The 72089-nt window shown below is 36.7% G+C and overlaps 1 protein-coding gene and 1 long non-coding RNA gene across 3 annotated transcripts; both read right to left on the bottom strand.

The window, feature by feature from the left end:
• Positions 1-1202: 1202 nt before the first annotated feature.
• On the bottom strand, positions 1203-3199 carry LOC113274356. Of its 2 annotated transcripts, none has more exons than XR_003322967.1 (2): positions 2682-3199; positions 1203-2579 (listed from the first exon to the last, which is right to left on the bottom strand). It is a non-coding gene; the product is annotated as an uncharacterized LOC113274356 (long non-coding RNA). The 2 variants fall into 2 exon arrangements; XR_003322968.1 differs by having other exon boundaries at positions 1203-2505.
• Positions 3200-39291: 36092 nt separating this feature from the next.
• Positions 39292-45834, bottom strand: LOC113271556 (uncharacterized protein At2g33490-like). The gene is made up of 11 exons (XM_026521454.1): positions 45393-45834; positions 43890-43962; positions 43584-43658; positions 43427-43488; positions 43256-43324; positions 43085-43113; positions 42795-43002; positions 42453-42689; positions 42299-42355; positions 41047-42061; positions 39292-40388 (listed from the first exon to the last, which is right to left on the bottom strand). Exons 1-11 carry the CDS (start codon positions 45516-45518, stop codon positions 40375-40377), a joined length of 1965 nt encoding a protein of 654 aa, XP_026377239.1. The 5' UTR covers positions 45519-45834; the 3' UTR covers positions 39292-40374.
• Positions 45835-72089: the final 26255 nt, after the last annotated feature.

Genomic DNA, 72089 nt, shown 5'->3' with positions numbered 1-72089 from the left:
ATTCCCTAAGAACAGACTAGTAATATCAATCACCTCACAATAATCTTAACCGTATGGTAGCGGAACAAGATATTGTGAAATCACAAAGAATGAGACGAATGGCTTTGTGATTACTTTTTATCTTACCTATCGGATATTAAATTACGAGCAAATCTTAGAGAAGATAGTTTACACTATAAGGGACAATGGTGTTTTTCCATATCGATGGATACCTACATTTCGGTTATATAAAGAAGGGTCAGGATTTATCTACGAAATTGACCAAATTTGCAGTTTTTTTCTTAGAGACATATAACTACGCGCGACAAGGCCCTAAAAACAAAACCGTAAATTGACTAAATTTGCAGTTTTTTTTGTTAGCATGCCAGACATATAACTACGCGCGACAAGGCCCTAAAAAGAAAACCGTTTGGGTACGTTTTTACGTTTTTTTCTTGGAATTCTAATTTTCGAAATCGAAAGAGGAATAATTGAATGCATAACATACCTGTTACAATTCCTATGCATGAGTTGTAATGGCATCAGTTATAATTGGATCTAAAATTGAAGATAGTTTAACACAGCACATTTGTTACCAATCTATGGTGATATGGAGTTGAAGCTATCATATCTTAATATTTTTCTTTTTGTCTGTTCCACATTGTAATTCAAGATGTCATTTCCTTTTCTTCTATTTGAATCCCAGGTATGAATCTCTATCTCATTTTGGTTTTATGAAATCAGGCTCAGTTATTTCTTTTTGCCTAATTTTGTCTTTATTGATTGGGTCATACTACAATTAGAATTTTTATTTATTTCTCCTAATTTTGACTTTACTCATTTAGGCTAGCTGAAAATAGGGTTTCTTTCATTATAATCATTATAATGGTTGTATTACATAACTGCGTCCTAATTTCTCTCTTTTTTTAATCAATTTAATTTTCTATTTTTGTCATATGTTGTAGTTGATATGCTACTGATAACCAAATAAGAGAACTCTAAGGGTCCGTTTGGCATGTCATGATTTGCAATGCAAGACATTGCCAACTACATGCAGTTGGAATGTCGTGCATTCGAACTACATGTAGTTCAATTTTAGGTATTTGGCATGTTTACAAAAAGGATGTAATACAAAGGTGAATTTCAATATTAGGTGTTTGGCATGCAATGTGGTGGGGATGCAACTACTTCAGAAATAGAAACAAAAACAAAAAAAAAAGATAAGAAAAAAAACCAAATGACTTTGTTTTTTAATAATCCAAATATATTACCTAAAGATCAAATAGATACATAAAAGTGTGTGAGTTCCAACTCCTTGTACAAAAGTGTAGGGGAAAAAGTAATACTTCCATGTTCAAAGTCTTCACCTTCGTGCACCATCAAGTTAATCCACCCACATGACAACAGTTCCAAAATATAGAAAAATACCTATCATTTACAACTACTAAGCAAAAACTTAATGACCACAGGACGCGTTTTTTGATCCTCCAGAACCATCTTGTATCCCCTAGTCTCCATAATTTCCCACCATCAGAATTTATGTTGTCACCTGCAAGCATTATATAACTATAAGAAGTCGCAAGACGAAAACATTCTTACAAAATTTAGTATCAAAACAGACACATTGTTGATTTCAGTAGGTCTTACGTTAAATATATAGGAAAAAACCGCCATCTATCTATCTATACTAAGTGTATATATATATATGTAAAGAAGTAAGTGAAAACTTCTCCAAAAAGTGTGTTGCCATTTCTGCAACTAATCAGCATAATTGCTCCAGTGAGCACCATATCAACAAAACGTGTCCCCACTGACATTACAGCCTAGTAAAATGATTATCTGTAAGTTAAGATTCGTGATAAAAGGGGAAGAATTATAAGTTATCAGTTAAAGTGTGAATGTGTATAGAATAATTTACTAATAATTAAGACAGAAACATACCATATTCGCAGCATCCATGCTTTACCGGTCGCCTAAAAACAGAAAAACATATTACATATATACTTACTCCACCATCTCAAAAAATACGACCGGCTATTTCTTCTAAACCAAACCGAATATCACACCATTCTAACTGCTCAGTTTCATTCATCATAAAAACATATTTGCTTTCGTGGCATCATTCACAAGAAACTCGACAAGCTTCACCGTATACTTGAACTAATACGTGGAAGTTCCCGTAATTTGGAAAATAAACTAACCATGTCAGGATTTTTATCTCTTTCCATCATGTGGTTCGCGATATTAGTAATTCCAGCTGCCATCTGACTCATTGATTCTTCTTTACTTACCGCTTTATCTCTATTTCTTCTCTTCCTCTTCAACAAGTTATTCGTTTTGGAAGTAGACGGGGAGGGATCTGAAGCTGGACTGCTTTGATTCTCTGCCGTGTTTTCATTTTGTGTCGTGTCAGCAGCACCCATAAACTCACCACCAAGGGGTTCTGTGTTTGGTGTATTAACATTATTTTCAGCAACATTTTCAGCAACTGCAACTGTTTGTGCTTCTTACCCATTCGTCGTATCACTGCCAACAGTCATTGCAATCTCATCAAAGTATTCTATTTTCTTCCCTCGATACTTAGCGTACTTGGGATGATGCTATAAGAAACAACGAGATCAACTTAAGATATATACAAAATGAAATTAAAAGATAAGAATAATATTAGTCCTTATTATTAAAAGAAACATAGAATGTTTTACCGAAATATACTCTGCCCAAACTGAGTCGGGAGCCTAAACTGTTTGAGACGGAGGATCGTATCCCAATCGACTTTGATCATCAAGATGCCTAAAATCTATGTAGTATTTCCTCCATGTTCTAAGACGATCTTTCACACTCTCGTTAGAAATTGTTATGCCTAACAAGTCTTTCATATGTTCTCGTACTTTGGTGAAGGCAGCTGATTTCCAACCATTGTCACCTTTGTTACCTAGAGAAAGTTGATCTAGCAATGTGCGAATACACACATTATCCATATCAAGTAACCATCGGGTTTTACTGCTTCCCTTTCCACTATCCTCCATGCTAGGTACCGGTTGAGATCCTTCCATATTCTGATATATACACTTACAATGTTGTGAACATGCAATATATATTTGGACAAACAAATTGGATATAATAATAACCCCAAGATAAATAGGACACCAACTGTTAAAAAAGATACATATACATTAATCAAAAAACTCCACATTGTTGTAATTGGATTGTTAATACAAAAAGTATAAAGACACTGACAAAAAACATAGTTATGAACCAAAATATAAACAATAAATTCAGCTACTACAGTTGTTGTTGGACTGGTTGTTGGGTAGCTAATCGTTGGTTGTACGCCAACCATATTTCAATTGTTGTTCTATCTCTTTCTGCAGTCCATTCGGGTGTTGTTTGGAGCCTAAAAATTTATTCACTAATGTGAGTTTCAACACCACAATCTTGTGGTGGGTCGGGTTCATCTTCCCATAAGTCTGACGGATCAACTTCCATGATATGATTATGAATAATGCAACAAGCTATGACTAATTTAACCTGAGTCTTCAAAGGAAAGAATGTGAAAGTCCACAGACAAGCAAATCTTTTCTTTAGCATCCCAAAACACCTCTATATCACATTTCTCATTGAAGAATGCCTATAGTTGTATAATTCCTTGGCGTTCTATGCGAAACGGCCACGATGGTCCTTTAGGTGATAACGAACCCCACGTTATGGAGTTCAGAAACCTGGAGCATTTGGATAGCCTGCATCGGCTAAGTTATACTTCCCTAAAGTACTGATATGACAATTTAATATTAGCAATGGGTATTGTGTCTTAGGAGATAACAATGAAAGTTGCAGATGTAAACTAACCAGTTGGGACAACCAAACGATCTATTGGGTGTGTCACTGTTGAGTTTAAAACTCGACCATCATGGGCTGAACCTTCCCAGCCAGCCAACACGTATGTAAACTTCATATCAAAAGAACAAGCTGCTAGTACATTTTGACGTATATCACCTTTACGGTTACGAAACCTCGGTTGATATTCAAACAACAATGATGCATGTACAAATGTACCATCAAGTGCTCCAACAACATCCTTCCATGTCACAATAACTTGTAAGGATATCAACCAAAGAAAATACAGAAAACACCAAAGAGGAACACTCTTTTGTATGTAATTACCTTGAAATAATGATGCCAAGAACGAGGTCGACTACACTGATCAGGTGATGATGTATTGTTGGAAGGTTGCAAGAGATCCCTGTGCATTTTAATTACTGTGTTCTAAACAATATTAAAATGTCGACTAATGGTTTCTCTAGAACGAATGAAATCGAAGGCTACATGTCGATTTTCAGAGGCACGTCCAACAACAAGGAGAAATATTGCAACTTGTTCTTCGACATCCACATAACTTAAGTCACACAATCATTTAGCTACTAGTTTTTCACATAAGGAGTGAAAACTAGCTTTATACATTCTTAATTCATCATGGCAGTGAAAAATATTACAACCTATTTAAATAAAATTGTCGATACATATTTAGATCACACATACCATGTGGGATAGTCTGAGGTAGGTTTCCTATCTCTAAACAAAAAGAGAATGCAGCAATACATGCTACATATACAACTTTCTCCTCATCATCTCTGCTGTTACCCCCACGGACATGACGACACTGACAACACAAGCATATGAAGATCAATAAAACATTCATCACTTATATAATTTCACAACCACAATTTAGATATGAATAACATTAATAAGAAATTTGTGTGCTACTAGCAAGATAAAAAATGATACAAATCAAAGTTAAAGAACATGAAAAACAAAGAATCCCAATTTGGGGGATTCAAATATAAAGTTTCTGGTGATAGATACACTGAACATGCATCACTTAGGGTCCGTTTGGCACGTCATGATTTGCAATGCAAGACATTGTCAACTATATGCAGTTGGAATGTCGTGCGTTAGAACTACATGTAGTTCAATTTTAGGTGTTTAGCATGTTTATAAAAAGGATGTAATACAAAGATGAATTTCAATATTAGGTGTTTGACATGCAATGTAGTGGGGAAGCAACTACTTCAAAAAAAAACAAAAACAATAAAAAACATAAGAAAAAAACCCAGATGACTTTGTTTTTTAATAATCCAAATATATTACTTAAAGATCAAATAGATACATAAAAGTGTGTGAGTTCCAACTCCTTGTACAAAAGTGTAGGGGGAAAAGTAATACTTCCATGTTCAAAGTCTTCATCTTCGTGCACCATCAAGTTAATCCACCCACACGACAACAGTTCCAAAATATAGAAAAATACATAGCATTTACAACTTCTAAGCAAAAAATGAATGACCACAGGACGCGTTTGTTGATGCTCCAGAACCATCTTGTATCTCCTGGTCTCCACAACTTCCCACCATCATAATTTATGTAGTCACCTGCAAGCATTATATAATTATAAGAAGTCGCAAGACGAAAACATTTTTACAAAATTTAGTATCAAAACAAACACATTGTTGAGTTGAGGAGTTCTTACGTTAAATATATAGGCAACAGTCGCCATCTATCTATCTATACTAAGTATATATATATGTAAAGAAGTGAGTGAAAACTTTTCCAAAAAGTGTGTTGCCATTTCTGCAACTAATCAACATAATTGCTCCAGTGAGTACCATATCAACAAAAGGTGTCCGCACTGACACTACCGCCTAGTGTTTCATCACGATGCGTATTAGTGGTTCATGTTCACGATCACGCAAGACGGCTATTGCAGTAAGTAATTTCCCTGGAAGACTACATGTATGCAATGTTTATAATATGCTTATTTTTTCTAACACCGTATGTGCTCCTAACATCTGGGAACCTGATTAAGGGAATCATCTTAATTTTTAATCTTCTTATTATCACGACGACATTTTTCAATCTTAAAATTCTTTGGTGATCGTAATTTTCCATGGAACCAAAATCTATCTTTCCCGTTTTTGTACCCAAAGCCATTATTTGTAGAAGTTGTGCACTTCTGTTATCATTTATCATGGACTAACATATGATGTTGGTCGGCAACATTTGTGTTATTGTATCAGCATTCGTCTTAGGAGCTCAATATCTCAAATTTTATCGGTTATAGAGTGTGAATTTTGGTTAACTTTATTAGAAAACGTACCTGATTTAGGTGGAGCTTTTTTGGGAGGAGGAGTGTAATTGTCCAGTGCGCTACGTGATTTCAGGTACTTTCTTTCTCTAATCAATTCGTAAAGACAAAGTGCATGTACAGTGGTATAGAACTATTTTATCAACCTGCACTGACGTATTTGTGTGCGGATGAGGAATTAACAGTATTTGGAGTAATGGTGGTGGTTGCTCCAAGTGCGATGGACTTGGGTAGGTAGATAATTCTGCACCCACCAGTTAGAAAATCCAAATTGAGGTTTTAGATGGTTCTGTATTTGACTTGGTTCCTAACTCAACTCTAGACTACCTTTTATGAGGAATGGAAATAAAACTCATAATAGTTTGGGTGATGGAGATGGCTGGCTAAGTAAGTTACATATACTATCTCAAATCCTTTCCATTGCATTGATAAAATGTTTGTCGGACCACCATTTTAATTAGCTTAAATTGTTGTCAAGTTTAACCAAATTCATAGGTACTCGCACCACAGGCCAACATTTAGTCATTGCGCATACACATCTCCTTTAAGCAATGCATCGACGGCACAATTGTAGTGCGTCTAACTTAAGTGTGGAAGTTGCGTGTTTGATTCATGATAAATCTCTTCCGTAATTCTCAATTTACACTGCCTAGGTGCCAATAGGTTATTTTCTTAGTTAAAACTGCTTTATAATCTACCCAACCTTCTAACCACTGTGATTCTTTTTGATGATTTGAGTGAATTTTATGTTGTAGATGGAAATAATTCTTAACATAAGAATGATGATTTTGTAAAGAACGAGCATTGTGTGGTCATTTATATCTTAAAAATCTTTTGTTATGCGATAGAAAATAATGATTTTTAGTTTTTCAAACGCTAATTTGGGTTTACTGTGAGATACTGAGATGGTTGATAAAAAGCCTGGCATAATCTGTATTCAAAATCCGATTGTAATATAAAATATTTTGCATTCTTAGGTCCATAATGCATCTTAAAATGTACCATGTGTGTGGATACTAGAGCATCAAAACATTACCGTCATGTTGCTGCTAGCTAATAAGCTGAGAATATCCTCCTACTGATCTTTTTTTTTTTTTTTTTTTTTAAATCAGAATTTATTCACATGTATAAAGTTTTTGGAATTCTGTTTTTATGATTCTAACATGCATTGTATGAGTCTCTTTAGTGCAGTAATATCCATCTAAAACAGATAAAACAGAAGACTGGCTTGATTGTTGCGTATATGATGAATCTATAAACTAATCCTGCGGTTAAGTTTTTCCTATTAAATAAATGGTTCACTTGATTATTGCACATACATAATTGTTCCCAATTTCTTTTATGTGAAACTTAAATAAGATTTGAGTACATGTTGGAAGGTCAGGCCAAGTTGGTCCTGAATTACATAATTGTTAAGAAAAGTAGGGTGCCTATCAATCCAAATGTGTCTTGTTGCGGAATGCCCTAGAGTCTGAGTCTTGTCGGCAGCAAAATTTGCCAAAGCATCTGCGAGTTGATTCGCTTCTTTGTAGATGTGGAACATTCCCCAGTTTGGTATTTGTTGTAGAAGCTCTTTGATTCTGTGGATGAGAGGTTGAATATGCCATGGTGGTGTGGAGTTGTTGGTAATGTATCTAACTAGGGACATCGAATCTGATTATATGATTAATGATGTGAAATTCATTAAACATGCCTGCTGAAGACCAATTAACATTCTTGTACTTCCTGCCATTATTGCCGAAGTGAATCCTAATGGTTCTGCTATAGCACAAAGAACCTTCCCTTCTTCATTTCGCAATACGGATCCTGCTCCAGCTATACCCGGGTTGTTTCTAGATGCGTCATCAAAATTGAGCTTAGGAGTGCCTGGTGGTGGCAGAGTCCATCATATAGAGGCTGTATATTATGTAGGTTGCTGATTGTTGTTGCAGTATGTAGGATCAAGCCCAGGAGCCAGGGGAGGTTAGTGAAGTTGTGCCCATAAGTATTCGGTTGTTTCTTTTGAAATTAAAATCTTGGTGGTATGTGGTGGTTCATTGATATGCTGGAAACAAAACTTGTTTCTTCCGAGCCAAATATGCCAAAGAGTATAACAAAGGTGAGTTATGAAATCAAATGGCGGTTTAATATTTGGGTATAAGGGGTGTAACATACTCTCAACACAGGTTAGAGGAGTGATTAGAAAAGGTATTCTTGGATGATGAATTTCATCTGTAGCAAGTTTCTCATCTGGTCCCAGATTAATTGAACCCGAGGACATGCGAAAAACAGGTGATGGATGGTTTCAGGAGAGGTATTGCAAAAGGTGCAGATGGGGGTGTTTATGATTTTACGATGATGCAGAAGCTCTTTAGTAGGAAGGCCATTGTTCAAGATCTTCCAAACAAAAATTTGTATCTTGGGCGGGCATGGAAGCTTCCAAATAAACGGTTGGGAGGAAACGACTTGGGTTGATATGTTGGTGAAATAATCTGTATGCAGATTTAACGGAGTAAGCGCCAGACTTCGTGGGATACCATATGAGTTTGTCACTTGCCGTGTTTTCTGGTATAGGAATGGCAATGATTTTCAGTGTGGTGATTGGGTCTGTGATGGTTTGTATGAGATCAGTGTTTCAAGAATTTGTTCCCGGTTTGAAGAGTTGTGAAATGGTATGGATGTTCTGAGATGTATTATTGGGTATTGTGCTAACTCCCGGAATCCAGTGTTGTGACCAGATGTTAGTTTGATCACCTGAGTTTATTTGGTGAAACATACCTAAATTGAACATAGATAACAGCTTATTAATATCCCTCCATAGAGGGCTAGGATTGGAGTTCATGACTGAAATGGGATGTAACAGAGAAGAGTTAGAAAGATACTTACCTGAGCAATTGGATGACCACATTGATTCTGGTTGATCATGGATGACCCACAGTCTTTTTAGAATTAAAGCCTTGTTCATTGTCTCACTTGTTCGAATACCCAGACCTCCTGCAGATTTATTCTTACCTACTATTTTCCAGTTGATAGGATGTAGTTTCCTTGTGTTTGCCTGGTGTCCCAAAAAAAAGTTTCTCTTTATTCGATCAATTTTCTTGTGAATGTGTTGTGGAAGAAGAGCAGTTTGCATGACATGATTAGCCATAGGAGTAAGAGAGGTATTAATCAGGAGTTGCCTTCCAGCTTGGTTTAACATTATTGTTTTCCAGCACACATGATAAAGATGTAAGGTGATAATGGATCTCCTTGACGAATTCCACACGTTGGATGAATGAAACCGTGAGGAGCGTCATTGATTTTTACAGCCAGACTGACACTTTTAATGCAGAACATTATTCTGTTTACAAGCCAGCTTGGTAGTCCTAAAGTATTCATTGCTTTTTCAATGAACTGCCAGTCTAGCTTGTCATAAGCCTTATGAATGTCAAGCTTCTAAGAAAATTTGGGTTGTTTTCCTGGTTGAGAAGTTCTGATTGAGTGAAATAACTCCATACCAAGAGCAATATTATCCTGAATAGATCTCTTTGGGATGAAGGCATTTTGGTGTGGATTGATGAGAAGTGGTCTTAGTCTAGCCACAATGATCTTTGAGATAACTTTATAACTGACGTTGCAAAGTCCAATAGGACGAAATTGGGAAGGGTTCTCTGGGTTCTTTATTTTTGGAATTAAGGTTAGATGAGTGTGGTTGATTTGAGATGAAAATGACCCACTCTCAAAGAAGTCAGTAACCAAGTTGATGAGTTTTGAACCAACAATATCCCAAGCTGCCATATAAAACTTGCTTGAGTACCCATCCGGTCCAGCTGCGCTATCTTTTTCGATGGAGAATAAAGCTTGCTTTATTTATTCATGTGTCACAGTAGTTTCTAGTTGTTATGCTGAGATCTGGGGATGCACATTAGAAAAAAGTTCATCATCAATGATAGTCGGAGGTTGTGAGTACAAATCCTCGAAGTAAGAAACAAATATGGGAAAAAATGAAGCTTTATCATCAACCCACACATTCTGATTATTTTTGATATGGTGGATCAGATTATGACTTCTATGGATTGTGGCAGTTGTGTGGAAGAAACCCGTATTATGATCTCCATCCTTAAGCCATTGAATTCTGGATCTTGTTTTCCAATATTCATTTTTGCAATTGAGCAGAAATAGGTGGTGTTGTAGCACTATTTCAGCATATTGAGTTGCCTGAATTAATTGATGAGCTGAGGCAGTAGCACAACGATTTTGTGCACTTTCTAATCTCATCTCAGATATCCTTATATGTTCTTCCAATCTTCCAAAAATTTCCTTACTCCAACGACAAAGAGACTTTCTAGTGCTGATGAGTTTCTGTTGCAAAACAAACGCAGAGGATCCATCTGTTGGTTTCTCCCAAGCATCTTGGATAGTTGGGATACAATCTTGGTGTAATAGCCACATGTGTTCAAATCGGTAAGGCTTATGTGGTGTGAAACTAATCGCTCTGAGTTGTAAAACAATTGTACCATGGTCAGAGGAATATCTAATTTGATTGAAAACTGCAGCATGCGGGAAGCAATTTCTCCATGAAGGTGTTGCGCAAGCTCGGTATAATCTTTCTTGAATCAGGTTAGCACCTTGATGTATATTTGAACAAGTGAAAGTAGTACCTACAAAACCGATATCTATCAAAGTACAAGCATTCAGAAAACTTTGGAACTTGAGGGATTGATTTTGAGATACAGGTCTTCCACCTTGTTTCTCAGCTTGTGAGAGAATGTCAATAAAATCACCAATCATCAAATGTGGAGCATCATCATCTGAGTTGAGTATTGCAGGTAAGGATTCCCATAGATCGATTCTTGCAATAGGATGAGGAGGTCCATAGATTGCAGAAAGAAACCAATGTGAGGTAGCAGATGAGATCACAATTAAGTGGATAATGGACTCTGATTAGAAAAGATGATTTGGATATTTACTTGGTTCGACCAAAACAAAGAGAGGCCACCTCTATGACCAATCGGAGGTAAAGAAAAACAATGATAGAAATGCAGTGTTGAAGCTAGTTCAGCATATAGGTAGAAGATGCAATGGTTTCTGATAAAAAAAAAGAATATCGGGTTTGTGTGTGCGAGTTAGATCTTGCAATATTTGAACTGTCAAAGGGTTGTGAATCCCTTGACAGTTCCAGGATATAACACACACATACTGAGTAACAAACAAATCACTAGCCAGCAATTCACAACAAAATCCTTAGAGTTCACTGTCAGTTAAACTAATCGATCACACAGACAAAAGAACAAGCAAGTAACAAGCGTTAAAATCACCTGCAAGTGATAGTTAATAATAAAATTCCCAATTCCAATCAAAGGTTAAAGAAAAGGGGTTAATATAATCTCAGGAGCCTTAAAAGAAAACAAATTTTCCAAAAGGTTAAGGCAAATCTCAATCACAAAAGGAGAGACTAAGAAATAATCAATCAAAGAAACGAATTATAGAAGATGGTGAAGAAGAATCCGATGGAAAAAGATTAAAAACAATGACGGAATAGGCTTGAATGTAAATAAAAGATAATAATTGTAGTAGCAATCTTGATAGAAACAAAAAGTGGCTTTAGTAACAGGAGAAGATAAATGGGTGTCTATTAAAGTCTTTAGTAACGGAAGGTGTCTTTTGTGACTAAGAATCAAAGGATGAGCAGATTAAATATTTAGAAACCGGATAGCATTAAAGTATATGGAATAAGAAACAAATGAATACGAGTATCTGCAACTGTGTAAACATAAGAGATTAAAAATCCGGAAGGGTTTCACATCTCCGGTGGTGTTTTCTGGTAAAATAAGACCGTTGGCTATGAGTACAGGCTACAAATCAATTCGTTGGAGGTGGTTATTTTGACTTTCAGAGGTGTTTCAGGTGAGTAAACGAGGTTGAGAGATGGGATATTAGAAAACGAGGAGAGAGGAGAGAGAGACTTTCATTATATTCTCGTAACAAAGTTGGTTTAAAAAAGATATTTAGACATTTTTCTTGAATGAAATTTTATGTTTGCAATAATAAATTACATTTTAGCACGTATTATGTTTGTTTCTCTTTAAACCGTCATTTCTCTTCTATCCTTTAGTTCTTCGAATCCATATCTAGATTTACAAAATCTATTTGATGGTCGACTTGTAGCAATGTCTATTTTGGAATCAAAAACATTTCGGATCTCATTTATTCTATTTTTTTAAATTTAATTAAGAAATCCCGTAATTATTTTTTCCAAGAATAAATTGTAGCAAAATGTGAGAGGAGGTGATATCATGAGATATCGATAATGTTTTTTGTTGTTGATGTTCATCTGGACTTGAATCAGTTGATAAATTTTTTGAATCGTCCTATCAGAAACAACAGTTAATGCTCGATAGTACGAACCTAGAGTACGGGCTAAAAATAAAAGTTACAAAAAAAGAAAGAAAACATTACAGCACTAACAGTGTGTACGTATTGATCAGGTTATTTCAGTTGCCATAGGTAGCTCATTGGTGTTTCTACAGCCCCACAATGTCAGATATGAAGCGTAAAGATTAACTGTAGTAACTAAGAAATGACTATCAATTTTTATAAACCTAAAGAAAAATGTCTAAATATCATAAAATTTCATTCATGATAAAACACAGATTACATGGACTTCAAGAACATCAAGATCAAAGATCGAAATACGATTAAAACGTACTAACAAAGGGCAATTCGTGAAGAGAAGTAACGAACTAACAACACAAGTACCAAGCAATTTGAAGGGTTGAAAGAATGGTTTTCAGATTATAATCCAACCATTTTGATATGATTTTCTCTTCTTGAAAAGGAGATCTTTCTCATAAAAATATGAGAGTAATATGCCTAGAGTCTTGAATCTTGATCGCCACACTTGAACTTCTATCCAAAATCTCCATTGAGATCACAAAGAAATGCCGTGAAAACGCATAGAGAATCTCCATAAAGGAGAAGACGTAAACAAAAAGAGGAAAACATCGACAAGTACACCATAAAAATCTCCTAAAAATAACGGAGATTAAGACAAAAACTTAAACAGATCTAACCTGAATTACTAAGTATCTAAGAAAACAAGAAAAGAAAAAAAAACATGCTCAGATCTAACCCAAAATGGATTACATTTGGGCAGTAAGCTTTAATAGTGGTGAGAGATATTTTAGGTTTTCAAAAGGAGCTAAGAAGAGAGAAAATTGAAGAAAAAAAAATTTTAGACAATTAACCGCTTCAATTAAATGTCATTGCTAATTACATTGAACAATTCAAATGTGAATAATTTGATGTAAGAAACTGATAATCCGCGATACAAAGAACAGACCACAGCTCGTGCCGTTACGGCACGGGTCATACCCTAGTACTCAATACGATGAAACAAAGTAAGATCAGAACACGCAACTACAGAGAAAATAGTTGGGTCTGGCTTCAGAATCCCAATGAAGTCTTTAAGTCGTTAACCTATAATGGTTTTAGGAAAAACCTAGGTTAAAAGGAGAATCGACTCTAATCGCAACTAGTATCACAAAGGAGGTGTGGGGATTAGGTTTCCCAGTTGCTAGAGTTCTCCCTTATATAGTCTTCAAATCAGGGTTTGCAATCAATGCTACCTTGGTAACAAAGCATTCAATATTCACCGTCATATGAAAACCTGATTAGATTCAAGCCAATGTCTTTCAACCGTTAGATTTTCTTAGCTTGTTACACACAAATGAAATGTACCTTTACTTAGATATGGGTAAAATACCTAAACGTGTACACTTAGTTGGCTCAACAATAGTTAACCAAAGTTAGCCATATGAACATTTTCGTACCAACCTTGTTCATCTTAATCACAACTAGTTCAAATGAAACTAGTTATAGAGTTGTTCAATTGTTTATATTCTCTTAGAAGTATATAAGACACAATTGAAGCAAAATCGGTTTTGATTCACTCGAATCAATTCATGAACATTATACCCACGGTTTACAAAGATTGTATTCCTTATTAAATAAATGTATTTGTTCATGAGTATGTAAACATACTTAACCAATTTTGGAATTTAACCCACTCAGGTATGCAAAACGGGTGCGCATACCTAAGTTCCCGGACTTGGTCTTGTTCTCCAGTATGCAAACGGGTACCCGTACTGTCGTTCATGACCGAACTCAGTTGAAATCACTATGCATACGGGTATGCATACTATAGTTTCCGGAATTCAACTGTTGAATCAGTACGCATACGGGTATGCATACTAAATTCCCGGACTTGAATACACTTGCAACAGTTAGCATACAAGTACCCATATTTTGCTATATCCAATCAGTGAATAATTGTTCTAAACTCCCATTTTAATCATTGAAACATTCTTGGAAGACGAGAATAGCTATCTCACACAAACTATTAGCTTCAAAACAATTTTCAAGTGATCAAATGATCAATATGAAACATTCCGAGCCTACATCAAATGATGGTCTCACATAAGATGTTACCAGGCGAGTTTTACATGATCATCTTTTTACTTTCGCCAAGATTAAAAGATGAACTTGGTTAAGGCGAAAGCTTACCAACACATATTTCGAGAAATATGTAAGTGAGATAAACTCAGCTCGAAACATCAAATGTGTATAATGTAAAGTCTATATAGATATACGACTTTTGTCTAGATAGAATATAAATAGACTTCTGAGTGATAGATGAGTTTAAGTCTCCACATACCTTTTGTTGATGAAGTTCCACAAGCTCCTCGTAGTAGTTCTTCGTATTCAATCAATGAAATCCGTGAAGTCTAAAGCTCAACTACACATTATATCCTAATGCGAGACATCGTTATAAGCATACTAGAAATCAAGACTTATACTTTTGACAACTAAACTTTACAAACAAGCTTGAGATATCAAAGTTTGTGAGTTCGACCGAGCATTTCTCTAACACATACCTTGAGTACAAACCTATATTGATTGTATAGTAGATCCAACTTTTTAAAGACATAGGAGTAATCTAATTCGGTGAAACATCTTGGGATTCTTTTCGTTTAATGTCTTATTTGGGATCAAGAAGCCTCTGGACCTACCGATGGTGGAAGCTAGATGTATTATTAAGTTTTCTGTGTTTAATTACTTGTTAACAGGATATTCATCTTCAATAGATCAATTTTTTATTTATATTGTGGTCTATGTTCTGTGTGTTTGATCAATACTTGAATCAAGGTTGTTTGCAGGAATTACTTTGAAGATTATAATTGAAGACTGAAGCATATTCTTTTTGGTTCAGGTCTTCATGTTACTTCTTGCAAACTTGGTTCTTTAGAATTCACAAGTTGTTTAGCTCATTAAACTTAATACTTGTAGAATATATATCGAACAAACTATCTAGTTGCATTAAATTTCCTTTGATAGATTTTGTTCATCAAGATTGAATATTTCAATAGTTATTGTATTGGTTTGTTATTAAGGCCGAAGAAGTTTATTGATATGAACAAAATATCATTTACTTTGTTATGTCACTGATATAAAAACCGATTTGGTGATGTGTAAGTGAGTTGATTACTAAAACATATTTAGTCTTTTGTTGTTTCGTGCGGATTATGATCCAAACAAGTATAGAGAAGAAGTCTTCACATCAGTGAAACAACTCAAGATAGTGAACTTTCTATAGGGATCTACATGCATTGTCCAGACCGGTTGTAGGTGCAGGGATACGAAAATCCTAAGTAATGAATGAGTGTTACTTCGTCTCAACTATACGATTTGTATAGATGAAAAATCGCGGGTATAACAACCACACCAAATAATTCATTCGGCAATCTGTATGGAATAAACTCCAATGTAATTCCGAGAGAACCAACTTAAAAGCGAGACTCAATCAAGAATTATATCAAAGAGTTTTTATCTCTTTCTCAATACAATCAGCAAATCAAACAGATAAAAATATGCGAGCCTGATTGATATGAGAAATAACTTGGACGTTACCAAAGACCAACGCCCAAGTATCAATCAAGTTCTGTCCAACTAACAAGGTCGGATTCATCAACTGATTGAACTATGCACAACCTGTGAAATTTCAATTATAAAAATATTATGCGGAAAGGAAATAACACAGACACCAGAAATTTTGTTAACTAGAAAACCGCAAATGCAGAAAAACCCCGGGAACTAGTCCAGATTTGAACACCACACTGTATTAAACCGCTACACACACTAGCGTATTACAAGTTAACTTCGGACTGGAATGTAATTGAGCCCTAACCAAGTCTCACACCGATTAAGGTAAAGTCGCGTTTCTTACGCCTCTAGAACCACGTCGAATTATGTGCACTTGATTCCCTTAGATGATCTCACCCACAACTAAGATTTTCTACGACCTAAAGTCGAAGAATTATAAAAAAAAATTGTCTCCTACAGATATGTATATTCTTTATTCGATTTTTGTTCTGTCTTTTGATAAATCAAGGTGAACATGAACCAACTAATAATCTGGTCTTATACTCCAGAAAAGCAGCTTAGAAATATTAGTCACCTCACAATAAGCCAACTGATTAACAGGAAAAGTTATTTCAGAATCACAAGAGTCTGAGACGAAGAACTGTTTTGATTACTTTTTATATCTTACCTATCGGAGATAAATCTCGAGTAAATCTTAGAGAAGATAAAACTCAATGCGATAGAACAAGTAAGATCAGAATACGCAACTACAGAGAAAAATAATTGAATCTAGCTTCACGAATCCTAATGAAGCCTTCAAGTCGTTCACCTATAATGGTTTCGGAAAAACCTAGGTTAAAATAGAATCGGCTTTAATACGCAATTAGGAATACACATAAGTGCCGGGATTAGGTTTTCTCATTGCTAGAGTTATCCCTTATATAGTATTTCAAATTAAGGTTGCTTTCAAACAAATCTAAGATAGCTTAGTAACAAAGCATTTAATATTCACCGTTAGCTGAAAACCTAATTTAAGATTCAAGCTAAGTCTGCTTAAAAATAAAGCAATCAATCTCCATTATTAGATGGTCTTAGCTTGTTACAGAAAATGAAATATACTTTTATTTAGATATGGGTTACTGTACCTAAACGTGTATATTGAGTTGGTTCAATAACAGTTAACCGAAGTTAGCCATATGAACACTTTTGTTTAAGCCGTATTCATCTAACACTTCTAGATCAAACATGAAGATCAATCAATCATGAAAGATAATCAAATGAATCTAATTGTGTTTCAAATAGAGTTTTTCAATTGTTACTATCTCGTAGAAATATATATGAACAAATTGAATCGAAATGGGTTTGATTCGTAATGGTACAAAGTATTTATACAAGAATCAATTCATGAACGTTAAGCCACGGTTTGCGAAGATTGCATTCCTTAGATCATAAATGTTTTAGTTCATGAGTATGAGAATCATACATAAACGATTCTAGAACTTTATCATTGTGCTCGACAACCAGGTACGCGAATAGAAGCTTCGGACCTTAGCCTAGTCAAGCCGTTTGCTAACCCTGTTCACGAACAACCATTCCGGACCCAACTCAGGTAAACCCGTTTGCATATTAGGTACGCAAACAAGATTTCTGGACCTTCCCAGGTAAATCCGTTCTCATACTAGGTATGCAAACAAAAGTTCCGGACTTGAATCATCATAATACAGTTCGCATACTAGGTATGCACACCGTGTTGTATCCATACATGGGTAATTGTTCTAAACTCTCATTTCAATCATTGAAACATGCTTGGAAGACGAAAATGGTTTTCTTACACAAACCATTAGCTTCAAGTAATTTTCAAATGATTGAATGATCAATATGAAACTTCCCAAGCAAACATCAAATGACTGTCTCACACAAATCATATAATATATTCAAGGTAACTTTCACATGATCATCTTTTGATATTATATTTCGACCAAATAAACTCGACAAGAATATGATGAACATAGATAAAGTAAAAAGCTTCCAACACATATTTCTAGAAATAGATAAGCGAGATAAACTCAACTCGAAATATCAAGTGTGTATAATGTAAAAGTCTATATAGTTATACGACTTAGTCTCATTAAAAGATAGAATATAATATACTTCTAAGTGATAGATAAGTTTTAGTCTCCACTTACCTTTTGTTGATGAAGTTCCTCCAAGCTTCTTAGTAGATCTCCGTCTTCAATTGGTGAACGCCGTGAAGTCTAAATCTCAACTACACATTCTATCCTAATTCGAGTCATAGGTATAAATAGACTAGAAATCAAGTATATAGTTTTGATCAACTAACTTGACAAACAAGCTTGAGATAGCAATGATTACGAGTTCGACCGAGCAGTGCTCTAACAATCTCCCCCTTTGTCAATTTTACTGAGAAAACTATCAATACATATGGATTACAAATAATAAACTTTGTAGCTTCTCATCCATCATGCTTGATTTCCTTGGCTCTTCAACATTCCTTGAATTATTCGCTACTCCAAGTACTTCAGCGATTCTGAATGTTTTCAACTCAGCATCATTGTTGTTGAAGATCCCTAGTGATAACAATTAAAAAACAAATATTCTCAATCATTATTATACAGTGTCGTAGTATTATTATAGATAATCAAAAGTCCAATTGAATCACTACTATGGTGATATGTATCACTCCCACTTAGTCAATACTTCATCTTACATTGAAAATCACTCCCCCTTACACAATGATCCGTAAACCATATGTATATAGTGTGAACTACCAAATAATTCTCCCTTTTTTTTCAATATAAATTGGCAAAGGTACGAAAACTACTGGATCATAATGAAATTTTCAAAAAAGATACTTCATGACTAAAAGACAACATATCAACTTTGTTTCGATGATTTCGCATAGTCGAAACCTAGTGTATTCATCAAGGAGTTTATGAAGTTACAAGATAACTCCTACAATATTCCACAGCCGCACTCCCCAACAAGATATGGCAATTAAGCACAAGTTCAATTGAGAATTCACCCCTATTTTGATGCCATTCCCAAGAGAATAACATGAGAGACCTTACTTTTACAAGAAAAGTAGGATTTCTTTGGAAATTAACTAATCACATGGATTTGTATCCAGTAAACTCGAATAAATTAACCACAAGAAGACCTCAATGATTAATTTACTCGGAAATGCTCAACATAAGAAAACTTGGGGAGACATACAATACTTTCACATAAAAGTATATCAGGGAAAGATCAATACTGCGGAATACTTTCAAAAGTTCATTGTATCTTTCATCTATATTTGCATAATGACACAATGGACTTAACTTTTGAGCATATATGAGATAAGCACAGTTCACGAACGTAAACAGATACATATCTCATAAGCAATTGCAATATATGAAATCAAAAAGATTAAATACTGCAAAAATCATCTTCCAAGTAACTTTAGAATTTAAATAAATAAATCTAAAAACATTGCAAGATGAAAATCGTTGAAATAGCTATGTGTAATCAAAAATAATGCTATTCCAACCCTAGTTATCCTTCTTAAACATAAGAATAAATTCTCAAAAAGAAGTTTCCTAGAGATTATTTATCAAAAACCTAATAAAGACTCAAAGCACAGTCTTGGAATCTTCACGGGTTTTGAGAACTTTAAGCCTGTGATCAATTGCAACAGCCGCTTCTTCAGAGAAGATATCTTCATTGAGTAGATCTTTCACATGCGTCTTCATGAGAACAAGGTCATAATTAACTTTTTTCAACTCAGTTCGTAACTAATCAAGACCTTTCATAGTATCAACGAGTTGCAGTTTTGCTTCCTCAAAGTATTTAAGAAAATCATGAACAACTTCATCAGAAACCATCTCATCATGCTCTACATCTTGATGAGTATATGCATAATAGCATGAGACATCAGGACAGTCTTCATAGTTTTGAGATGTGACATTGTCATCTTACACAAGAGTTCTTTTCTTCTTCCCTATGGATTTGAAACCGTTCCTCTTATCAAGAAATCCTTTCATGAAATCGCAAGTGCGAGAAGGAGAATACATTCTTGATAATGATAAATAACCTAGATTAAGAGAACTCAACTCAATAGGATAGGTATATAAATGGTTTCACACGGAGAATTTTAGGGTTCCTAAAAATTGGTTCGTGACATGTAACTTAGGTACCCGTACGAAAACATATATAACCAAAAAAAAAATATTAGACATGCTGTAAAAACCCATAAGTAAGGCATAATGGTTACACAGCAATATTTTGCTAAGTGAAAATTTTCTTTCACAAGTCTTAGCTCAATAAATTTTAAGTTCTCACAAGAAAAAAATTTAGAGAACAAAATTAGCACAAAAACCATTTGTAAACAACCTAAGATACAAAAACAACAAAACTTTGGGGTAAACTTTATCCAAGACAAAATACTCATTCAAGCAATAGTCTAACTATGAACGACAAGAGAATAGATCAACTAAACAGAGACAATTTTTCCATCAAGTATACCTGATCATTAGCATATCTTACTCAACAAGATTTTTCACGAGTAATATTTCAACCTTGTGATTAATTAACACAAGTATGAGCTTTATGCTCATCCAATGAATAATATTCATGGTTAAACCTCTTTTTTCTTCTAATTTTTTGAGGAAACCCTTTTTTATGTGAAAATTTATCATGAAACTTACTATCATAAAAGTATGAAACCAAGTTAAAATCCTTACCTGGAGACGTTTATCTAGGATTTTGACAGCCTGTTGATAAGATCTTCGTACCCTTCAATTATCAAGTTTCGGTTGTCCTTCACATCTTCATTGTTCTTTACACCTTATGGTACCTTTTTCACACTTTGAAAACCATCCCCAAAAATAGTTTGAGAAGAATTCTTTTGAAACCTCCTTGACCAATTCGTGTCAAATCTACTATTATAGGTTCGAACATTGGAGGAGAAAATTGAACTGATCTTCCTGGAATAATTCTCAGGGTGAGTCCCAAAACCAATTGGTTTAGACATATGAATGTCAGTTACACCTTTGAATATTAAATATAAGGTGTGTTGGAGTCGACCAATATAGTTATCATCCAACCTTAATTTGCATTTCCGTCGAACATGTCCTTTTCTATCACAAAATAAACACACTTTCTGATCACCAGAGTGATTAAAGTGAGTAAATTTAACATAATCGTTAGAAGTTTCCTTCGTTCCTTCCGTGAGATGCAGCAATTCCGAAATTGTAAGCGCATCTTTAGAAATCGGAAGGGATTGCAACTTATCTTTTGAAACTGATTTTGTTAGAAAACCATGATTAGAAGTCATGTTTTCTGACATCTCAGTTTTGTCAGAAGCAATAGTAGAGTGGGCTCTTCAGAACAAACCTTGCATTGAATAGATCCACTCAATAGTTGTTTAATCTTTAAAGCATTCTCCTTTAGTTTGTCCTTGAATAAATTATTTGACAAGATTACTTCGGCTTTTTCTTCACAAAGAATCTTTATCTAAGAGTCACGATCATTAACCATACCGATAAGCATATTGACTTTGTGTTTCAGCCAGATAACTTCACTGGATTGAATTCTAGCTTTTCTTAGAATTACTGTACTTTCTTTGGCTGCTTCCCTTTCTACTTCAGAGTCATACTCATCAATAAGGTAAAAAGGATAACATTTATCAATGTTTGCCTATTTTATGGGAACAAGATGTTCATCTATATTTGAGACAGACACATTTTTTTCTTTAATAGGTTCCATAGAAACAAAACTTTTATTATTGGTGATGCGTTTGTCAGAGATAGCACTACTATCCATAGAGTCAGATTTATACAAACATAGACTTATGAGGTCTTAGCGTATTTGCCTGCTCTGATATCGATTGAAAAAACGGGGGTATAACAACCACACCCAATAATTCGTTCGGCAATCTGTATGGACTAAACCCAAATGTAATTCCGAGAGTACCAACTTAAAAGCGAGACTCAATCAAGAATTATATCAAATTTTTTTTATCTCTTTCTCAATACAATCAGCAAATCAAACAGATAGAAATCTGCGAGCCTGATTGATATGAGAAATAACTTGGACGGTACCAAAGACCAATGCCCAAGTGTCAATCATGTTCTGTCCAACAAACAAGGTCGGATTTATCAACTGGTTGAACAACGCACAACCTGTGATATTTCAATTATATAAAAATATAATGCGGAAAAGAAATAATACAGATACCAGAAGTTTTGTTAACGAGGAAATCGCAAATGCAGAAAAACCACGGGACCTAGTCCAGATTTGAACACCACACTGTATTAAGCCGCTACAGACACTAGCCTACTACAAGTTAACTTCGAAATGGAATATAGTTGAGCTCTAACCAAGTCTCACACCGATTAAGGTACAGTCGCGTTCATTATGCCTCTAGAACCACGCCGGATTCTGCGCGCTTGATTCCCTTAGCTGACCTCACCCACAACTAAAAGTTTATACGACCCAAAGTCTAAGACTTATAAACAAATTTGTCTCCCACAGATATGTTTATTCTTTATTCGGTTTTTGTTCCGTCTTTTGATAAGTCAAGGTGAACAGGAACCAATTAATAATTCGGTCTTATACTCCGGAAAAGCAGCTTAGAAATATTAGCCACCTCACAAAACCCAACTGATTAACAGGAAAAGTTATTGCGGAATCACAAGAGTCTGAAAGAAGAACTGTTGTGATTACTTTTTATATCTTACCTATCGGAGATAAATCTCGAGTAAACCTTAGAGAAGATAAAACTCAATACGAAAGACAAGTAAGATCAGAATACGCAACTACAGAGAAAAATAGTTGAATCTGGATTCACGAATCCCAACAAATTCTTCAAGTCATTAACCTATATTGGTTTTGGAAAAACCTAGGTTAAAGGAGAATCTACTCTAGTACGCAACTAGGAGCATACAAAAGTGTGGGGATTAGGTTTTCCCATTTCTAGAGTTCTTCCTTATATAGTCTTTCAAATCAGGGTTGCTTTCAATCAAAGCTAAGATAACTTAGTAACAAAGCATTTAATATTCAGCATTAGATGAAAACTTGATTTAAGATTCAATCTAACTCTGCTTAAAAATAAAACAATCAATCTCCCCCGTTAAATGGTCTTAGCTTGTTACACACAAATGAAATATACTTTCATTTAGATATGGGTTACCGTACCTAAACGTGTATATTGAGTTGGCTCAATAAAAATTAACCGAAGTTAGCCATGTGAGCACTTTTGTCTTACCCGTATTCATCTAACATTTCTAGATCAAACATGAAGATAAATCAATCATGAAAGATAATCAAATGAATCTAATTGTGTTTCAAATAGAATTGTTCAATTTTTCACTATATCATAGAAATACATATGACAAATTGAATCGAAATAGGTTTGATTAGTAATCGTACAAAGTACTCATACAAGAATCAATTCATGATTATTGGTAGGCTTCTAAAAGGGTATAGAAATGAAGCGCAATGAAAACGGGGGCCTACAGTAATACCGCAAGTGCACGGTCGTCAGTTGTAGCTCGTGCAAGTACGGGTCGATCCACAGAGATCGGGTGTGTTTTGGAGTGTTCTAGCTAATTGGGTTCCTAAATTGCTATTGGGCTATGAAGCCTTTTTGGCTTCAATTGGGCTTAATGGGTTTGTTTCAATAAAATGAACTGAGTTTGGGCTCAGTTAGTCTTTGAAGTGCAAATGGGCTTTGGCCTTAAACTTAGGCTTTTGATTAAGCCTGAATTGAATTGGGCCTTAATGAATTTGGGCTTTGGTTTTAAACAACTGGGCTTTGGTTTTGCAGTGAGCTTTGGGCTCAGTTGGTTTTTGCCTTTGCTTGGCTGCAGGAAGCAGCAGCAACAACAGCAGCAGGAGGGCAACAACAACAGCAGCTGCAGGAGAAAGAAGTGGCAGCAACAGCTGCAGCAGTGCAAAGAAAGAAGACTGCAGCACAAAAGAAACAGCAACAGCAACTGCAGCAGAACAAGCCAAAGGAAAACAACACAGTGGCAAAGACCTAAGCCACAGAGCAGTGCAAGCAAAAACTAAACAGCAGGGCAGTGAACTAAAGAAGCAAAAGAGTTGCAGGGCAGTGAACTAAAGAAGCAAAAGATAATACAATAAAGAAGATGGCTAACAAAATAAACAAAAGGAAACACACACAGGGCAACACATGGCAGAAGCAAAGAACAAAACAAGATAACCAAGGCCTAAGGCCAAGGGCAGGGTTGTGGTGAAGCTGAAATGAAGCAAGGCTAGGCTAAGGCATTCAGGAGGTATACTAAAAGAATGGGAAGAGAACTAGCTTGCTATAAGCACTAGTTTCTCCCAATGCACAATCAACACTGCAACCTAAGCATACAACAAGAATGGCAAGAAAATCAGCTTGCTATGAGCACTGATTTCTTCCATTGCACAATCACATCAATGCTTCACAGATATCTAGCCTAGCATTCCCTCAAACTAACAGCAAGTTTAAACATAACAGGAACATTTAACTGACAGTGAACATTTAACAGTGAAAAGAATTAACAATGAACATCAAGCATTAACAGGATATGAAACCAAGCATTAACAGGAACATCAACAAACATCAACAGGAAACAAACAGGATATGAAAAGTAAAACAACTGAAATTGGAATGGCAAGTGGAACATGAACATCAAACAAGCAGCAAATTGAACAAAAAAAAAACAACATGAACAGAACATGGAAATTGAACTGTGAACTGAACATTTTAACATTTAACAGAACTTGAGAGTTCTGGATATTGGCTACTCCAAGCATAGTTTCTAACACAACCCCCACAGTCTATTTATACCCCCAAATCCCTAAATTATACAATTAGGGTTTATAGAAAAATCCCCAAATTCCAACAGTGAAATTAGCTCACCTAATCGTCAAATTGACGTCGACCCATCCTTCCTCTGACTCTCCTGATGTTATCCACGCCTCCAATTGCAACTCTATTTCACCTAATTTGTCAATTTCACCTCTAGGGTTCCTGACATGGGAGAGGCGTGAAATTGAGTGATTAGGAGGACATAGAGTTGGTGAAAGGGGAAGTAATGATGTGGGTTAGGGTTGTTGAGTGATTTGAGAGCTCGTATTGAGCTGGTGGTGGTGGCAGATGGAGTGGGTGGCGGAGCAGGTGGTGGTCAGTTGCAGAGGGGAGGTGATGGAAGAGGGGCTCGATGGTTTGGGAGAGAAGGGGGTGTTTGGTTAGGTGGATGGGTTCGGTCGCTAGGGTGTTAGGCGGATCTACCGAGTCTTGATGTTCTGTGACTCTGAGTCACTGGATGCGAAGCTGGTAGGTAGATCGGATGGTGATGTGAAGTGAAGCTTGTATCGACCGTCAGATTTTTTGATACAACGAAGTTAACGGCTCTAGATGGGGTTAGGTGTTGTAGTGTTAGTCGGAGATATCAAACTTTGATGAACAGCAAGGGAGCGACCGTTGGATTCAACTACCATCTAATCTGAAGGCTTGGAATTTCATCGCTGTGGTGCTCGGCAGAGACTTCAGATTTTGATGCTCTATGAAGGAGCGACCGTCGGATGCTTCTGAGAACTGATCTGATGGCTGAGAACGGAGGCGCTTTTGTGTGTAGAAAATGAGGTTGTGCGCACCATTCTTCGCGGCTTCCTTGCGTAATTTCTCCCGGCTTTTCACTACTTTTCTGCTCTTTTCGCTCCGCGACTCATCCGAACTTTATTTATTACCTAAAAATGCAAAATTAATTAATAAAAATATTTATTCTTGAAAACAATGAAAATACAGAATATGGGATAAAATGTAGAATTAATGCACAAAAGATGAGTTAAATGCCAATAAAAAGGGATAAATATATACAATATTTGGCACTCATCAAATACCCCCAAACCTGAATTTTACTTGTCCTCAAGTAAAACAAAACTAAGGAAATCCTAACTATACCACTGTCGCTGGTCTCTCGAATGCATTTAGCGTATGCACTAAGCCTTTTAAACCACTAAGTGTCCCTAGTGGACGAGTTGAAGTCTCGTGAAGGTTTACCAGAGGTGTGCCTACAAAACCTAAGGACAAAATATAAGCTCATATTCCATCAAACGTGACATGTGCAAAACAGTTTAGCTCACAGCAAAATGGAGATGTCAATCTAGCTATCGAAGGCACAATCCTAGCACTGATAACAAAAAAGACATGTGATAAGAGTGTAAAGTGTATCTACACATGTGTAAAGAAAGATCTGAAGTCATGACTACTAATCACCAAGAGATAGTTTCTCAGGCTAAGAACTGAGGTCGAAATCTAGCTAGCTGTCCGGACTTTACGAGAATTGTGAATGAGTTGGAGGTATTTCACAATTACTCGCGTTGTACATCAATGGCATACACCCTCCTTGCTTATTACAGAAACAACAAAAGATACTATTTACATGACTCTTATTTACATTGACTATTCTCTTTTTATTTTTGGAACAAGAGATGATGGAATTGATAAATACTTGATTTTTTTATTTTTCTGATTTTTTTTTTTTTTTTTTTTTTTTTTTTTTTTTTTTTTTTTTTTTGAAACACTTTTGATACAATACAAAAGAAACAAAAATTACATGACACTTTGCAAGAGGTAGCCCTTTTTGATGCACCCAGTTAAATTCGATGGTTGTCTTTCTTAATGTAACCTCCACCTTCTATCCCAACCAACCAAAGAACAAGCTAGTCAAGTTTCGTTCAGTATTCTAAAGTGATTGGCAATCGTAACTTCCTATCAACACCTTGAAGATCGAGGCCATACATGTATTGGTAGATCGTGCGCGTGCAAATTTCTTATCACTATGTGAATTGTGCTAGAATCAGGGTGCCTAAATATCTAGACTAAGACTCCTAATAAAAATACATATTTGCACAAGAGTCAACATTTCAAGGTAAATGAGCTCCATTTTTATGATTTTTTCATTTTTTAATTTTTTTGAATTTTGATTTTTTAATTTTTTTTGGAATTTTTCAATTTTTTCAAAAAAAGAAGGAGTTCGTTTTCAATTATAGCATATTATCGTGGTATCTACTCTATACCCCCAAACCTAAACTAAACATTGTCCTCAATGTTTCAAAATATGGAAAGAATTAAAATGCAACATATGGAAAGGGACATGCTGAGTAGAGTAAAAGGAGAGAGAATACCCGATTTCGGCGAAAGCAGAATTAAAACTCCGTTATTCAAGGCAAAAATCCAACATATTTCAGCCGAGATCATATTGGATTAGCAAAATATATACAAAAGGAACAAAAGGGTTTTTAAAATTTTATCTACTGGATTATATACAAAAAATTCACCATACACTAACAATCTAAAGAGTTGAGGATCAACCCAAAAGAAAAGTGTAGAGACAGAAAGTTTCAAAACACTAAAATTGGACTTAAATGGGAGTGAGAGTGAAAAACCGAATGAATCACCCCTAAACCTAAATTTTCAACAGGTTTACTTTTAAGCACAAAATCTAATTTTAAGGGTTCAGGATTCAAAAGGTCTAACTCATAATGGACTGTTTTCGGGATGGGCAAACATGCAATTTCCAACTGTGGCTCTTTAAAAGTGTTATATTTTGAAGCAAAATAGTCCAAGAGGACTTGGGAAGCACACAGTTCCAATCCTAGATTAGGAATTTTCAGAAAAATCGGTTTGACAATATGGGTACAAACCAAATCTAGGTTGGGTGGAAGGCCACCAAATTGTGACTTAGGTAGAAGAATAGGCATAACATTATCAATCAAATCAAAGTCTTCTAACTCATCTACACATGTCACATCATGCTCACAATCATCAATCACATTGGCAAGATCACAATCAGAATTATCAACATCATCAACAGATTTATTTTCGTGTATCGGCACATCAGGGGAAACATCACATGGAATACTAGAAGAAATATCATGCATTAAGGTCGGGGCAGAGAAGCCTAATGTATTTGAACCCAAAGGTTCCATAACATTTTCAGTATAGACATGTTCTTCATCATAATCATCATCATCATCATGATAGGGATTTTGCAATCTAGGATAATTTTCAATCCTAAGGTCGGAGCTATTACAAGAATAAAACTCTAATTCATGGGGATGATTCATATCATGTGGTGTTGTTCCTGTTTCCCTAACGGATTCCCATTGATGGGTTTTCTTTGCAATCTCGGCTAAAAAATTCCATGCATCATCCACAGATTTATCAATAAATTCACCATTACACATAGACTCAACCATGGTTCGAGATTTAAAGTTTAGTCCCTCATAGAGGATGACGACAAGTCTCCACTTCTCAATTCCATGGTGCGGACATTCACTCAACAAATCATTAAAACGTTCGAAATAGTGAAAAACAGTTTCCTCATCCAATTGGACAAAACAATTGATATTTTGACGAATAGCGATGGTCCTATGGTGTGGAAAAATTTTTTGGAAAAATTGATTAGTGAGTTGTTCCCAAGTGGTGATTGATTGTGGTCTCAAACCGTAAAACCATGTTTTGGCCCTTTCTTTTAAAGAAAATGTAAACAAACGCAATTTCAGAGAGTCTTCGGACAAATGATCAGGTTGCATAGTCCGACAAATTTGTTCAAACTCTCTTACATGAGTATAGGGGTTCTCAGAATCGAACCCTCGAAATATAGGAAGTATTTGTATCATGCTTGCATTTATTTTAAAAGGGTTATTGGTTTGAGGTAATACAATACATGATAATGGAATTTGTATTGATGGATACATGTATTCATGGAGAGCACGAGGTTGGTCCATTTTGAAATGACACAAAGCCCACTATTTGGTTTTTAAAGGGTTTTCAAAAATTTGGTTTTTGATGGGTTTGGATTTTTGGGAAAAATTTGGTTTTGGTGGGATATAAAAGAAATTTGGTTTAAAATTGGGAGCAAAAGAAATTTTGGTTTTAAAATTGGGAGCAAAAAAAATTTTTTTTTTTTTTTGTTTTTTTTTTTTTTTTTTTTTTTTTAAATAAAGAAGAAAATAAAATTTGGTTTTTGAAATGGGAGCAAGCCCACTGTGCAAGCCTCTAATGAAGTGGAAGGAAGGCTGCGGCCTACGAAAATCCAAGTTTTAGTTTTGAAAGTTTAATTTGGCCCAGTTGGTTAAGGCCCGACGTTTGTTTTAAAACTTTTGGTTTCGAGGTCCACTTTTGAGTGGAATACAAGTCCACAATCAGTTATAAGCTCAGCTGGGTTTAAACCCAGAGTCCAAAATACAAGTCCAGTGAAAGAATTTAAACAAGCCCACACAAAATAAATACAAGCCCACAAATTAAACAAACAAGCCCACAAATAAATTATTACAAACCCAAAATAGAAAAATAAAAAGCCCAAAAAATTGGGTTAATTATTACAAGCCCACAATTAAAAAAATTTGGAAGCCCACAGGTTGGGTTCTCTCAATGAATGGGTTTAGGCTTACCTTTTTAGCACAGCCCAGCTGCTCTGATATTGTTGCAAAAACCCAGTTGGGTTTTGGTTCTTTTCCTTGGTGGCGTCCCAGCAGAGGAAAAACAGGTTCAGAATCAGCAGGTCCAACAGCAAATGAAATGAAGCAGATGCAGATGCAAATGCTATGAAATGAAATACAAAATAGCTAAAGAAAAACACAGATAAAACACAGCACCAATCCCCGGCAACGGCGCCAAAAACTTGGTAGGCTTCTAAAAGGGTATAGAAATGAAGCGCAATGAAAACGGGGGCCTACAGTAATACCGCAAGTGCACGGTCGTCAGTTGTAGCTCGTGCAAGTACGGGTCGATCCACAGAGATCGGGTGTGTTTTGGAGTGTTCTAGCTAATTGGGTTCCTAAATTGCTATTGGGCTATGAAGCCTTTTTGGCTTCAATTGGGCTTAATGGGTTTGTTTCAATAAAATGAACTGAGTTTGGGCTCAGTTAGTCTTTGAAGTGCAAATGGGCTTTGGCCTTAAACTTAGGCTTTTGATTAAGCATGAATTGAATTGGGCCTTAATGAATTTGGGCTTTGGTTTTAAACAACTGGGCTTTGGTTTTGCAGTGAGCTTTGGGCTCAGTTGGTTTTTGCCTTTGCTTGGCTGCAGGAAGCAGCAGCAACAACAGCAGCAGGAGGGCAACAGCAACAGCAGCTGCAGGAGAAAGAAGTGGCAGCAACAGCTGCAGCAGTGCAAAGAAAGAAGACTGCAGCACAAAAGAAACAGCAACAGCAACTGCAGCAGAACAAGCCAAAGGAAAACAACACAGTGGCAAAGACCTAAGCCACAGAGCAGTGCAAGCAAAAACTAAACAGCAGGGCAGTGAACTAAAGAAGCAAAAGAGTTGCAGGGCAGTGAACTAAAGAAGCAAAAGATAATACAATAAAGAAGATGGCTAACAAAATAAACAAAAGGAAACACACACAGGGCAACACATGGCAGAAGCAAAGAACAAAACAAGATAACCAAGGCCTAAGGCCAAGGGCAGGGTTGTGGTGAAGCTGAAATGAAGCAAGGCTAGGCTAAGGCATTCAGGAGGTATACTAAAAGAATGGGAAGAGAACTAGCTTGCTATAAGCACTAGTTTCTCCCAATGCACAATCAACACTGCAACCTAAGCATACAACAAGAATGGCAAGAAAATCAGCTTGCTATGAGCACTGATTTCTTCCATTGCACAATCACATCAATGCTTCACAGATATCTAGCCTAGCATTCCCTCAAACTAACAGCAAGTTTAAACATAACAGGAACATTTAACTGACAGTGAACATTTAACAGTGAAAAGAATTAACAATGAACATCAAGCATTAACAGGATATGAAACCAAGCATTAACAGGAACATCAACAAACATCAACAGGAAACAAACAGGATATGAAAAGTAAAACAACTGAAATTGGAATGGCAAGTGGAACATGAACATCAAACAAGCAGCAAATTGAACAAAAAAAAAACAACATGAACAGAACATGGAAATTGAACTGTGAACTGAACATTTTAACATTTAACAGAACTTGAGAGTTCTGGATGTTGGCTACTCCAAGCATAGTTTCTAACACAACCCCCACAGTCTATTTATACCCCCAAATCCCTAAATTATACAATTAGGGTTTATAGAAAAATCCCCAAATTCCAACAGTGAAATTAGCTCACCTAATCGTCAAATTGACGTCGACCCATCCTTCCTCTGACTCTCCTGATGTTATCCACGCCTCCAATTGCAACTCTATTTCACCTAATTTGTCAATTTCACCTCTAGGGTTCCTGACATGGGAGAGGCGTGAAATTGAGTGATTAGGAGGACATAGAGTTGGTGAAAGGGGAAGTAATGATGTGGGTTAGGGTTGTTGAGTGATTTGAGAGCTCGTATTGAGCTGGTGGTGGTGGCAGATGGAGTGGGTGGCGGAGCAGGTGGTGGTCAGTTGCAGAGGGGAGGTGATGGAAGAGGGGCTCGATGGTTTGGGAGAGAAGGGGGTTGTTTGGTTTGTGGGATATAGACTTAGGTGTTTGAGTGTTGAGCGGGATCATCGAACCTTGATGTTCGGTGATGAAAGGCGTAGGATGATAACTTCTGAAACGGATCTAACGGAGAAATTGAGACAGATCGTGAGCGACCGTTGGATGCAAAAATACAACGAAACTGACGGCTCAAGATGGAGTTAGGTGCTGTAGTGTAAGGCGGAGATATCAAACTTCGATGCACAGCAAGGGAGCGACCGTTGGATTCAACTACCATCTAATCTGAAGGCTTGGAATTTCAGCGCTGTGGTGCTTGGCAGAGACTTCAGATTTTGATGCTCTATGAAGGAGCGACCGTCGGATGCTTCTGAGAACTGATCTGATGGCTGAGAACGGAGGCGCTTTTGTGTGTAGAAAATGAGGTTGTGCGCACCATTCTTCGCGGCTTCCTTGCGTAATTTCTCCCGGCTTTTCACTACTTTTCTGCTCTTTTCGCTCCGCGACTCATCCGAACTGTATTTATTACCTAAAAATGCAAAATTAATTAATAAAAATATTTATTCTTGAAAACAATGAAAATACAGAATATGGGATAAAATGTAGAATTAATGCATAAAAGATGAGTTAAATGCCAACAAAAAGGGATAAATATATACAATATTTGGCACTCATCAATTATTAAGCCACGGTTTGCAAAGATTGCATTCTTTAGATAATAAATGTATTAGTTCATGAGTATGAGAATCATACATAACCGATTCTAGAACTTTACCACTGTGTTCGCCAACCAGGTACGGGAATAGCAGCTCCGGTCCTTGGCCTAGTCAAGCCATTCACAAACCCGGTTCGTGAACAATCGTTCCGAACCCAACTCAGGTAAACTCGTTCATATACTAGGTACATAACAAGAGTTCTGGACCTTCTCAGGTAAATTCGTTTGCATACTAGGTACGCAAATAAGAATTTCGGACCTGAATCATCACAATACAGTTCGCATACTAGGTATGCATACCGTGTTGTATCCAGACATGGGTAATTTTTCTAAACTCTCATTTCAATCTTGAAACATCCTTGGAAGGCAATAATGGTTGTCTCACACAAACCATTAGCTTTAAGTAATTTTCAAATGATTGAATGATCCATACGAAACTTCCCAAGCGAACATCAAATGACTGTCTCACGTAAATCATATAAGATGTTCAAGGTAACTTTCACATGATCATCTTTTGCCATTATATTTAGTTTCCAACAAATAAATTGTTTCCAACTAAACTCGTCAAGAATATGATGAACATAGCTGAAAAAGCGGGGGTACAACAACCACAACCAATATTTCGCTTAGCAATCTGTATGGACTAACACCAATATACTTTCAAGAGAATCAACCAGACTCAATCTTAATAAAATATATCAAAGAGTTATATTATCTCGATCTCTCGATTTAATTCTTACTCAAGCAAATAGAAATCTACGAGTCTAATTAAATACTAGAGAGATAACTTGGATGGTACCAAAGACCAATATCCAAGTGTCAATCATTGTAAATCAACAACCAAAGGTCGTACATTCTAATTGATTGGTCTAACACACAACCTGTGATATTTCAATTATATAACAAAATATAATGCGGAATAAAAATAACACAGACACCAGAATTTTGTTAATGAGGAAACCGCAAATACAGAAAAACCCCGGGACTTAGTCCAGATTGAACACACACTGTATTAAGACTCTATAGACACTAGTCTACTACAAACTAACTTCGGTCTGGACTGTAGTTGAACCCCAATATATCTCACACTGATCCAAGGTACAATTATGCTCCTTACGTCTCTGATCCTAGCAGGATACTACGCACTTGATTTCATTAGTTGATCTCACCCACTTCGACCCAAAGTCGAAGACTTTAATAAACAAATCTGTATCACACAGAAAAGTCTACGATAATAGATAAATCTGTCTCCCACAGAAAAACCTCCGAGTTTTGTTCCGTCTTTTGATAAATCAAGGTGAGCATGAACCAATTGATAAACCAGACTTATATTCCCGAAGAACAACTCAGTATAATCAATCACCTCACAATAATCTTAATCGACGCGACGAAAGAAGATATGGTGGAATCACAAACGATGAGACGAAGATGTTTGTGATTACTTTTATATCTTTCCTATCGGAGATATCAATCTCAATTCAATATTTGCGATTGTACTCATACGATAGAAACAGCAAGATCAGATCACACAACTACGAGAAAGTGGTATCCGTCTGGATTCACAATCCCAATGAAGTCTTTAAGTCGTTAACCTGGTTTTCAATAAGAAACCTAAGGTTAAAGGAGAATTGACTCTAGCTAATACAACTAGTATCACGCAGGAGGTGTGGGGATAATTAGGTTTCCTAGTTGCTAGTGTTCTCCCTTATATAGTCTTTCAAATCAGGGTTTGCAATCAATGTTAGATTAGTAACAAAGCATTCAATATTCACCGTTAGATGAAAACCTGATTACATTCAAGCTAATATCTTTCAACCTTTGGATCAAAAACTTATCTTGTTACACACAAATGAAATGCACGATTTTAGGTTTGTGTAACCGCACCCAAACATGTACATTTGTTGGTTCAACAATAGTTAACCAAATGGTTAGCCATATGAGCACTTTCATATCAACCATATTCGTCTTCACCATAACTAGTTCAAATGACTCAAATGAACTAGTTAGAGAGTTGTTCAATTGCTTAGATATTATAGAAGTATACAAGATACAATCGAAGCAAAAACGATTTGATTCACTCTAATCGATTCATGAACTTTATAGCCACGGTTTGCAAACTTGCATTCCTTAGTTTATATAAGTATAAGTTCATAAAAAATCGTCTTTAGAAATAACCGGCTCAAGTACACGGACTAAGTTCGTGGACTTAAGTATCCGGAAGGAGTTTACAAACTCTAGAAGATTTTCTCGGGATGAGAACCTCCGATAGTTCGCGGACTGGATTCGCAGACTGAGTTCCGGTTTTCCTGATCAACAAAGTACGCATACTTTGGTTCAAGGAATAAGGACTTATACATATATGTGTTGCCACACAATGCTTATATGCAACATTTGTTATATAATCTAAACTCTCATTTCAATCATTGAAACATTCTTAGAGGACGTTATATAGTTGTATTCACAAACCATTTTTAGTCAAAGCCATTTTCAAGTGATTGAAATATAATATGACTTTCGTCACTAGGTAAAGATGAACTTGGCCAAAGCGAAAGCTTACCAACACATATTTCGAGAAATAGATAAGCGAGATAAACTCGGCTCGAAATAGCAAATATGTATAATCAAAGTCTATATAACAAAACGAATTTTGTCTCAAGATAGGAGATATAGTAGATAGACTTTTGAGTGATAGATAAGTTCAAGTCTCCACATAACTTTTAGTCGATGAAGTTCCACCAGTTCCTTGAGTAGTACTCCGTCTTGTATGATGATCGCCATGGAGTTATTAAGCTCAACTACACTTTCTATCCTAGTCCAAGACTTAGCTATAGTACACTAGAATTCAAGACTTATAGTTTTGATCACTAACATTACAAACATGCTTGAGATAGCAACACATACGAGTTCGACCGAGCAGTTCTCTAACAATAGCTAAAGCAAAAAACTTTCAACACATATTTCGAGAAATAGATAAGCGAGATAAACTAGGCTCGAAATATCAAATATGTATAATGTAAAAGTCTATATAGCTATACGACTTAGTCTCATTAGAAGATAAAATAGAATAGACTTCTGAGTGATAGATAAGTTTTAGTCTCCACATACCTTTTGTTGATGAAGTTCCTCCAAGCTCCTTAGTATATCTTCATCTTCAATTAGTGAACATCGTGAAGTCTAAAGCTCGAGTACATATTTTATCCTAATCCTAGACATAGCTATAAGTAGACTAGAAATCAAGTATATAGTTTTGATCAACTAAACTTGACAAACAAGCTTGAGATAGCAACGCTTGCGAGTTCGACCGAGCAGTGCTCTAACAATAGCGGCTCAATTATGGGAGTATTCAAAATGTGACTAGATCCCAGAGTTTTTCTGGCGGTAGCTTTCCTCATTAACAAGATCTTGTATGTCTGTGTTATTTACTTTATTTTCTCATTATATTGTTTAGCTACACAATTAAAGTAAATATACTTGTACATTAATCATCATGGTAACAGTCGCATAGTTAGTTGATTTCAAACTTTAACTATCACCAATAACACCTTATTGAATAATCATGTAGTAGTTATTATTTCAATAGGATTATACGAGATTTATCTGCATGGGTTTATATCAAAAAGATCATGGTGTACTCATTATCCTCGTCATTTCAAAGCCTATCTAAATGTAACCCTTCCTAACAAACATTATTATATGAGAAAAGCATATGTTCATGATGGTAATATGAGTTTTGATCATTTGCCATTCAAAAATCTTTGTTATTTTTTTGCAACATCTCTTCATAACTTAACCTGATACCACCCTTCAGCTGAAACAATAAAATGATTTGAACATGTAACTTTTTATTTTTGATTTGAATACTAGGAAAGCATAACATATGAAGTGTGAAAAATGCCAGAGCCTCACAACATATTTCATATGTGCATGCAATCTACATATTTTGCAAGCAATTGTTAGATTGTGCATACAACTTCACATTTCGACTCCCACCAATCGAAACTCCACAACGTGTAGCATTAGAGCATCGTCGGGTTGAACCTACAAGTATTAGTATGTCAAGCTTGTTGCCAATTTTTTGATTTATTTTCTACCAAAGTCAGTCTCTGACTAGGATTAGGTTTAGGTAGTTGAGAACTTCATAGGTATGTGAAGACTAACTATCTTATCTACTCATTAATACTATTATTTTATATTCTGAGATAATATTGTATGGCATTAGTATATATGATGAATTATTGAGAAAATGTTTTGAGTTCAAGCTTTTATTTGATTAATATCAAAACACGAACTCAAGCATTGGATGTTCATAGGGATTATCGCATATGAGATTTAGAACGATTTTGATTGTTCAACAAACTTTCTTTGCGAAAGAAGATCCTAAAAACATCAAGTTGCATTATTATATTGTTCACAAGTTGAATTTTTAGTTCGTGAACTGTACAAAAACTTGATGTTACTGAACTCCAAAGGGATAAAAGTTCGCGAACTTATTTTTTTAGTTCGACAACAACGGAATTTTCACTATATTCCACGAACCTGTAAATTTTCTCTTATGTTCACGAATCGATTATTAAGTTTGCGAACTATGTGTTTTGGGGTATGTTCATGGACACTCCGAACATATTGAGTTCGGGAACTAAGTTTTCTTGTTCACTGACTGGTCTGCTTTAGGGTGTTACTGAACTCCATCTCTTTTTATGGTTCACAGACCATATTGGTTAATTCGTTAGCTAACTTTTATGTAAGGCTATGTAGCGAAAATCGTTCTCCAAGGCCTAATTCCAAGCGAATACTTGTTACTCCATAGTTTACCAAGCAAATCTGCAAGTTCTCACTGATTCCAAGTTTTGGGTAGTTACAAGTCCGATTTTCCCGAGGTTTGGTGAGTTTCAGGTTTGACCTTTCCGATTTCTGATTAATACAGATGAATTTTCTTAGTTTTAATATTAGTGGACACACGCGCGCACACACACATACATATATATATATATATATATATATATATATATATATATATATATATATATATATATATTATCAGCGGCACTCTAAATCTTTAATAAATATATCCGATTACTAGGTAAAGTTTTGGTGAGTTCCAAGTCCAAACTCATTGCTTCTCGTTCCTCGTTCCCCAACCGAGTAGGTCCGAGGAGTGGTATTAAACTACTTTGGTGCACGGTCCTTAATCGACAAATATGCGGTGCACATTTTCCTTTGTATTACAGGACAGACTTCTCACATGCATACATGGTTTTTATTTTTCGGATCAAATTATATTATTGAGAAGTTAAAGTTTGCTTGGGATCAGAGTAATTCGTAGACATGAAAAATAGTTTGCGAGCTTGCTTTGAGTACAAGTAATATTTGCTTGAACTTCAAGAAACCTAGCATGTTTCATCATTATGAATAGAGGACTCTCTACAACTAAGTTTCCGAACCATGTACGTTGTGCACTAGTTGTTGCTAGGGTCGTCCTTCAAAGACTTAGGTTTCTTCATGAAACATAATCAGGTCACGACTTTTAAAGTCTTCACTAGGGGATTTGTGAAATCCGTTTAAATAATAGATTTTCTTTTTCCGGAATTTTATCTTGATCATCGTAGTTCTTGTTTTTTGTAAAGGTTCGTTTCTTCTGATATACGGGCATTCAAGAACTATTGATTGAGGAATAAGATTCAGAAAAGATTAAGTTATTGATTCAATAATTATAACTTTTGTTATCCCTACTTGGGATACAGATACTGTAAGAGTTCTCCATATCTTCATGAATCCTAGTTAACCTAATATATTATCCTTTCGAGTTCTTTTGCATCTTCATCACAAACGTGATAGTACTATCATCTTCTTCGAAGACACGATCCTTGTTCTTACCCTTACAAACAAGCCTTATTTTATTCGCAATCCACTGAGTTATATCAAAAGAATTAGCTAAACAAGCCCTAGAACCCCCTCTTCCTATTTATTTCAAACTAATAGTGAGATAAATCTTCCAGTCATGAAAGAAATTTCAAGTAACACTCCCGAATCTACTGATATGGGTGTGATCACTTTGAAACCCGTGGAAAAAATTTAAGAGGTCGAAACTCATGTGATCAAAAACCTCGTCCTTTCTTCACCGCAGTACCTACAACCAGTTATCTTCCTGCTGAAACTCCCGAGGTAAACCTAAATCTTTTGATTAATACTGAGAGTAGTTGTGAGTTACTTGAAACTGATAAGTACCAATTTCCAAACATAAGTAATCTTGGAATTCCACGTGAAGCAATTAGGAAGGTGAAATACCCTATTTCAAACTACATGCAACTCATAGATTGTTAGAAGATGACAAGGCATTTATCATCGGATGGCAGATGTTACTATTCCCAACAATATATTATCAATAGTTTTGAGAGAAATCTCAAAACTTTTCCTCTCCCGTTGGAATTTTTTTTTACCAGAACTCCAGTTATTTTTTTCTCTCTATCCCCTTATGTTTGGATTATTTTCTTCGTTTTGCTCTAAGATATATTGTAAAAAAAAAAAACATGATAATTATTGTAGACAGTGACTAGGATACGAAGACACTCTCGGTGAACCTCTTGAAAAAGATGTTCGTGAATATGATATAATCTTAATTATGTCGCTTTAGCTCCAATTCAAATGAACAACTTGGGATCGGCGAAGAAATTTTTTCCAAACAAGCTTGCACTTTCTCTTAGTAAAACATTTCTTATATATAAACATAAATTCCTAAATACTGGGAATTTTAAAAATTCATCTCCAACCCAAATCCATTTTAATCTCTTAGCCTCTCTAGTATCATCTATTTATTTTAATTTTCTCAATTATTTCACTAACAGTTTCACTAACATGAAAATGACTAGAATTGGGAGGACATAGAGGATGTCTATCCAAAACTAGGCCAGTCATTTACGGTTTAAGAAGTTAGGGCTGGAAAAGGTCTTTAGGAAAATGAATGTTTATCCTATACTGACTTGGACATTTATGTTCGCACACATTCCATTGGAGAAACTCTTATGTACCTCGATAGGTATCCCGAAAGCAAATCAAGTTGTGTTCGTGTGGGTTGGCATAAAACTACTTGTATTTTCGTAGAAGTTGCATCAAAAGGAAACTCAGATTGGTCAAAGACACTGAGAGATGATAAGGAGTACATTCAAATCAAACATTACAGTTCATAAATATGCACATTGCATTACAGAATCTACAGATTAGCAGCATTTCAAGTCTCACCTCATTACTAACTGAATGTAAAGGAAATACATAGCTAGAAAGCATTTGATTTGCGGCAGTGTATTCTTTCGGAGCTAACTGAAGCTGAACATATGAGAGAACTAATAATAACAACGGTACACTGCTACTCTTCTAGGTTGGGGTTGACAGACCATGAAGATGAGCAACGCCACAACCAAAGCAACTATCAGACCGATCATAGAGTCTCCTGAATCATCTGAGTTCGAGCAACAAATCTTTCCCATATCCCTGCTAGTGATCTTATCAAACTATAGCTACTCTATAGTAACTACTTCATCAAAAACCCAACTCTTTAAATCGTTTGGTGGTGAAGAATGGAATGAAAGGTTGGAAAGTTTAAATCAAGCAAAGCTCTTCGAATTTCTATCCACAAATGATGTATATTTAGCTCAAACTAACAAGAGATCGACACGTCCACGCCCACTAGCTTTTCTACTGAGATGCATATGTGATTGTCGGCAAGAGGTTGCTGTCACATATTGGCATTTTCTAAATCTCATCAATCTCTAGCTTTCCAACGCCACAAACATAAAGTCTCTTCAGCTACTGTTGTTTTACATTCATAAAAACCTGGCCCGACAACTCGAGTACTAACCGGAATACTTTAGGATCAAATACAAGAGGGTCGGAGAGGATTGACGAGAAATATCTCAGCAACCAAATACAAAATTTCCTGCATTTTCTATTGGAACAAAAACATGCTGAACCTTCCATTCATGCTTGGTGCTGCTGGTGCTCAGTTCTCATCATTAACCAATAGACGGCCGAAAAAAGAAAAAAGGATTACGATGAGAATAAACTAATTAATACACAAGAATCATATTTACACAGGGACCAGCCCACAACCACACAAGCAGAGCAGAAACACATTTTCCTCCTAGCGTACTTGTGAGATTGCTGAATCCCTTGCAGAACCAACACCATTTATATCCTCCTCACTGGACCGTAGTAGAAGGCATTAATTCAATCTCCACCACCTGCACCAAATTGAGGAAGAGCTAATGTCAGGAAAACAAATGAGAAATTCCAACTGAATCCACGCAGTTTACCAGTACCCGTAATGCTACTAAACAAAGTTTATCATCATCTGGCGTGCTTCATTGGTTGACCCAAAAGTTTTTCTACGCGGGCAGCCAAGAATGTGTTGGTATGTTGACATTCAAGGTGAATACCAAAAGGAAAAATGAAAAATATATAATGCTTAACAGGGATAATATATTCAGAGTGACTTGTTGCAGTCTTACTTTGACCAAAACAGATCATTCAAGGTGGATATTAAAAGGGATAATGGGAAATCTATAGTGTTTAACAAGACATATAACAAATTCAGAGTGACTTGTTGTAGTCTTCCTTTGACCAGAACAGATCCATTAGGCGGCCTAATGGCAGTCTTTATACAAATAACATGGGTTCCTCAATAAGGGATGTTACACTACCGTAAGGAGCACCAGAAAAGATGCTTAAGAGAAGAACCTTCTTCAGGAAAAACAAATGAGACTAGGACTTCATTTTATTTCCATTCATCAGCCTCTGGATGTTCAAATAAATGCATAATGGTGTACCACTTTATATGTCCAAGGAAAAAAATAAAAAGACTGGCGGAAGCAATAAGGAACTGTAAGTCAGAGTAATTACCTCTGGGAGCAGTCCGAACAACTTCAGAATTGGTCAATACGGGCTTTGTGTTTGCGAGTGAAATAGGTGTCAATGGAGGCGAAGCAGCTTCTTCAGCCTTCTCTTTATTAGTCTCCAAGAGCTTGGCCACGTGTAAAGCCATTGCCCTTTGACCACTTGAAGGTATAGAGAAGCTGCGGGGGACAGTCTGAGGAGGCATGGGTAATGGAGATGCTGCATTTGATGGTGTCAAGGGTGTTTTGTTCGTCATAGATATGTCTTGACTTCTGCCCAAGGGAGCTGAATGGCCAACTAAAGGAAGCATTTTGTTAGTGGATGTGCCGAATGTTGGGGGTCTAGGAAGTTCATGCAGCTCACTTATTTTCGGGGATGACAAAAGTGGAGGTGAAGCACTTGGAGATACTTTAGGTGGTGAAGATGTGGGTAGCGGGACACGTGAAAGCATCCCAGGCACGAGCCCTGGGTGTTCCATTGATGTTATGGGGCCGCTGGAAGATAATGATGGTTTCGTTGACCATGATTTACTAGATATTGGACCAGAGTAAGCATTCCGTCTTGGTTTCTTAGTATCTGCGGTACGTGGATCATATTGTGGCAGCGAAAACCCCTCGGCCAAAGGAGGGGGTAACTTGTTGGACACACTGTTAATGTTGCTCTCTTTGAGAACTGATTGTGCTTTTATGCTGCTCAACCCCAACAGCTTATCATCTCTTGAATCTTTTTCGTACTTTCTCGGTTCCAAGGGTGATGAATACCATAAATTATGAGCACTACTCATGCTTGCACGCCTTTCGCTGGGAGCTGGATTACTTAATCTCGCAGGTATTGTACTCTTAGCATCAAGAGGTGTGGGAAGAACATACGTGTGAAATTTTCGTGATGCTGATGGTCGCAGTTGCCTTATCCTTTCAGCTGTGTCATACTTTTTCTCTGGGAAAATTGGAGCAGAATGACTGCCTGTTTTGGGTTCCCTATGGAATGTTTGAAGATCAGGATAGCTTCTGTCGATATTCTCCTGCAGATACACAGAGTCAGAAATCTGCAAGCCTAATGAATAGTTTGCTATGGCCAGTGATAAAAGATACAGTCCTGATACCGAGCAAAATATGCTAAGAGTAATACATAGAATACACTTGAGAAATATTTGGAATGCCCGTGTTATTCAGTAGAGATATATTTGGTCTCCTGCTTACATGCATACACTCCATCTAACGTTTTCTCGAATATATCCAAAAAACAACAGAATTCTAACCTGTGCAGTATCAGCTATCGACACTTGAGGAAGAAGAGACAGGTCCACTTGGTCCAGCTACATGATCAATTTTTTTTAAGGATTGTTATTCACGATCATAAACATGATACAAGCTAAATACACATTACAAAAAAAATCTATGTCAGATTCTCACCTCCATTGAGTTCCTTGATGCGGAAACATCCAGCCTATGATCATTTTGCCCATAGTCAAAACTCAGCTCGCCGTCATCATTACCATCATAGCCTTGGCCATCATCGTCGTAGCCATCCTCTCCATCATCATCCTCTAGGCCACTGAATTGGTAATCAATATGTTGGCGTTCAGTCACCGATCTTACTTGTGGGTCTACTGCCTCAAGAGATTTTAGTCCCTTGCTAAAGAAATTCACCTGCTCCAAAAAACACATAAAAGAAACTTAATAAATATAACACAAAGAAAGTGATGAGCAAGTAGAACATGCAATCTAGGCATCTGAAATTTGCTAGAAAGTAACCTGTGCAGCATGATGCCGAGCCGCCTGTGTAAGGAGACTCCGGGTCTGCCCTTGCTTCAATGATTTCAACCGGAAGACGAATAAAGTTGCCTCCTCATCATATTCTTCATGAGCCATTTGCAGCTGCTGCGATGAAAAGGTTTCACCCTTAGAAGTTTTTGACTTCCCCTTTTCCCTATGTGCAGCCAACATGTATTCATACACATTTCTGCACGGATTAAAAACATAAATTAAATGTTAAAGAAACCATAAAAGATGTAGACAGAAAAATAGAGAAGAAAGATAGAAACCTTTTTTCATCACACTGCCGTTTCATTTCCTGCACCAGCAAATGTAACAAAAACACATTAGAATAAACTCAACATAGTAGTGACCAGAAGCAGACTTCTAATTATCACAAGAGTGTATATGCAGAGTAACCATGGCATGCACTGAAGTTGCACAGAGAACGAAGTACGAACCTCCACTGTTCTTAGCTCGTTGAGAAGCGACTCTGACGGTGTTGTAATTGTCTGGAAAATATGAGACCGCTGGAGGGTGAAAAGATATAGGTTAGCGAACCAGATCAAGGAGTTCTTTACAGAATAACTACATAACTATGTTCGGTGTATAGCATGGAAAAAAGAACTCACATAGCTATCAACGAGTTTCTGAAGTTCAAACTGCACTTTTCCCAGCATTAGGAGAGCTCTACCTACAGCCGAGTGACTTGATTAGAGGAGAATTGAACAGAAGTTATGATACTTGCACAACCAGTAAGCATAAAGTCACCAATTACTATTCACTTACCACTTTCTTCATCATCATTTAATGCAGTCTTCTCAAGTAGACAAGTACCCATTTCCCGTAAAGACTCGGAGAACTCTGGAAGAGAAAAAGGTGCCGTTGGATGAATCAAAATATATATTCTTTAAGTGTAGATAGTGAGATACAAAATTAGAAGTTAGAAGATAAATCCACGATCATGTACCCAAGTACTCATGTATAACAATGATTAGAAAAGTTGATATTGTTCAAAACTAATCTAAAGTAAGAATAAAACTGCCTATACGAGGACTTTCTCAAAATGAGAAATAAATAAACAATCAAGTTTACCATATGCGCTATTTGCTGTGGCAGCAGCTGCAGAAAGTAAGGTATCATAGCAATTTCTCATGTCAAGCATGTCCTGCAAAAATAAAACCAAATTGAATAAAAATTTGAACCTTGGCAATTTAAACAGGATAATGATTACCACTGCAATATAGCAAAGAGAGATCCCCGTAAAAGGAGCTAAGCGGCCTAGTATCTAGAGACGCAAGCTTGAATTGAAAAGAGGCCATTTGAACATTTTAATATATGCTGAAGGCCACAAACAACTGGAGTCTAACGACCATAAACCCCTTATAGATTTCCACGAAGAAGGCATGAAAGACATATCAAACAGTTTCTTTCTGCCTCATACTGTTAAATGATGCTACGTCCAGATATTCAATCGTGATATATGCAGTCCGATGAGGGAACAATTGGAAGTAATTTGGAACCATGGACAAACATTTTGGTACTTGCTACAGCAGAGCTTACACTTTTCATTTTTTTTATTTTTTTTTTGATCAATTCTTTTCATGTTTCATCACTGTCATTGTCATACTCCGATTCTCATACATTTCATCTTTCAACCTCAACTTCGACAGATTTGATTGAACTTTGCATATTTAACCTTACTTTTAAATCAGTAAGCTACTTACTGATATTCATTGCTTACTGACGAAGATGATATTCAGCTTGCAATAATCCATTACATTTTCCTGAGTAAAATGGAGTATTCATGATCAAAATTTCCTCCGGTGGACCAGACATTACTTTCTGAGCACCAGCAAGATACTTATTCTGATCTATCTTCAGTAATATCTATATCTATGTCAATTTCGAATCTCGAAGTTCCTGATTTTGCACTCATGTATTCAAGGTAACCAAGAGGAGTCTATCCTAGTATCTAAATCCTACTCACAAGGTACATCTTTTCATGTCGACCAGCCTTTAGCGTCTTCACCAATAAATCGCCACAAAACTATAGTTTCTGGAATAACCAACTTACAAAAACTACATTGCACATGGTTCGTTTCGTTTCATGACATAGACTGATAGATTGTAGAAGTGGAATGCGCCAATAGATGTGGAACTAATTGGCACACCTTATCCAAAAGTTTTAAAGCGAGAATGAATCACCTTCCAGAGTTGTAACCAAGTAACCCAAATTGGCAATCAAAATCATAACTGAGCAGCAATTTAGCAGATACACCAAATTCTATAGTATGTTATACGTACATGATCCAGATACAGCTCTAGTAACTCCTGTAACTAACAATACTTAACCTAGAAACGAAAATCTAAATCTAAATCCAAATTCTCAACTTAAAAACTACACTTAGTTCCAACAAAATTCCTGAATACACTGTGCATTTCAACCCCTTCGTGACTTTTGACATATAAACTAGACAAAAACAGCTGAATCAGTCAGGGAAACCCTAGAATTTTACAGTTTTCGTAACAAATTCATGTGGTTCTCAATGATCAAATCGAAAACCTTAAAAAAAAAATAGAGACAGAGTAGAGTACCTGAGAAGCTTGAGCAAGTTCATCTAACTGAGCAGAAGGATTAAGAAGATCTCTCTTATCTTTGCCATCATGTCTATGATGATGATGCAGTGCAAATCCTTTCAGCTTCTTCAATGAAGACTTCATCCTCCCAAAATGACTCAACAAACCCTAATAATCTCTTCAGAGATTTTCTTTCCCCCAAAATCTAAATCAAATTTTACAAAATGAAAAACCCTATAAAGAAAAAAAAAAAAAAAAAAAAAAAAAAAAAAAGATAAAATTCAAATCGATTTGTTTGAGTTGGTGAATAAATCAGGTCAAAAATGGAACAGAGAGATGAGGGGAAAACGAGAGAAATGATGATTTTATTTGACCAGAGAAAGAGAGAGAGAAATGGAAAATGAAGAAACTCAAAGATTGCTTTTGTTTTTCCTCTTTTTTCTGTTATTGAATTATTTCATTTTTAATAAAATAATAATGTAGATTAGCAATTTAAAGAGATAACCAAAATGTTGACCAAAAAAATCTTGATGGTATGGGATCTTTGACGAACCCTAAATGTAGACCCCTCATGTACCATGATACATACTCCCATCACCAATTCAGCTTGGCTTAGCCTACACTAGCCCCTAGCCTGACCCAACATCATTTAAGTTGGCTACCGATTTTGACTTTCCACATGAGGACTACGGCTGAACAACCTGGTCAAGAAAAAAGTCGCTTACGTGATTGATGACATCTCGGAATTCGACCTAACCGGAAAATGAACGTGAAATTTGGGCTCAAGGCACGAAAATCGTGTGATTTTATGTATGTTTTCCCCATAATGGTCATTTGGGTTGAACCATGTACACATTCTCAGGGTATAAGGAGTTATTTGTTACTAATAGTAAGCTGACATCCTTCAAAGTGTTCGTCGATTCCCAACCATCAGGGGTTAGTCCAGTTGGCCAGGAGCCTGACTCTCAAGTAGGAAGTCAGCGGATCGAGTCTCCGCTCACGAGTTTGGAGATCTCATGAAATACTCCTTATATGCAGTTTAAAAATCTAGTTTAAGTCATAATGTATGTTCTTTCCTATTAAAAAAAATTCAGATTCAGACTCCATGAACATGTCTGATGAGAATGTGTCTCTTGGATGTACTGAATTCTGCATCTTTGGAAGCAAAAGTAATCTCTAATCAATGGGCATATCTGCTGGTAGTAAAGATATTTGAAGTTCATCCCAAATAGGTTCTTGTTTTTCTCCCAATCGGACACTAGAACATAAAGTTATGAGTAATTCTAGACCCTCTGAATAATCCACCGAGATTTCTCCCGAGAGGAAATCGTGCGGCAGTTACCTAATGATTCTATCATTGGGATTATAATGATGGAAAGTGGGCCCCAGCAACTATGAGAGACGGTGTAAAACACGGGATTTAAATCTCGGTACACCAAGAGTTTCCGTAAAGTTATGCCCCTTCGAAGTCGAGCACAGAGTTATAGTTTAAGAAAATCTCAAACATTCCCCACCATTTTCTGAAACTGTGAAAAAAATACAAAATAGACTGCATCACTAAAGTGACTGCCCGCGTACCCTTTTTAGATCAAGCCACGGTAATTCATGCAGACGACAAACACACAATCGATTAGACTAAGCATAATCAGAGAAATTAATATATAAATGAAAGTAGCTTCTGGCTTTGAACTTTCACTTATTACAACATATTCAAAGTTCATGTCTTGAACTAAAGACCCTATATGATTGAACCGCGGTAATTACATATACCAATCCTCATTGGAAGACTGTAATTTAATCTCATGGAAAGCGGACTCACTTTATTGCTCATGTATGTCAGTTTTTCAATAAGTGATTTTGTGAGTCACTTCATCACACAAACTAATTGGATTAACAATTTAATCCAACCTCATACATGCAGAAATTTGTACACTAAAGATTTTTGAAACGGGATATGTGAAATACTTTAATGTATCGATCTCTAATATCATACACCAACTTGTTGATAAACCCTTTGTACTTATTTTATATTTTCAAAACTTAAATAGGGTTCATGTTGTAGTATGAATCTACATAGACCTAAATCTCATTCTTGTGAGACTAAACTCCATGTTATGGCAGCACCACCCATATAAATATCCAACCTGTGTTGGATTTTGAGTTAGATTCAATATTGTTCCAAGTTGCATCACTATAACCTTTAAGTACAGTGAATTCCCCTTGGTAACGTAGAGCATAATTCATTGTCCCCATCAAGTATTTAAGTACCCTTAAAAATGCATTCCAATGTTCTTTACTTGGATTACTAGCAAAGTGACATAACAATCCTATTGCATATGCAATGTCAGGTTTTGTGACATACATAAGACTCATGGTTACACTGACATATTTTAACTGGTTATCTCCACTACCAGTATATTTCATCAATTTGGCACTAGGATTTACAGGTGTGTTGGCAATATTACAATTTAAGTAATTGTATTTTTTTAAGATACTTTCAGTATATTGAGATTGTATCGATAAAATTGACCCCCCTTTTTCTCACTATCTTTATTCCTAAGTTCATATTCGCTTCATCCAAATCCTTGTTATCAAAATTGGATTCAAGAAACTTTGTTATTTTTGTCACGCATTGTATAATATTTGGTTAACATAAGCAAATGAGAATACACATTTCATTCAGTAAATACCGAAACTCTCTTTAAACAATTCGAAACATTTTCAATTGCCACAGGTAATAAATATCATTGCTTGGAAAATTTCGAAATGATCAACTTGAAACAAAAATAGTTCATGAATAATAAATTGTTCTTAACCAAGATTGTTAAGGATTTATGCTTGAATCAAATTTGGATAGTTTTATTAAGACAAGCTTGTCTCGTAATATATAATGGTAAATATTGTGAGTAAATAGGATGGTCCATTCTTCACATAACTCTTTGTCGATGAAGTTCCCAAATGTCTTTGTTTTTCCTTCAGTCTTCAATCTTCAAGGTTTATTCAATGATGTTTGATTATAAACTTGCCATGCTCCAATCCTAGTCCAAGACTTGACTTTAATAGAATAAAAATCAAGATATGGTTTTGTACATCTAACATTAACAACAAGCTTGGGACAACAAAACTTGTGAGTTCGACTGAGAAGTGCTCTAACATCTACATTGTCAGATAAATGCATTGGCCAAGTTGCGACGGTATCAGCGAAAGATTGGGTCATTGTGACAGGAACCGCAAAAGTTCTTGTTTCTTGCATGAGAGAGTACAACTCAACTTTGTGCATAAAGAAATAAAACTGGCAGTTGTTTCATCAAACAAACATTTTAATCCAAAGATGTCTACCTTTGGATTGTCGAATCAATTGACTATCAAAGAGGGTACCCACAGTACTAGAGTATCAGGAACCATGTAAAGAAAAGAAACCATATTCCTTTTGTTACTGGTTCAACCAATGTTAGTTCAACATTGCATTTACCTAATTTTTACAGTTTTGAAGTTCAATTACTTCTAAGTGAAGAATGAAGAAAACTTTTCAAGACTAATGAAGACTCTTTCTAACGAGTTCACAGCAATAATAACCTTACATATGATATGATTATTCATAGGGGAAAGCTTTTTTATTTTATGAAATACACTCTAAGGTCAGCTTTTCCTTTAGTAAAAGTGGGTTTCCCCATAACTTTACATGTTTCAATTGGTTAACCATCCATAAGGAGTGCAAAAACGCAAAAATGATCGAATAAGGGAAGTTATTGTAAGGGAAGAGCATGTAAGGAAATTTTGTAAAGTTTGAAGATGAAAATCCAAACAAGGTTGTGAAACTCGATTTTTTTGGTTTTAGAACCAAGCCTATCATGTACCCCCTTCGTCCCTTATTAGATGACTTATCCATTTTAAACTTTTATCCCTCCAGAAGTTGAGCTTTATAAGTAAACAAGGTCATAGATCTAAAATTACCCTTTCAAATGGTTTCTTATTATTAAATCTTATCATGATCAATATATATAATTTGATAGGCTTAAGTGTTTAAATTTCATTACTCCTGTAAGCAATAATAATAATGGATTATTATTATTAAAATCCTTGGTGTTTTAAAATAACACGCAATTGGAGGATATGGAAACTGATTGGGATATGATAATAAGGCAAAAAGGGATTTAAATAGTAAATCACAGTCCTCCCTTATCCATGTATTTTAACAAATTCTTAATCTACCTTTTACTAATTATGTTTAGTGGCTAATTATAATTATCTAAGTTATTAGATTGTTTTATAAATAATTAGTATAAATCATAATTATTTCATCTGGGTGTGTGTATAAGGGAATTTTTTGAGGTAATAGGAATTTGGTTAAAACAAGTGTTGATAATGAACAAAGAGATGTCTCTGAGCCTTGTGAACAAGGATTGTATGTTGAATCTTCAGGTGATCTTGCATTCACCATTGTCACACCAAAAAAAACAGAGTGGCGTCATATATGAAGTATGAATACCATGCCTGCAACCTTCTTATCGGCAGGGTCTTCATAGTTTTAGCCGGTAAATGTTACAAAAATACAAAAAATGGGTACTCCCAACTTACCATGCCAGCATTGTAAGTTATTTATCGAGCACGCCGACACCATTTTCCGGCATTGAATACTTGTCTATTAACTACGGCGGCACAACTTTTCGGCATGGTCTTCATCACTAATACAATGCCAGCGATGTAAAAAAAGAAATCAGAAGCACATTCATCACTTCCGGCATGGTCTTTATCACTAATATCTACACTGACGATGTAAAAAAAAACCATTTTCAAAGTGAAGAGCCGACAGAAAAGGAGAAGAGAATTTGAAGGGAATGAGGAATGCTTAGGTTTGATTTAGTTTTTATTTGTTTTAAATTGTAGTTTAGTATTTCCGCCCCTAAAATAACACCCCTTAGCAGAAACTATTGGATGGGATATTAATTCATATCTCCTAGTTAGTTTTCATATCCCTCAATTGCGCGTCTTCTAACTGCATAAAATTTACAAATATACATGATATAGTTTGAGAGATATGTTATTTTTAAATTTTGCTAATTATTATCAGTAACGATATAATTGCAAAAAATATTTTCTACTCACCTTTGAAAAAATGGAGAGAGTAACACGTTACGTACCAAAAGTATTCAAGAAAAAAAAAAGATCATAAGAAAAATGGTTCCGAAACCAAGATATATCAAGCAACTAGCGAAATGACGAGTATGCTAAAATCTTGCAAGTCAACGTGAAACTTCTATGATTTCTAAAAGAGGTTACCAAGATTAATAAAGCTACTGTTTGAGTGATCCAATAATCAGGATCGCATATAATTTTTTTGTCTTTTATAAAGCGCTACCCTGCTGATTCTAGTAACCCTTTAGCAATTACAATGAAGATTTCGAGCCATTATATAAGAGTGATATTTTTAGGCAGGTACTTTCACAATTTGGAAATCAAAACATATGGCGCACATGAGAAGAAAAAAAGCCTGTGCAATGGTAACATACAATAGAATTTCCCTGTTAGGAATTTCTAGAGAGGTAATACAAGTCGGCTGTTTTAACCGGAGAAGCAATGCAAAAACTCCTACCCTCTAATGATGTCACCAGTATGTTTCACGAATGGAATGACCATTACGCTCTATTTATGAGACGGCTACAATGTATTTTAGAAACATAAAATTATGCAAATAGTTTGACTTTTGATTCCGTTTGACTTTCTTTTTCGCCAAATGTCAGCGGGAACATACAATTAACAAATAGATAGAGGGAAATACATACAAATGGTTGCAATTTGGCTAAGATTATGAGGAGATTAGCTGTGGTCGGCTTCAACTTCTAGCTAAGGCTTGGTTAGCTGGCTTTGAATGTCGATATCATACCAGGGCAAAGCGTAGGGACAGTGAACGGTGAGAAAATGTGAACGACCGTCAAAGTCATATACGGGGAAACAAACGAGGGGCCTACCAATTTGGCTTCGGGAACAAATATCCCTCTTACGGCTACTCATGCATCTTTCAAAGTTCAACTCCTTTGATTACTTTGGTGGGGTCACCGCGGTTTTTTCCTTTGTTTTCCTTGTGATCTCTCCCATCTCTGATTATGATAGCCATGTTATTTCAATTTGAGCGATGTTGCGGTTTTAACAAAATTGCTGACAGGAGTACTAAATTGCTTGGAGGTGTACCAGCTCAAAGGCAATGGATGTTGTCTTTAGTGTATTTGGTACACTCCCAAGTAATTTGGTATCCTTTGTTAGTAGCCTTGGGTTTCAAGGTATTGAAAGTCTATATATTGCTAGAACTATAGGAATGCTAATGGGCACTAATCGTTTGTTTGGATATGTATATAGTGATTCTGATAATTTGTAATTTTATTGGGAATTCAAATCCGAAAAATCAAGTAAATTCCTGATATGTTTGACAGTTTAACAAGAAACTTTCTAATATATATATAGATAGATAGATTTTATGTGTTAATGGGAAACTTGTAATCCCATCTTCAAGATAAGAGTAATAATAACTATTTAAAGTGGTACTTAACTCGACGGGTCATCCACGTTCTTCAAAATATCATGCGTTAAAAGAGGACTCAAGTTCGAGTTCTCGATGGCACAATAATGCAGAGAATTAGATATGGAAGGTAGAGTTAACGTACATCCCTATCCGCTGCGATTTTCATGGTTGGTTCTTCATGAGGCTCGCTGGTAGGTCATCACGACAACCTGTTCAACTAATATAGTAGTACATTGTTGGAGCTTAGCTTGTTACGCTTCCAACGAGTTTCACTGAAATAAAATTAATTTAAAAAATGATAATAATAACATTAAATACAGAGATGAATAAAAAAATAATTAGAAAAAAGTGATAATGAAAATAAAATATAATAAAATACATGATGCTGATAATAATAATAAGACGAACATATTATTTATAAATCACCTCGAAAAAAAGATGAGACAATTATTATTTATTTTCATCTAACAACAACATGATGACTAATGACCTCACTTTTCATACAAAAATCTTTCAGAATGAGCAAGTCTATTAGAGACTGGAAAACCTATACATTTACTAATCCAAGTGAATGGGTAAACCCAATTTTGGACAGTGTGAATAAGGCTTATCGTAGAATATTGAGTCTGATTCTGCTACTTGAACAGCTGAATAATAGTCGCTTGACCGCGATGCTGGCATGGCAATGGGTGGGGGGAGAGAGGCACACGTTGCTATTAACATGTCACAATTAAAATAAAAAATAAATAAAAAGGTGATCGTTGGATTAGATGAATAACAAGATCGTTTAGAAGCACACGTCTTCCTCTATGGTTCATCCAAATATTATCAATGAAAAACCGGACCAACACACTTATGATTTCCCTTTCGATTATGAAACAAGTTCATACATCTACTTCTTTAAACCAATGTAATAATACATAGTTTTCTAGGATGAAACCACAAATATATACCACACATAATCAAGTAACTAAATACATTGATTATGTTGATTTCGTGTTTACGAAGTTCAAAAGATAAGCGTTATACTTCGTAATTCCAATCTAATTCCTTGATACTTTGATCATAATGCTATGACCAAGTCTAATTACTAGAGTGTAGCTTCGCATGTTATGTTTTCAATATAAAGCGACTTGAAAGAAACTTTAGGAATGGAAACAAGTCAAGTCAGTATTACTAATCTCAAGTGGAAGAATGATGTCTCGCTATAGTCATTACTTCTTCATATTCTTCAGGTCTTCGGAGTAATACTTGTAAGTCTCAACTTTCCTAGACTTTCTAGTCTAACCTAAACGAAGTTGACTTTAGTAATTAATCAAGCGACTCTATATGAGTTTTGATACTAAAATATGTATGCAAAAGTTTACATACCAACACTTGGTAGGTTCAACCGAGCTTTGCTCTAATAACATCGTCCAATGGAATAATCTCCATATCGTTAAGCCACTCAACAAAATCCTCAAGGTTATCAATATTATATAAGATCATTAGACTTCAAAGGCTCTCAAGCTCACGGATTAAATCAATTGTTTGGAAATCAAAGTGAATGATCTCAAAGTGCAAAAACTCAAGTTGGAGGATCATATGAAGCAGTGGGGACGTATGATAGAAACTCGAATGAGGATGGTTAGTTATGTGTACCTTTAATGACGTTTGATTAAACTTAAAACTAATTAGTGCAGAAGCACCTTAAGGTAAATATAAAGCCAAAAGATACGTAGTATTTAACTAATATAAAGCCAAAAGATTTGGCAATACATATTATTCTCCAATTAAAATTTATAATTTGTTGGTCGAGTGGTTTATATATTTTTTGACATCCTAAACGGGTTATCAAAAGCTCCTCAAAGATTGAGTTATGAGCTTCACAAGCAAAATTTGTTCTTTTCCATCTTCCTCATTTTTCTCGAGCTCTCAATATAACTTCAGCATTGGTTTCACCTCTAAGTTGATATCGATTGACAACCCAACCCGAACTAAAATTATAAATTCCCACTTGTTTTCTTATAGTTTGATATCGACAAAACAACACGGTCGGCTGCATACAGGTTACCAGTATCAGTGCAGAAGTTTTCATAAATTCTGTTCCAATAACTCACACTCACTAAACCATTTTTTCGTTATTCTGCACACCTAAAAGGATAACATACTACAAAGTTTATACGTAAAGATAAAACTCCATCTACTCGCGGGATTAATATACGGTTGAGCCCTTCCTCAGGAATTATGGGTGTAAGATTGTCAACTTTATTGTTTCATTGTGGGGTAGGAATGCCACCCCACTGGAGTTGCTCTAAGTTTGCAATATAAAGATTTAGGATTGGGTATTTTCCATAGGAACAACAACATAAGACCTCACAGCCAATTTATCAAAAGTAAGTAGAGCCCGTTTGCACAGCAGAATTGCCACTAAGTATAATGCCAGTTTGTTGTCAGCAGGACCAGGGTGTCAAAATATCAATCCTGTTATAGGGGTTGAAGAAATCATTAGAGGGGCTGATATAATAAGACAAAAATGGTCATTACATGGTAATTTCAAGTGCCCCTTATCCAATTTTTTTTGATAATGACTAATTAACCCTTACATAGTTTAGTGTTGATAATCTAGTTTAGTGTTGATAATCAAGTTTAGTGTTAATGATTAAGTTTCACTTATACTTACTCTAAATAAATAAATAAAATCAGATTTTTAGAGTTAAAATAAATAAAAAAAAATAAAGGAGAAGAAAAGAAAAACTTTTGTGATATTTGTGAAACCCTAGGTTTTGATTTACTCAACCAAAATGAGTGATTCTAGTGACAAATTTGAGATGGGTGAATCTCTATATGATAGAGAAAACAAATACTACATACCTCTTGGTGGAGATCCATATGTGGAGTATTTGTTAGATGGTAGAGATGTTTTAACCCAAAGTGAAGGTCAATCTCAATCAATTGAAGAAATTAACCAAGAAAGTGAAGAACAGTGCCTGAAAATGACCAGGTATACTTCTAAATTAGTTCCAATTAGCTTTTTGTTGCTCATAATTACCTAAAGCACGTAAAAAAATCAAAACTTTTACATTTTAAGAGAAACTTACGGTTGGAATTTTTCACGTAATCAACCGTAATGAGTGGTTACGGTTCGTAAAAGATGAACTACCAACCGTAACTGGTTAAATTTGGGGAAAACACGATCGTAATACCAGTTATTGTTGGTAAACAAATGCTTGATACCAACAGTAACTAAGTTACGGTTTGTTTATGTCGTTCAGTTTTTACCAATCGTAACATATCATGTGTAAGACGGTATTTACTGCACTAGTTATGGTTTGTAAGTTGAAAATCGATACCAACCGTAACTTTCTTTACGGTTAATTTTTTTATTTTAGTTTTGAACCGTAATTTACTCTGTATGTTTTCAAATGATTGCTACAGTTGGAAATGTGTAATTACGATCTGTTTGATGTAATTACGGTTGGTATGTTGAAAATCGAGACCAACCGTAAATAACTTATGATTCATATTGGATTATAATCTTGAACCGTAACGTATTTACGGTTCTTAACGCCATTTTCTTTATCAACTGTAGCCTTATATGTGTTATCATTTTGTTGCCTCGTCTACGCTAATGTGGGTATATTTGTGTCCAGGTCGTGGATGGGACCTCCCCTAATGGATGAACAACCTTTTAGCAAATAAAGTTCTCACTGAAGATTCTAGCATTCACTATTTAACCGAGGAGACATGGAAGGAGAAAGATGATGCAAAGCGGTGGACCAGAGAACGAGGCAAGTTTATTATGTGTATCATAGTTTGTAATGGTTTCAATAACGACAACAACATTCAAATGGTTTGCTAGTGTAGCGGAGAACATAAAAGTCACGCAAAAAAGGTACCGTGCATGAAGCAAAGACAAAGAGGAAGAATATTACTTTCACTAAGAAGACCCGATTCCCCTTCAAGCTTCAATTTAGAAGGAACGCGGAAAAATGTGGTTTTTGGAGAGAGTTGTATGTGGTAGTCATAACCACCTTATACTGGAGAGTTTGCTAACACACCCTTATGTTGGACGCCTTACTGAACAAGAGGAGATGATCGTAGATTCAATGACCCAAAATTATATGAAACTCATTGATGTCCTCGCTCACTTAAAACAACGAAACCTACAAAATGCTTCTACTTTGTCTAACATCTACAACGCAAGAACAAAATTGAAGAATAAAAAATGGGAACAAAGGAACGATATGCAACAATTAAGGCATTTTGGGGAAAAGCATAATTACTCGGTTTTCCACGATGAAGATGAGAAAAAACGAATAAAACATCTTTTATTGGCTCATCCCGAGTTTGTAAAGTTGGCATGGTGCTCTCATCAAGTGCTTCTAATGGATTGCACATATAAAACCAACAAGTTTGAGATGCCGTTGTTGATCATTGTCAGGCAAACTTCTACCAATTGTCCTTTTAGTGTTGGATTTTGCTTCTTGAAAAATGAGCTGAAAAATATCTATGTGTGGGCTCTAAAACAAGTGAAGTTATTCTACGTAGAGGGATATACTCCAAAGGTGATTATTACCGACAAGGAACAAGCTTTGTTGAATGCAATAAAGAAGGTTTTCCCGGATGCTCATAACCTTCTTTTCACGTTCCACTTGTGGAATAGTATAGAAATTAAGTGCATGCGCATTGTTCGTCCAACCAAAAAAAGCGAAATGAAGATAATAAAGAAACTATTGTTACATCAGCAAGAGGAAGTCAAAGAGAAATTTAAGAAGGATGACAAGTTGGCGGAACTAAAATGGGATACTTTCAAATGGGAGTGGGGAGCCTTGACACATTCTATCACCATGGATGAATATGAGGATAAAGCTCGTATGTTAGTGGCTCATTCGAAAAGAAGTTATCCAAGTGTTGTCAAGTATTTGTTGGATAATTGGTTGGATCCGTACAAAGAGAAGTTTGCAGCGGCGTTCACTAACCAATATAGGCACTTTGACAACCAAGCTACAAGTACGGCGAATTCATCTCACAACCGGTTGAAGAAAAAACTTCATAGTTCTAATAGTGGGTTAGTTACGGTATTCGAAGCCATGGATGCGTATTTCCGCCGTGATCATGATAGAGTTACAGAGTCTTCTGAAAAAAGCCGAAGTAAAAACCACACCAAATAGTTAAACAATTCATGGCTAAGGGGAATTATATTTAATGTTTCGCACCGCGCAATTGATAAGATAATGTATGAAGTACAACATTTTGAATTGGGGATTATGAAGAAGAGTGTGTTTTTCCAAACATGACAAGTTTGGGACTCCCATGTCGGCATGTTATAGCCACATACCAAGATAAAGTGATCTCGATTCAAGATGTTGATCCATTTTGGAAACAAATATCATTCCATGAAACAATAGTTGATCAAGTTTTTGGAGGAACGTTTGCCGATACCGACATTGGAAAAGCGCTAGCCGAGAAATATGCTACATTAAGACGGGGCCAAAGGCAAATATGGTTGAGTAACTTGAGTAATTTCGCATATCCACAAACTAGGTATGATATCAAGGAACCAACAAAGGGTAAGAGAAAGGGGATTCCTCCTGCGAAAAAAAGAGGTATGCAAAAAAGCAAGGGAATTGGCGGAAGAATCAAAGAAAAGATATCCTTCGGGTTATGAATGGTTGAGAAAGGAATATGAAGAGGAGGATGAGATGGAATAGGATATTCAAGGTAGAAACAAATGAAAAAGAGTTCAAGGGAATAAAGGAGAACCAAGCCGTCGAAATGTACAAGAAAAATATATCGAGCTTCCTACTCAAGAAAGTGCAATAAGCAAAATTGATGTTAAAGGAAAAGGTCCGGTATTTCGATTTAAACAACCATAAAGAAGAAAATTTTTTGTTAAAGGAAATGGTTGCAAAGAAAGTGGAAAAAAGACGATGGATTTAAAGGTAAAGGTTCCTATAAAACCGGACCAAGCCATAGAGAAGTCAAAGTTGTTGGTTATGAGGTTTCTTCCCAAGAAAGTTCAATAAAACTTGTTGGTAAAGTTGGTGTTAAACAATTAGCAAAGAACAATGGAAAGAGTCTGATGGTTAAAAAAATTCCGTCAAGTGGTGATAAGGAGAAGGAGACGATTCGTATAAAAGGAGTGCCTAAACCACCACCTAAAGATGAGAATGGTCGACATATCCGGAATTATTACATTCTCTATGAAAGTTACCTTATTTTTTTCCCGATTTTGTTCGCGATTATATCAAGGCCATGGATGATGTTCATGGTGATGGGAATTGTGGTTACCACGTCTGAAAAGATGAGGGTACCCAAATATACCTCAATCTAAAACTTTTCCACCTACAAGTCCTTTCTCCGAAAGTGATTGTCTATGGACAGAGTCGAGATAATACAACTAATCGGTTCACACTTCGTGTGATCGTCCGCGGATACGAGATTGAGACAATACGACAACAAGATAACTTGTGTGATTGACTATGGATACAAGATCGAGACAATACAACAACGAAGTATGTTTACTTGATAAATGGTTCCGACTTAACCAAACACAATTGGATTGCTATCAAGTAAATAAGAATTAAAGTTTGTGTATTTTACTTCTAATTATAATAAAACAATTATAATTGCGGAATTAGAAAATTAAAATACACAACAAGATTTTGTTAACGAGAAAACCGCAAATGCAGAAAATCCTCGGGACCTTGTCCAGAATTGAGTACTCTCAGGATTAAGCCGCTATACAAAATCTAAACCAACTTCGTATAGTTGAGACCAAGCAATTAAACCTATAGTTCACCTAGTTCCGTCTGTATCCCTGCGCCTCCAACTTGCAATAAGTCACGCACTTGGAACAATTCCTTGGTTCGTATTCCAAACAGTAAACGAACAACAAATATGTTCGGTAACAAATCTTTTCAATCAAGTGATTGTTAATATTATGCAATCAATACTTTAAATCACAAAGAACTGTATTGATGTCGATTGATGTAATTTTGTAGTGGTAAGTAAAGTGTTCGTTTCTCGGACTTGTTGAGACTGATTTCAAATTTAAAAATAGAAAACAATAAAAATAAAGAAAATATATACACAAGGTTTGTCACAATGTCGAGAGATTACTGAGACTCAGGATTCCACCAAACCTCATATCATGTGGTTCAAAAATCAATTCTTAGACAATTATAGCTCTTGTTGATTGACTCTAATTCTTTGCCAGGGTAGATTTTAAAAAGATTAACTGTAAAACAATAGCATGATGCATCAAAAGCACTTAGACCAAGAATACATCATCATACAACTTTACAACTAATTAAGAAAAATCATAAAACGATTAAATTAATGCAAAAAGTCATAAAAAGAATTAAACATAATTACCACATGCATGAAATATGGCTTTCTCCATCATCCCAGTGTTGGGGTTTAGCTCCTCATATTAATCACTTGCTCAAAATACATGTTTGTTGCTCAAAAGTTGATTAAAAGAGTGAAAGGTGTAAAGCAGCTGATTTGCAACAACATAAAAGTGTTACAGATCTCTGGTACAAAGAGGAACAATGATTAACTGTTGTATATAAACGTTACTGCTCTTCTGCTGTTGAACAACGATACTGTTTTGCGACTGTTTTTCGTACGTCAGTGTTCTTCGTGTTCTTGAACTAAGCAGCAGCAGCAATAGCAAAAACAGAGTTTGATAAAACTCTGATTTCTTCTTCTCTTGCCCTCCTCAGGTCCCCAAACTCCAGACACCCCTTCTACATGACCCAAACAATCTATTTATATCAAAAATACTGATTAAGTCTCTCCCAAATCTTCAAAAATCTCTACCTCTCTCTTCACGGCAAAGTTGCGGCAATTTCTTATTTTAGAATTTCTACGCAGATTTCCTTTTTATTATAAACTCTTCCTTAGATAGATACAAATCTTTGGGAAGGTTCATAGCACTTTAATCTCTCTAAAATTCCCTAAAACAGGTCACACACGTGACTTTCCATATATTTCTGTTGTGATAAAAATTCGTTGATTGAGCCCAGTCTAATCGATTTCAACACCCATATCAGATTCCTAGACCCATAAGGAGTCTATCCTATGAAAATCAGAGGTTTAATCGATCTCAAACTCCTCCAAATCACGATTTCCAAAACTGCCAGAGATAGTTTTATTGGAAATGGGTGCTGAGGACAAATCTGGGTGTTGTGGACAAATTTGGGTTACACATAAACTTGGGTGATACTTAGCCAATTCTGGGGTCCGTTTAGCAACTGTCCTCCGGGGTGCTTCGAGCAACTTTTCGAGCCAATTTCGCCGCAAAAGCTTATTTCTCCAAAAACACCTACAAAGACATAAAATAACCAAATAAGCACAAAATCGAGCACTAACAATATATACAATTGGGATCAAAATAGACACATAAATGCGTCTATCAAATACCCCCAAACTTATTATTTGCTAGTCCTCCAGCAAATGAAATGAAATGAAATCCTAACTCACTATGCAAGCATCGTCGATTGCATTTAGCGTATGCAATAAGCCTTTAAACCCCTAGGTGTCTCTAGTGGCGGAGTGTTGTCTCCGGAGGGCTTACCAGAGGTATACCCACAAGACCTTTATACTCCAGACCCTAGCTATCTACACAGAACCTTGGAAGGCACTAAAGAATCTCCTTGGTTGGCATACTTATTGACTACAGGAGGAAGTACGCTGACACGAAATTCCAATTGATGTACACGAGTTCGCACTCAAGCATACTAAAATTCATAAAAAGTGACAGAGCTCTACTCAGATAGTCGCATCCAAACTCAGAATCAAACAAATCACATGGATAGATTAAGAAGATGGATATAGTAAAACATAAATGGTTTTGATGTTGACTAAGGTGAACGGTGTTTCTCATATCTGTCTGAAGGCCACTGCCATAATGAACCTATCCTAATGGACTGAGATACCGGTCAGACTAATATCAACACACTGGCATATACAAGGGTATCAGTGGTCGATAATCCTAACTCTAGGTCAACACAACTGGCATATACAAAGGTTCCAGTGGTCGACTTTATTGAATTTATTCCAGTTGGTCTGATGGTCTGGTCTCAATTTCTCTTCTATTTTTTTTCAACTTTTTTTTTCTTTCAACTTTTTTTTTTTATGGCTATCTCAATCACTCTGTTTCACCCTAGCAATGGTAACAACTTGAATCGTGAGCCCCACCTAATCACTTAGAGAAACATATTTTAAAAAGAAAAAAATAAAAATAAAAATAAAAATAGAAGAGAAAAGGACTCAATGAGACATGGCGAAACTACCATGTTATTTCTAACACCTGAGATCTGTGCTTTTATGAATAGACTCTTTAGATGTTTCCATCTAATCAGATTGGTCTCTCAACTCCTACAACCAAAATGCTTCCATCCACTTAGACTGGTTAGTGCCATCCTTAATAAGCATAAATTTCTAGGCTCTGGAGTTTAATTATGCAACTAACAAGTTTCTCCCATACCCCCAAACTTAAATCTAACATTGTCCTCAATGTTCTAAAGATAAAATTAAAAGCATGAACAAGGAGAATTGTTACCATTTGAAGCAAAAGAGTTAAGGAAAGATATTACCGTGTTGCATGAGTATTGGGTTACCTCCCAAGAAGTGCTAAGTTTAAAGTCTTCAGCCAGACTAAGAAAGGATTAGTCACCTCATAAAATCATAAAATAATAGCCGAAATATCTGTGGGTCATCAAAACCAAATAGAGCTATCACAAGTAAAAGGAATCTGCAACATGCCAAGAAAATGAACAAATAAAGCACACCCTTGTCTAGTTTCCTGTTTAAGACAACTACATCTAGTTGTGGTTCAGGTTCAGGATCTATAACTGGGTCCAAATAAAATATTTTCATGGGTTGCATTTCCTCATAGGTTAGATCCAAATGTTCAGGTTCTAGAGTCTGGAAAAACTCAAATAAAAACTTAGAAGCACATAATAACAACCTGAATAATTGAGGATCCTCTAAGTCAATTAGATTTGACTTACACAGCTGACCACAATGAGAGTGGTGATCTTCCTTAAACAAGTATGTCGACCCTAATCTCCTAAAGTAATTAGGTTTAGTCTCAAAACTTAATATTCGACACATTTGAAAATCAAACATTCCCACATTTGGAAGAAAAATATTTGGTGGGAAAACAAAGTCAATCTGGGTATCATAGCTTGGGTAAACCACATCAACCAGAGGATGGGTTTCTAATAACTGAAATTTCTTGTGGACATCACTAGGTTCAGGAAAACGTGTATGAAGATAATCTTGTAAAATGGTTGAGGCACATATGTCAAGTCCCAAGTGAGGGACCTTTCTAAGAGTTAAATCACATGGAAAATGATAATCACCCCCAAACTTAGAGTTTTCAGTGTCTCTAGAAAGACTAGTCACGACTTCCCTAATTTCAAGGTCATCTAATTCATGAAAATGGTCAATTGATTCTTCTAAGTCAGGTACATCCTCACTCATCTCGACGAGTTCATTTTCTTTTTCTAAGTCTATTGTTTCTAAATCGCTAGACTGAAAATATACTCGTTCCTTTAAACCATTATTAGCTTCGTAATCAAAAGGAAATACTACATCGTCTAAAACGGGGGTATCTCTAGTCAAATCCTCTTCCTTTTGAATAGGTGAATAATTATTAAAATTATTTGGATTTGAACTAGAAATAATATTATTATTAAGCTCAGTTGGAGTAGCAAATTCCTGATCACTATGCCTATTTATTTCAAATTCTTCATCAACACCATCCTCATCATAATCATTATAATAACATAAAAATGGTTGAACCTCATCTAAACAACAAGTAGTGTTACCAATTATATCCTCGTCATCTTGATTATGCAAATAACTATCCTCATTTTCAAGGGTACTATTGGAAACACTATATTGGAAATTAAGACTATCTTGAGCAGTTCTTTCCCGGACCTCTAACAACATTTTATGAGTCGACTCACATGACTTCCTGATTTTATCTAGGAAAGAAGGTTCACACGTTGCATTTATTTTATTCATAACTAAGTTATTCATCTCAGTTGAACTATGTGTCAACTCAAGTAAATTTTGTGTCGACTCAACTAACTTACATGCGGACTCTAGTAGAGAAGAATCGTACGACCGGTGGGCGTATGGATAGTAATTGGGCTCACCATGGTATGGACCATAACCTTCAAAATGCTGATTTTCCCAAACACTATTCACACTATGGTCAAAGTAGTAACGTCCATTTTGAAACTCAGTCGGATATTCGTTGTATTGGCTATTGTAATACCAATTCGGCATTCTATTGCAGGGGTGTGAGTTTTCACACAAAATAAAACCCACTGACAGGGGATTTGTGGGTGGATAGAGTCTTACCTCCCGTACCAGACGAACGATAAACCGTTGAAGTCGACTCAGGCCACCGACTCCAATGTCAGTGTACGAACCCGAGGGGCCGAGACAGTATCGTAACTGTCGTCCTTCCATGCAAACAGTTTATATTTAATTTTAACCCTTCCTTAGGGTTTAAAAATAAAAATGTCCAAGTCCAAAAATAAAAATAAAAATGTCCAAAAATGAAAAGAAAAATTACAAAAATAAAACCCTATTTACAGTTTCTAAAAAAAATAAAACAAAATAACTATATACAAAATCTCCTTCTTCACTCCTTTCATATTCCTCTTTTCTTTCCTTCTATGGCGATGCTTTCCTTTTATAGCACTTTTTCTTTCCTTGTAGCTTCGCTCCAAATCTGAAAAGAATCGAAAAATACCAAAACGCGTAAAAGAAGAACAAAAATAATAAAAAGAAAAAGAAACCTAAAACAAATCTAAATACAAGTCCCCGCAGCGGCGCCAAAAATTGATATAATTTTGTAGTAGTAAGTAAAGTGTTCGTTTCTCGAACTTGTTGAGATTGATTTCAAATTTAAAAATAGAAAACAATAAAAACAAAGAAAATATATACACAAGGTTTGTCACAATGTCGAGAGATTACTGAGACTCAGGATTCCACCAAACCTCATATCATGTGGTTCAAAAATCAATTCTTAGACAATTATAACTCTTTTTTATTGACTTTAATTCTTTGGCAGGGTAGATTTTAAAAAGATTAACTGTAAATCACTAGCATGATGCATCAAAAGCACTTAGACCAAGCATACATCATCATACGACTTCACAACTAATTAAGAAAAATCATAAAACGATTAAATTAATGCAAAAAGTCATAAAAAGAATTAAACATAATTACCACACGTATGAAATATGGCTTTCTCCGTCATCCCAGTATTGGGGTTTAGCTCCTCATATTAATCACTTGCTCAAAATACATGTTTGTTGCTCAAAAGTTGATTAAAAGAGTGAAAGGTGTAAAGCAGCTGATTTGCAACAGCGTAAAAGTGTTACAGATCTCTGGTACAAAGAGGAACAATGATTAACTGTTGCATATAAACGTTACTGCTCTTCTGCTGTTGAACAACGATACTGTTCTGCGACTGTTTTTCGTGCGTCAATGTTCTTCGTGTTATTGAACTATGCAGCAGCAGAAACAAAGTTTGATAAAACTCTGATTTCTTCTTCTCTGACCCTCCTCAGGTCCCCAAACTCCAGACACCCCTTCTATATGACCCAAACATTCTATTTATATCAAAAACACCGATTAAGTCTCTCCCAAATCTTCCAAAATCTCTTCCCCTCTCTTCACGTCAAAGTTGCGGCAATTTCTTGTTTTAGAATTTCTACGCGTTTCTGAGCTTTCCTTTTTATTCTAAACTCTTCCTTAGATAGATACAAATCTTTGGGAAGGTTCATAGCACTTTAATCTCTCTAAAACTCCCTAAAACAGGTCACACACGTGACTTTTCATATATTTCGGTTGTGATAAAAATTCATCGATTAAGACCAATCTAATCTATTTCAACACCCATATCAGATTCCTAGACCCATAAGGAGTCTATCCTATGAAAATCAGAGGTTTAATCGACCTCAAACTCCTCCAAATCACGATTACCAAAACTGCCAGATATATTTTTATTGGAAATGGGTGCTGAGGACAAATCTGGGTGCTATGGACAAATTTGGGTTACACATAACCTTGGGTGCTCCTTAGCCAATTATGGGGTCCATTTAGCAACCGTCCTCCGGGGTGCCTCGAGCAACTTTTCGAGCCAATTTCGCCGCAAAAGCTTATTTCTCCAAAAACACCTACAAACACATAAAATAACCAAATAAGCACAAAATCGAGCACTAACAATATATACAATTGGGATCGAAATAGACACATAAATGCGTCTATCACCGATCTACTCAACTAATCAATCAAATCTATCACAAAGATAAACCGATTATAGTTGGATCCTTTTCCAGCCGATCAAGTTTTGTGCACAGCAAAGATTATGAACCCAAATTAGAAATCTTCTTCGTCTTCAAATCTTGTTAGATATTCAATAAACACCTTCACACAATCAACTTGAATCTCTTGTGATCAATCACACACAAAAAGGAATCTGTTAACAATGGATTATCACAAGACATCTTTAGATCTACAAACACTCTAAAGATCCCTGTTGAAACTTCGATCTAGTTTGAGTGAATCTTATATCAGAAGAGAAGATTCTCAAGCATAAAAAAACTAGGTGCAATCAAATATCAACAATCGTTAGTCAATCAAATCAATCGAAAACTAATAATAAACTGTAGTTATCTATTTTCCCACCAACGGTACTCGTAGAGCTTCCCAATCCCAAAGAAGTCTTTAAAACGATCGGTCATAAGAGATTTCTCCTAGTTAGGGTACTTTCCTCTCCGAATAGACGACTCCACCAGTAACAACAAAACAAGGTAGTTTTGCTGGCTTTGAGGATTAGTTTACTTGAAATGCAAACTTTGATATTTATAGACTAAGGAAATTTGGACACCAAGGAATTTCCCAAACCGAAAATATTCTCAAGATATGCAATATATTTCCAAATTCGGTTTCCATAATTCCTGGAAATGTTTTGTCCAAATATTGACCAAAATCTCATTAAAAAATATCCAACTAGTAAAGCACATTACTAATTTTTATTTTCTAAAGATATGCATTTTAACTGCTAGAAATTAAAAGCATATAAAACTAAAAATCTTAATTAAAAGATTCTCAATTTATTTCGATCCGGGATTCTCCTTTAGCTATTAAGGAATATCTTTAAACAATAAAAAATAAGAGTTATTGCACATGTACAAAGTATTTCGACATCTTTACTTAGTGAATCCTCTTTCATATTTACTATCTTGGAACCGATTTTCCACACTTCCAAAACGAGTTTAGAATTGGTTCATCTGACTTCCAAGAACTATGTGATTGATTATCCTATCAAATCACTAAACATGGGTTTCACGGTTCTAACAAAACAAGTTTCGGTTTTACCTCCATGTGGGTACTAGAATTAGTCACGCTAGTTACCAAAACTTGGTTGACTAGGTACTAGGATCAGTTTCCACATATATATGGTATCTAACTTGTATTTGGTGCACATGTCCATAGGATCGGTTCCCAATAAATAAAAGCGTGTTGCACATGTTCATAGGATGGGTTCCCAATAACTGGAAACCATTTGCACCTCTTACAAGGATCGATTCCCCTTTTGTGATCGGTTTCACCTCTTACTAGGATCGGTTCCCCAATGACGAGAGTTGGTCATACCAATTACACTAAATCGATCATACCATCTCAAGTGATTACTTAAGATCGGTTTCACTAATAAAAGTCATACCAATACAAAAGTCAGGCCTTGTGAATAGTTTTACCAAGTGTTTGAGGGTGAAAACCGTTTCTGTTGATTCTGGTAATTTTGGGTGTGTGGGTGAGAAACAAATCTAAATCTAAACAATGTACTGCATGGGAGTACTTTTGATTCGAGGGATCAATCTGTACAATCCTGGCCTAAACCAATAAATGGTCGTTCCAGGCTTGCTTCGGTCACAAAGTGAAGGAGAAGGGTAGGTATTAGGGTGGGAAGCGAAGAAAGTGTTGAGACCAGAATAGTTGATTTTGGAAGTGTGGGTGTTTCGTGACTTGTATCTGAAAGTAGAACTGGTGAGCAGAATGGAAAGCTACCAGGTGATTTCTAGATACTGTGTGTTGCCGACCAAAACTTGTTCTTTGGTGGAAATAAGTGAGACCTATTTATACAAGTCATAGTGAAACCTACCCTGGTCTTGTAGGAAGTGGAAACAATTGAGTGGTGGAAGAAAAGAGTAACGTGTAACTGCCAGACGTTATGTTTCCATGATGAAGGAAGTGAATTCGTGTAACCGCCGGTCATTACCCTTCCATGATGAAGGAAATGGATTGTTTACACCGTTACTTTTCACGACCACTAGTTATCCTACTTCATGACACTTTCTTGTGACGGGCGCATTGCACGCCACACGCTGTAAACCGCCAGACCAATACCCTGATGAGCATCCCTCAGTTTGTGACATATTTTTATGTCTCGAGTGTTTTCATGGAAAACATGTAGCACTTTGCTACGTGTGGAAAGTTAAAATTTAGAGGCTTGCCGCAGGTAAATAGCATGTAATGCTAGGCTCGTCTTGGCTAGTTGCCTAAAACTTTTCGCGAGCTCATCAGTTCGGTGGAGAACTTGGATGGCTGAGATTGCATCTCATGAAGAAGGATGGCCATTGATTATGGCCACAACTTGCTGTATAACGAAGTGGCGTCAGCCACATGCTAATGGTATGCCAGTGGCGTAGCCATGGCATGGCTGCATAGCGGCATGCTAGTACCGCGGCATAGTGGTATGCTAGTGATGTTGCGGCATGGCCAAAGCTAAAAATTAGCTCCGTGGCCAAAGTTAGGGTTTGGCGCCGTGGAAGAATTAGGGCTTGGCGTGGCCAAGGTACCGTGGAAGAATTAGGGCTTGGCGTGGCCAAGGCGCCGTGGAAGAATTCTCCGTGGAATAATTAGGGCTTGGCATGGCCAAGGCGCCGTGGAAGAATTCTCAGTGGAAGAATTAGGGCTTGACGTGGCCAAGGCGCCGTGGAAGAATTTGGGCTTGGCGTGGCCAAGGCTTCGTGGAGTCGGACCCACATGTGTTGTGGCAACATTGGTCATGTTTCCACGCCAATCCCGTTGCTCTGGGAACGTTATTTGTCTTTGGTAGCAATTTGCTCAAATTAGGATTTGTCGAAACCCTAATTGGCGCACGGGGCGTGCGGCTGCGGCATGGCGCTACTTTTGTGCAAATGGAGCCATGGCTATGCCAAAGGAACTATGGCAAGGCCATAGTGTGGAAATGGCCACAGGAGTAGGAATTGTCGCGGGTGGCTATTTATGGCAGGTTGCCAAGAAGTGGTATGTTTGCTAGGTAGCATGTTGCGAAGTTGCCGCGGTAGAGTGCGTTTGTCCTTTAATGTATAGTGGCAAGTTTAGAGCAACTTGATTGGCCACAAAAGGGGGCCGACCAAACATAAGGCACGACCACACTTATGGTGAGAGTGTGGCGCCTTTAGGGCGACGTGATTGGTCAATGTGAAGTGGGGCCGGCAAGCTAGGGCGTGTCCTCACTTCCAGTGCGCTGTGGCGCATTTAGGGAGACCTGATTGGTCGATGGGAAGGGGGGCAGCATGCAACATAGAGTCGTCCTTGTTCGGAACGCGCGTGGCGCATTTAGGGCGACCTGATGGTCGATGGGAAGTGGGGCCGGAAAGCTAGGGCGCGGCCACACTTCCAGCGCACTGTGTCGGATTTAATTACCTAATAGGCTTAATTTTGACAATCAAGGTCTGGTATATTGCGGGAGGCGCGAAACCCTAACTTCTGCAAGTTAGTCAAGAAGATTGACTGAATTCTATGTGTGGACAGGGAGCTCTTTTAAGTTCGTTGCCAGAGAGCAACATGCTTTTCTGATTGAATACCTTATGGAAAGATCTTATTCTTGATACTTGGAGATTCGTGCTACTCTGCTACGAGTGAACACAAATCGTCATGCCATATCAACATTAAGAGTTCAGCCGGAGAACATAGTATAAAAGGCATTCAGAGGAACTTATATTAAGTGAATATACGCGAGGCGCCGAAATTTACAGAACATCTGGGATTCTCCAGTCTGGATAAATTTCATGTAATATATTGAGTGGCTCAATAAAAATGCCAGTGGAGAGTTCAGCACACGTGGCTCTGTTTCCTTGCAGAGTGACATCACATCAGATGCAAGGTTTTACGATTTTAACCCTAAGCTAAATACCACCATCAACATTAAGTCCCCTGCTTAGTACGTAACAGTGGCGTTGTTGCGGGGTAAGCATGAGATGGTGACAAACAAGAGTAAAATCTAAAGGGCAAGATGTGAAGAGTTTTCTAGGGAAATTCAACTAACCTTTAGAGGAAGGCATGAGGAAGCCGTGATCCTTGTATTGACGACTTGGCGCATTTCCGGCTTGACCAGGGGTGTCGGCATAGAGTTTTGCGTCCCGGAACGTTGGTGCCAATTTGGGCCATGGGGTGGTGAAGATGGCGCTGCCTCCTTGGAAATGGCGGACGACGCGGCTTTGAACGGTGGAGATTGCGTTGCTTTGAATGACGGAGATGGCGTTTCAATCTTGGTCGAGCGTAGATGATGTTGCGGAATGGCGAATAACGCGGCTAGCTTGGAAGGGCCGATGGCGCGGCTAGCTTGGAAGGGCCGATGACGCGGCTAGCTTGGAAGGATGATGGCGCGGCTAGCTTGGAAGGGCCGATGGCGCGACTAGCTTGGAAGAGCCGATGACGCGGATATCTTGGAAGGGTCTATAGCTATATACGTGGCCTGGTGGATGACACGTCTTTGGCTTGGAGTGGTTGATGACGCGGCCAGCTTGGAATGACGCTGCTAGCTTGGACGCGGACTTCTGGCACGGGCGTGGTGCAGCTGGCTTGGTAAAGATGAGTCCACGGGGCTTTGGCGTAGTGTTGGCCTGGCCGTAGAGATTAACGCCATGGAACGCCGACACCGTGGGCCCAGCTGCCTTCTTTCTTGCGTGTCCAAAAAGAGAAACCTTTCTTTATTCGAACTCCAAAAACACCATGCCTATAAAAGGCGTTACCCATCTTCCTTACTTTCATATTGTTTGCTTAGTTTCCACATCTTGGTGTTAGCAACAAAGGTTTGGATCAGCGGAATGCTGGAGGGTTGGCGCTAACTCAAGCATGGAGCGCTGGAGCCATGGAGAGTTGGCTTGACCACGGAGTGATGGATCCATGGAGAGTTGGCTTTACCACGGAGTGATGGATCCATGGAGAGTTGGCTTTACCACTGAGTGCTGGAGCCATGGAGAGTTGCAAGTTGAGCGAATGGTGTTCCTCGTGCTGTCGCGTTGATGGTTCGGTCATGGAGCGGAGATATTGGCACACTACTTGTTCGGCTATGGAGCATGAGTGTGGTGAGCCCAGTCATCTGTTCCCATTCATGGAGCAGTAAGGAATCCTTATTTTGTTCAAACTCTAGAAACTGCGTTCATATGAAAAGGGGTATCGACCCTCTTCTGTTTTTTGTTGTTCTTCCAGCTCCGTGCTTTCATCTGCAGTATCTGGATCCTCTTTGTCATTTGTTAGGGGTGGTAGAGCGAGCATTAATGGTAACAAAGCAATCTCCAAATCAGCAGCAAGGCGAGCCAGGAGAACTCAAGGTAGGTGCTCTTGCATGTATCCACCCAACAGTACCATCGATCTTCTCCAGAATGTGTAATAAGGTTCTGACTCCAGAAGAATGAGTATCTGACCTCTCCAGTGGATTTCAAAATTTACCAAACTCCATTGCACTCTTGGGATGGATGGATGAAATAATGTCAGGCCTAATCTTGGAGATTGTGGTTGTGTTGTTGGTTCATCCTTGACTTTAGGTTATTTGGTACCTAGACTTTTGATTGCGATGATGATATGATGTGGATGCTTGTATGGTCGAAATCTTCCGCAGCCATTGGGTGAAATAGACGAGCTAAGAGCGTTCTGTTGCTGATGTGCTGTTATCAAGTCTTCAAGATCTTCGTTCCAAGCGACATCCTTTGAACCATCTTTTGAAATGTTGTATGGGATGCGGTGAGAAGTCCTCAGTTATACTTCTGTTAGATCCAGTGGCGTGGCCGAATATGTGAATGTATCTCTGTGGCGTACTTTTGGAGTTTTTGATGCACGCGTACGGCTTCACGTTGAGGAATTCATGCGGCTCGTAAAAACTTCGACAGTGATGATGTTGAAATCAGAAATAACCTGGTTGAGGGGAGTGAAAAGAATCCCATGTTGGTAGTCCCCATGTGTAATTATCTTGAGCCTGTTTTCTCGTGGAAGATGTGCTTCTACTGTATTCACTGGTAAGGTGGTGACTGCGTTCAAACCTCTAAACCTGAAGGAGGCTTCAATCCCCAACTGTAGCCTACTTTAATTGCATCGCCTTGAATCCACGCTTATGGAATTTGATACAAGCTTATTTTTACTCTTCTGGATGTGATGCTGGGATGCTTGGAATATCACGTGGACAAAAAATTCTGGATAACGAAGAGGTAGAAGTGAGGGAGTAATGTGTTAATCTTGGATCCCTCTGTATCTTCAAGAAAAATGTTTCAGCCGCGTTTCTGGAGTTATCTCGTGAATGCTTGACTGTTGTCGGGGATGGACCGTGATGAGCAGTCCCCAGTCGCACTTCTCTTTGGTTACTGAAGTTGTTTTCTCTGAGTAAGCCTGAGATCCGTCGTGGCCTCTTAAAGTGTTGCAGGCGCCTTCTAGACAGAGAGGTGATGATATTCTTACGCTACACCTTTGAAGGGTGGATGACCTTATCATGGCTATGACTTTTGGTTGACTGTGTCTTCTGAGCTTTGACAATGAAGGGATCCCGTGTAGAACCTCAGTCCCCAAGTGTGGTTTACATGTTTATATATGGTATGGTCGGTGAGTTGAACATGATAAGGATATCACCATCTTGCATCCGTACTGATGACTCTATTACTTCTTCCATGTGAAACTAAAACATGGAGAAGTACGGATTACCCTTGCAGCGGTTGTTGCTATGGTGAAGTTCTGGCTGGTATCGACAAACGAGCAGCAACAGTTCTTGGCAGCAGATGTGATCAGAAGAGACTACATCGCGTGGGGACCAAAATAGGTTGGCTGGAATTGCATGGGCGTCCATGGAAGAAAAGGGTTCGGCTGGATACGTAAGCGAGTAAACTGTCCACGACCACGAG

Source organism: Papaver somniferum, chromosome 4, assembly GCF_003573695.1.
Source record: "Papaver somniferum cultivar HN1 chromosome 4, ASM357369v1, whole genome shotgun sequence".
Lineage (NCBI taxonomy): Eukaryota > Viridiplantae > Streptophyta > Magnoliopsida > Ranunculales > Papaveraceae > Papaver > Papaver somniferum.
This window is presented reverse-complemented; position numbering and strand designations above follow the sequence as displayed.

Coding starts and splice junctions, on each gene's coding strand:
- LOC113271556 (XM_026521454.1), bottom strand. CDS start 45,518: ATGAAGTCTTCATTGAAGAAGCTGAAAGGATTTGCACTGCATCATCAT. Junction 43,659..43,889: donor CACAGCAAATAGCGCATATG/GTAAACTTGATT, acceptor TTTCTCTTCCAG/AGTTCTCCGAGTCTTTACGG. Junction 43,489..43,583: donor AAATGATGATGAAGAAAGTG/GTAAGTGAATAG, acceptor ACTCGGCTGTAG/GTAGAGCTCTCCTAATGCTG.